Below are 70,999 nucleotides of genomic sequence, written 5' to 3'. Positions count from 1 at the left end.
ATCCTATATGTTCCGCTCCGCTTCGGATTTGTATAGTAAGCGAGTTGTGGAAGCCAAACAAAACCAGGAGCTGTAGGAAAGAAGCCGCACAAAACCAGGAGACATATAAAATCTGTCATGAAAGCATACAAAAAACAAAGGAGGTTTGTACTGAAGTTCGTTGCTGTTATATAGCTAGATTGTTTGCCTTGACTTTGAGGAATGGCTGGCAAAGGATTAGAATCTGAAGCTGACATGGACGAACTGCATGACAGTGATTTTGTACAGATGATGAAGAGAAAGCTGCCCCCTACTGTTATCAATTGTCTACTAGCCACGGGTAAGCTAAGGTCGTGAGAGCATGCAGGGCACGAATGACCGCGGTACTCACGGTACCGATAGACTCTATATGCATGCCTTACGTGATACCGGTAATAGCTATTTACAATGTCATGTACTAATTAGCTCTGACCCTTTATTATAACTCATAAACTTTCTAGTTAGTCAACGTATAGTGAGATAGCATACAGCATTTACAGATTAATTAATTAATCCCTTTGCTGGCGTGTTTGCGGCGCAAGATGTTTAGATAGGGGGCTCTAGTTTGGTGAAAAGAGCGAGAGAGAGAGAGAAAGAAAGAAAGGTCAACACTTGCTAAGAATGGTTGCCCTCCACAGATTGTGTCACTGATAGAGCGCATAAAATCCTTACTCACAGCTTCACAGTTTGCTACCACAGCTTCTCTGAATACTGTGACTGCTTTATTAGAGTTACTGACTGCTCTATTAGAGTATCTCGATCTATTCAAAGTTTAAATCGTAAGGGGGACTCCATGCAGCCCCCTTGCTCCCGGTTTGCTACTCCTATGGTTTAAGTGCAGATTAAAGGGAAAGAAGATTCCATGCAGATCCCACAGGCATTGAGCTGTTGTGGCTCCTTCAGTGCATGCCTGGATTGCATGTTGATGAAGATCAAGTCATGGGTCTGGGATTTTCTTCTGCATTCTACACAGGCTTAGGTGCATGATCCTAACTCCCTGTATTCACAGGCTTTAGCTATAAACTTCTCACACTGCAGATCTCCAGTGTAGTATAGCATTCACTGACAGACAGATCTGCCACTGCAATATGCACGGTGTTGGTGTCCTTATTTTGGTTATTTACAAGTAATTTTGTATAATATAATGCATATAGGCATATAGTAATGTGCATAATACACCCTAACCTCACTGCTATCTATTAATGGCTGCATGTATAATATTCTTGAAGGTTATGTTGACAGAGAGGCGATTGAGCTGATGATAGTGCCAGATAGCCTAAAGGAGATTGAAGATTTTATATCCGATAACTTTCCTGGAGATAAAGCATATTTTGGTCAGATAACAAAACCAGTTTTTAAATTTCTTCCAGCTCATGCCGCAAAGCTGAAAAACTTTGTATCTGAAATAAAGGATGACATCTCTACTAAACCACTAAAGAGAGCTTCAGATCTGCCTAAAGCTCTAGCAGATAAGAGAAAGTGTCAACCAAGTTCTAAACCTGTAATCTTATTTGATCCCGATGACATTTATGCAGCTGTTAGACAGCAAATGGTAAAATGGACTCGTGGTCAACCCAATTTGAATTTGAAAGAAAATTATGATTATGAAATTATTATTTCTCCAGCATTATCTACATCTCAAGATAATCACATTGTGGTGGTGCGGTGTCTGCGCTGTTCCAAGAAAACAAAAACTAGATTATTTCAAAGGGGTTCTGGCTTTATGCTATCTAATTGGACCAAACATGTGCTGAAGTCTTGTGCAAAGGATAGCAAAAGGAAAGATAACTTTACGCAGAAGCCACTATTGTTTACTGCTGTCACATCCCAAAATGAAAGGTGTTTATTTTTTGTTTCAAATGTATATATCTTTAATTGTAATGTTAGCTGGTTACCTCAGTAGCTAATTATGCATGCCTAACAGTTATGTTCGTTGCTTAGCTATAGGCATTGTGTCTTATTGTTGATTGTTTTGTTTTTGCAGTTCCACCTTGTGCAGTTCTGAGAGTGACAATGATTTGACATCCCCTAATTCAGAACGGGAACTACCATTAACTGATCAAGATGCTAGCTCAAATACACCTAGTCAAAAAAATTTTCACCTATCCCCTCCAACTCTCAATCTGGATCTAAGTGTCAGGTTGGAGGGGATGAAGAAATGACTATTGACACTGATTGGTCCAGGAAAGCACGTTCATATTTAAAAACTTTGTCAGCCAGTAATCATTCACACAAAATAACCGAATACTTCCCTATTATTAAGCAAATAGACAAGTTAATCTTAGAAAATAAGCAACTTTCTACATTTATTAATTCAAACTTACAACCAAATAAACCCAGTCAAGTTGTTTTTAACTCTGCATTTCTCCAGAAACTGTATGAAAATTGTGTGAGAAATGAAAGTAAAAGGCCGAATGGTCGTCGCCATGATGAAATCGTGATAAAATTTTCTATTTCTCTGTTTATATGGTCAGGGCCCATAGCATATGAATTTTTACACAGAAATATACCTGCAGCCATTCCTTCCATTTCTCTCATTAGAAACAAGATTCATTCTCAATATTCAGATGTTCCGGAAGGAATCTTCATGTTTGATGAACTGGTGTTACATTTACAAAATTTAAATGCCCATTTGTTGTATCAATATCAGAGGATGCAACTAGAATCATTAATCGAGTGGAGTATGATTCCAACAGTGATCAGTGCGTAGGGTTTGTATTACCTATCAGGGATGGGATGATACAATGTGGAGTATATGAAGCAACTTCATTTGATGCAATTACTGAAATGTTTAAGACAAGACCATTATCTAAGTTTGCATATGTATATGTTGCACAGGCTCTGTGTGATGGAATTCCTTCCTTCTGTTTAGCTTGCATAGGTACTGACAATAGGTTTGACTATCAGTCTATATTGTTTCGTTGGAAATATATTTTTAGTGAATTGAAAAAAGAAGTATACAAGTGATCAACTTTTCCTCTGATGGTGATTCACGTCTTCTTAAAGCCATGCTCATCATGTTGTCACTTCAGAAAGAGCCTTCATTTGATCCCAGCACAGTGACCTCAGATATTAAGCTTTCATCACAGTGGGTTGATTGGTTTATCCTCCCAAGGCTTTCACTTTTTAGTGTTTCACAAGATACAGTACATTTGGGGGTAAAATTGAAAGCAAGGCTGATGAAACCTGGCATACTTCTACCACTGGGAGTGTATGTAGCAGCTGCTGCAGATCTAAAAATGATATTTGAACACTATGGAAAAGAAGTGCACAACATCAGAATGAAGGACTTGGACCACAGAGATAGACAGAATTTTGATGCTGTTGATCATTTAACAAGTGAAGCTGTTATCACTTTATTAGATCGATGTGGGTGTTTGGGTACAAAAGTGTATCTTAAAATGATTCGGTACATTATAGATTCTTTTTTGTGCAAAGACTTAGAACCAAAGAAACGAATTAGTCAATGCTGGACAGCTGTGTTTTTCTTCCAGTATTGGCGACAGTGGATACTAGATAACAGTGAATATAACCTTAAAAATAATTTCATCACAAGAAATGCTTATTTGTGTGCAGAAATTAACGGTCACTGCTTAATAAGTTTTTTTGTTAGTCTGCAAATCTGTCAACCTCCCTTTAATGCCTTGGCTTTTAGGATCCCAGCCATGTGAACAACTGTTTCGAGCAGCCAGGAGTATGAGCTCTGTTTACTCCACCATGATCAATTTTAGTCTGTTAGGTTTGTTACGACGTCTTCATCGAATCCATATTCAAAATATACTTGAAGCCGAAGGTGAAGAAAACGGTATTTTGTTTCCTAGAAGAGAGCAGCATCGTAGAAAGCATGGAACAACTTTTAGTTCTGCACAAAGGCTGCTTCACAATGATGTATCAGCTGTCACAATGAAAGATATAGAAGACTGGATAGAAATTGGAAAAGCTGAAGCTAAGAATCTTTTGCAAGTATTAGGTATGGACATTCTGTTAAAAGCTAACCAACATTGGAATGAAGTGAGTGCTGGCATTAATGCTATTGAAGCAATATCAACTGAAGATCTTATTGATGGGGATGAGGCTGAAGATGACCATGAAGATGGAACTGGTAACACTGATGTTGAATTATGTGAAGAACAGGCTGATGGCATTGAAGATGACATTAAGTGCCTGCAGGAAAGTGGTGGTATCTCAGACAAAAATGCTACTTGTATGCTCAAAGACATAAAATTTTGTCGACTGCCAGATAATGATTTAGGTATAAATTTACCTGCTTATACTACTAATAAGCAAAATGATTCAAAGAGTACTTCAAAAATGAAAAGAGAGAAAAAGAAGCATATTTTATTTGTTGAGGTTAATCTGTCCAATGGACGCACTGTATATATTCGAAAATCCACATTGGTGTGGATATTACAAGAGAATGAAAGACTGTCTAGTGATAGATTGTTCCGTGTAAGAGAAAAGCAACCTTTTTCCTCTTCTGTACACGATTATTCCAATTCCATGGCTAAGTGCTTCCCCATTAAAGCCTCGAGTGTGAGTCCTGGAGATGTTTGCGTGTTTGTGTTTGAAGTAAATACTGGGTATTCTTGGGATCTGGGCAAGATTATGCAGTTTTCAGGGGGAAAAAGAAGAATCCCTTATTGTAAGGTTGTTTCTGAAGAATTTGATCAGATTTCTGTACTATGCCAGTGGTACAAGCGATATGGTAGTGAAAATGATGATTCAAAATTCGAAATACACACTGATGCTATTGTCCATGAATATCTACCATTAGTAAGCTATTTGTGCACTGTATATAGCTGTGAGCACAGAATAAACTGTTTAGTAACTGATTGCGACACAGCTGTGGTATCAATTTTTCAATCAACACTGCTTCCAGGGGTCACTCTCCATCTGACAGAGCCATGTGTAGTCAGAATTAAAGAAATGTTTAAAGAAATTTATCCAGAGAATATATCAACTCTCAAAATAGATAAAGACACATATGAATTAAGTTCAGTTGCTAATTCAGTAGTTAACTCAGTGGATGTGTCTTCATACAATTACTTGGAAGCACTTGAGACACGCAAAACTAGATCAGGAAGAGTATGCCGACCACCTAAGGCATTTGTATTATAATATAGCAACAACTATACCTTGCAAGTTGCCAGCTTTTTCAGAAGTTAATGTCATTGTAATATAGCTAATTATGAAACGGAAACTAGATATGTAGCTAGCTACTATATAGTCTACATACAAGTTGTAATTGCAAATTACTAATGTATCATGCATGTAGCTATAAGTTCTTATACTGCAGGGGCGGATCCAGGGTTTGGCAAGGGGAATGTCAAAAACATTTATTCTCTATTAGTTATTCTCTGCCTCTCTGCTAGGCTGCAATTCAATATGGTCGACATCATTCCATCTAGCACGAGATGTTGATTTAGCTACGTAGCTAATTAGTTCAGTTAGTTTACGTCATTAATTAGCTACACTGAGCAAATCGACCTTCAGTCATTTCACGTGGCGTGTTGTTGTCATGTAAGCTGCAGGGGGACGATAATCGGAAAGGGATGGATGCCATGCCTGCTGCCATTCCAATTAAATACAATTGTTTAGAGAATTTGACTGCAGAGGAAATCATTGAAATTTTTAGTAATGCTGTTGTATTCCAAGATAAGTTTAGTTCCGTGGCACCTGTTCGCCCAACAGCAGGTCAGATTTTCTTGTTTGATCTGGGTGCAGATAAATCTCAGTGGGAGACAAGAAAGAAACAGTTAAGGTAGCTACATGGTTGGATTTTAAGGTTTTAAAGCAACACCTCACTACTTTTTCATAGCTAGATTATTTAGCTACCCTAGTCACCAATCAATTTTACAAGAGTTATCAGCCAAATCCAAGCTCCTTGTAGATATATAAGATCAAAGTTTTCACTGACCATATAATCAAATGAAATTCTTTACCCTGTGATGTGATTAATGCCCAATCAGTTAATGGGTTTAAGAACTGATAAATCATTGAATATATTTCAGGGAAGAAATTGGATATGGACATATTTAAGGCCAATAGGCCAATCAATTTAGTTGTATTAATATAGTAATTTTTCTTGTCCATTAAACAAATAAAAGAAAACCATATAATATGTGACTATAGCTAAGAGTGTATGTATGTGCATGATAAGTGCCCGGAACTATATCACCAAGCTAGTAGTGCATACTATTGTATGGCCTCCATGTGAAGGACTGTTTATTTGCATGGCTTGCCTTTATTGTGACTAAACATAAAATTAATGTGACCTAACTTTGGAAAACCATGCATGAATCCTTTTGGGCACATGCAAAATTTGCATTAAAAACTCAATTGAAATTTTTTCAATTAATTTTTATTTGCACATTTGGATAAGGCAACTATTAAACCTTTCTTGCTGTGAAGTTTCACACCTAAAGCTTCTTTCCGTTGGGAAATATGGATGATTTTATCAGACCATGTAGTGATTTTGCAATGTGTGGGATAGCAATTAACTTACAAATAGGGTGATTTGTTCAGGTGATACTAGAATGGTTAAAACTAAGTATTAGACAGAGATATACACAATACATTTTATTTAATTCAAGAAAAGGACCAGGAACACTTCATTGAAGTCTCTATACATATTTTATATAGTAGGAATGGAATTATTTGTAAACAAAATGACTTGTCATCCATTTGTCACACTTAATCACTCACAGTACATTACTTTGTAATGTATATTATATAGACAGTAAATTGACCATATCTCTGGAACCCTTCAAGATATCAAGCTGAAATTTTGACACAAGATAGGTAAACACCCAGTGCCTCATTTTAGCTACAAAAGAGAAAATTGACCAATTGCAATGTGCCAAAAGGATGGTTTTCAAAAATTGGGTCACAATTGAATTATAGCAATAGTCATTGATATCCTGTGAGCCAGTGCCAAAATAACTGAGGAGTTTACTGGGACTCTATTACATCAGTATAGCCATGCAGCTGTTGCCTTCTAATACTACATGGGCCTCACGACTTGATATAAACTTAATGCGTTTATTGCAGATCAGATAGTAGACAGAAGCAGTTAGCTATAATACAAAACTCAGTAACCTCAGTATATAACTGTTCACATAAATGATACATATAAAGGTTATGTACAGTATAAATATTATTAGCTGTCATTCACTTTAATCAGATGTGATGAATACAGATGGGTAACTAAAGGTGTTTACACCTTAAAAAGCAACAACTTTGATTTTAACATTAAAAAGAGATCTAACTGGATTGATATTGAAAGTTCTGAGCAAGGTGTGCAATTATTTGTATGCGTTTACTTGCATATGTTGTACAATGTCCATGTATGTATGTATGTACGTATAATATACAAATGAAGATATATTATAGGATGACACCTAGCATCTATTATACAGATAAAGGTGACCCTAGATTTCGGCGATGGGAGTATTGGGGGTTTGGAAGCAACTTTTGTATTCATTACACTGGAGACCAATCAATATTCAAGCCCTTTCGTCACAGGAGTTCAAAACATTGCTGGACACCATATATTAGGTCTGCACCAAAGGTAGTGAGTTATCAAACATATTTTTATGACATTATAGTTCTACCATATATTACATACATATAACTGTATATGAGCTTATAAAATACAGCAAAAAATCATGCAGAAATGTGCATATATGCATTGTATAGGTAGGAAACCATGGTGTTCATAGTCCTTTGAAAGTTGATGGCTGTACAGCAGTGCAGAATGGTACAAAATCAGAAGGTACATAAAGAGTAATAGATGCCCAACTTACATAAGCAAACAATCAAGACATTCCTGGGCATGTTGGGAGTCCTATGAAAGTTGACAGTTGCTCAACAGTGCAGATTGGTACAAAACCAGAAGGTTAATATGTAATTTATTATACACAGTAATTCATGCCTGACTTACGTTAGTAAATACTCAAGATGTACCTGGACATGTTCAGAGTCCTTTGGAAGTTGACAGTTGCTTACCAGTGCAGATTGGTACAAAACCAGAAGGTTAATATATGGTTTATTATACACAGTAATTCATGCCTGACTTACGTTTGCAAATATTCAAGGTGTATCTGGACATGTTCAGAGTCCTTTGGAAGTTGACAGTTGCTCAACAGTGCAGATTGGTACAAAACCAGAAGGTTAATATATAATTTATTATACACAGTAATTCATGCCTGACTTACGTTAGTAAATACTCAAGATGTACCTGGACATGTTGGGAGTTCTATGGAAGTTGACAGTTGTTCACCAGTGCAGCTTGGTACAAAACCAGAAGGTTAATATATAGTTTATTATACACAGTGATTCATGCCTACTTACATTAGTAAATACTCAAGATGTACCTGGACATGTTGGGAGTCCTATGGAAGTTAACAGTTGCTCACCAGTGCAGATTGGTACAAAACCAGAAGGTTAATATATAGCTTATTATACAGTGATTCATGCGTTAGCAAATACTCAAGATGTATCTGGATATGTTGGGAGTCCTTTGGAAGTTGACAGTTGCTCACCAGTGCAGATTGGTACAAAACCAGAAGGTTAATATATAATTTATTATACACAGTAATTCATGCGTTAGCAAATACTCAAGATGTATCTGGACATGTTGGGAGTCCTATGGAAGTTAACAGTTGCTCACCAGTGCAGATTGGTACAAAACCAGAAGGTTAATATATAGCTTATTATACAGTGATTCATGCGTTAGCAAATACTCAAGATGTATCTGGACATGTTGGGAGTCCTTTGGAAGTTGACAGTTGCTCACCAGTGCAGATTGGTACAAAACCAGAAGGTTAATATATAATTTATTATACACAGTAATTCATGCGTTAGCAAATACTCAAGATGTATCTGGACATGTTGGGAGTCCTATGGAAGTTAACAGTTGCTCACCAGTGCAGATTGGTACAAAACCAGAAGGTTAATATATAGCTTATTATACAGTGATTCATGCGTTAGCAAATACTCAAGATGTATCTGGACATGTTGGGAGTCCTTTGGAAGTTGACAGTTGCTCACCAGTGCAGATTGGTACAAAACCAGAAGGTTAATATATAATTTATTGTACACAGTAATTCATGCCTGACTTATGTTAGCAAATACTCAAGATGTACCTGGACATGTTGGGAGTCCTATGGAAGTTAACAGTTGCTCACCAGTGCAGATTGGTACAAAACCAGAAGGTTAATATATAGTTTATTATACACAGTAATTCATGCGTTAGCAAATACTCAAGATGTATCTGGACATGTTGGGAGTCCTATGGAAGTTAACAGTTGCTCACCAGTGCAGATTGGTACAAAACCAGAAGGTTAATATATAGCTTATTATACAGTGATTCATGCGTTAGCAAATACTCAAGATGTATCTGGACATGTTGGGAGTCCTTTGGAAGTTGACAGTTGCTCACCAGTGCAGATTGGTACAAAACCAGAAGGTTAATATATAATTTATTATACACAGTAATTCATGCGTTAGCAAATACTCAAGATGTATCTGGACATGTTGGGAGTCCTATGGAAGTTAACAGTTGCTCACCAGTGCAGATTGGTACAAAACCAGAAGGTTAATATATAGCTTATTATACAGTGATTCATGCGTTAGCAAATACTCAAGATGTATCTGGACATGTTGGGAGTCCTTTGGAAGTTGACAGTTGCTCACCAGTGCAGATTGGTACAAAACCAGAAGGTTAATATATAATTTATTGTACACAGTAATTCATGCCTGACTTATGTTAGCAAATACTCAAGATGTACCTGGACATGTTGGGAGTCCTATGGAAGTTAACAGTTGCTCACCAGTGCAGATTGGTACAAAACCAGAAGGTTAATATATAGTTTATTATACACAGTAATTCATGCGTTAGCAAATACTCAAGATGTATCTGGACATGTTGGGAGTCCTATGGAAGTTAACAGTTGCTCACCAGTGCAGATTGGTACAAAACCAGAAGGTTAATATATAGCTTATTATACAGTGATTCATGCGTTAGCAAATACTCAAGATGTATCTGGACATGTTGGGAGTCCTTTGGAAGTTGACAGTTGCTCACCAGTGCAGATTGGTACAAAACCAGAAGGTTAATATATAGTTTATTATACACAGTGATTCATGCCTGACTTACGTTAGTAAATACTCAAGATGTACCTGGACATGTTGGGAGTTCTATGGAAGTTGACAGTTGTTCACCAGTGCAGATTGGTACAAAACCAGAAGGTTAATATATAATTTATTATACACAGTGATTCATGCCTGACTTACGTTAGTAAATACTCAAGATGTACCTGGACATGTTGGGAGTTCTATGGAAGTTGACAGTTGTTCACCAGTGCAGCTTGGTACAAAACCTGAAGGTTAATATATAGTTTATTATACACAGTGATTCATGCCTACTTACATTAGTAAATACTCAAGATGTACCTGGACATGTTGGGAGTCCTATGGAAGTTAACAGTTGCTCACCAGTGCAGATTGGTACAAAACCAGAAGGTTAATATATAGTTTATTATACACAGTGATTCATGCCTACTTACATTAGTAAATACTCAAGATGTATCTGGACATGTTGGGAGTCCTATGGAAGTTAACAGTTGCTCACCAGTGCAGATTGGTACAAAACCAGAAGGTTAATATATAGTTTATTATACACAGTAATTCATGCCTGACTTATGTTAGCAAATACTCAAGATGTATCTGGACATGTTGGGAGTCCTATGGAAGTTAACAGTTGCTCACCAGTGCAGATTGGTACAAAACCAGAAGGTTAATATATAGTTTATTATACACAGTAATTCATGCCTGACTTATGTTAGCAAATACTCAAGATGTATCTGGACATGTTGGGAGTCCTATGGAAGTTAACAGTTGCTCACCAGTGCAGATTGGTACAAAACCAGAAGGTTAATATATAGTTTATTATACACCGTGATTCATGCCTACTTACATTAGTAAATACTCAAGATGTATCTGGACATGTTGGGAGTCCTATGGAAGTTGACAGTTGCTCACCAGTGCAGATTGGTACAAAACCAGAAGGTTAATATATAGTTTATTATACAGTGATTCATGCCTGACTTATGTTAGCAAATACTCAAGATGTATCTGGACATGTTCAGAGTCCTTTGGAAGTTGACAGTTGCTCACCAGTGCAGATTGGTACAAAACCAGAAGGTTAATATATAGTTTATTATACACAGTAATTCATGCCTGACTTATGTTAGCAAATACTCAAGATGTATCTGGACATGTTCAGAGTCCTTTGGAAGTTGACAGACTTTGCTCACCAGTGCAGATTGGTACAAAACCAGAAGGTTAATATATAGTTTATTATACACAGTAATTCATGCCTGACTTATGTTAGCAAATATTCAAGATGTACCTGGACATGATCATAGTCAGATGGAAGTCACCAGTTGTCCACCAGTGCAGATTAAATCAACAGGTGCTCATATACATAATTATATATGTGACCGAATTTTGGAAAATCACCCTTATGGTAGCACCTGGCAGTTTTGAAACTGGCATCGTGTCGTCAATAGCAGAGAACACTTTCAAACATTTCTAAATTAATTCAAGGTATCTATGGGAATAAATAATTGATGGGTCGAATGCACCGATAAGAGTGATTTTCTAAAATTCGGTCACATATATATAATCAACTGCTAACTATATGTTCACTTACTTATTCTAACTCAAGACCTAACTGAGGATGGTCACGATCAGTTTACTTTAGAACACAAAACTGTTTGTAATGAATCTTATCTGCCTATCACAATTCCATGGAAGCACCCATTATATGCGAATACCTGCACATCAGACAATTTTCTAACAATTGTCCTACTGCATTGTCAACAAATCCCAAGTTTCCTTGACAAGCTGGACAAAAGTCCAGCTGAAGATTCACTCAAAGCAGGAATCAATGCCATGCTGAATGGTAACATTATAGGAGGGAAGACAACTGTACTGAATTACATTAGTTCAGTGATTAAGGGTTGTCGTAAGCAGAGTAAAAGTAAAGTAGACTGTTATGGGTCAGAATACAGCAGATGTTTGTATGCATTTCGTCATGTGTGGAAACTGCAGCTGAAACTAAAATGTGATTCGCTGCATTGCCCAACTGTATTCGCCCAGAGGCAGCAAACCACTTACAGCTTAAATTCACTGACAGCATTTGAGAAACAACTAAGGGAACATTTTCCATATTCTGGAGAAAGGATGCGAGGATACTGTGGTGCAGATTTTCAGCATTGTCCTCCTGCTAATGCACCATCAGCAGTTACTGATAGACAAGACGTAGAAAATCCTAAGAAGAGAATTACACTTTATGAATGCAGAGGAAAGTATATTGTACAGAGTAGCCATTTTACAGCCAAATCAGTCTGGGTATTACCATTTGATATCAGCAACATTAAAGCCAGTGAATTGAATATGCCAACAAATATATCAGTGTATGGTACAGCCTACCAACTGGCAGGATACTCGATTCACCATAGAAATCATTTCACATCAGTGGTATACTTGAAGAGCAAAATGTATTATTATATGATGGAATGAATTCCCAAGACAAACGATTACTTCCCTTTAATGAAAGAAGCTATCCTAAAAGATCCATGGGATCTTATGCATACTATTTAGTAAACTAATTGAGCTATTAGCTGAACAAGGTATTGTATTATTACAAATGAAGTAGCAATATAATATAATTATATATATATATATATATATATACACACACACATATATATAGGGAGTGGTCAAGATGCTATGTATAATATGCAGTGTATAATGTCACCATACAACTAAAAAATTCTTATTATGAATTTGATTATTGACTAGACCGGTTCATACAAGACTATTGCGCAGTTTTGTAAATGCTAAAAGTAGCTAGTATCAGGAAGCTAATTTTATAACTGCAAGAAATCCTATGATACCAGGAGAGGCCATGTAAGTGAAATTGTAGAAATCATTTGGTGGGGATTTTGCTCCTGTTTTGTAGGACTATACTTTGACTGTATACAAATAGACAAACAGGATAGATTGTATTGACTCACCAAAAATTTCAGGGAAAGAGTAGAAAACTAAATGCCTATTATAAGTACAACCCAACATAAGCTTAGCAACACACAAACTATAAAATTTAAGCATACAGATGCTCCTGGTTTTGTGGGGTTTTACACCAGATAGGGCTTTGACAGTTGCTCCTAGCTTTGAGGAGTTTCGCTCAGCATTTTCCCTGAATGATTGGCCTTGTTTCAAGTCGCTCCTGGTTTTGTAGGGTTTCCTTTTCCTTAGCTCCTGGTTTTATATGGCTTCGCGATTCCTCTCAATTTCGTGAAGCTTTGCTCCTGCGTAAATTTCTATTTCTTTCTCCCACTATTAGCTAAAAGCGATTTCAAGAACTTGTCACTCTTGTAATTTAAAAGCAGATTTTGCAGTCCTCGTTCAATTTTGTGAAATCCTTTGAAATCCGTGAAATCTTTGGAAATTTGTTCAAGATTGTGAAATCCGTACTCCTTTTTTATGAGTTAGTGACCCCTCGAACGAAATAAGCTGTATATAGTAAGAACCTAACCCTAAAGGTGAAGAAGAAACCAAAGCTGAACCCTAACCCTAACGCTAACACTACTAGACGCTTCCCCTAAAGTCTACTACTCGTGGCAACTACTGGACGCTTCCCCTAAAGTCTACTACTCGCGGCAACTGGACGCATCCCCTAAAGTCGACTACTCGCGGCAACTACTAGATGCGTGCCCTAAAGTCGAAGAGAGAGAGCAACAACTACAGTAGGAAGTCTGGATGCTTTTGAGCTTAATATTACGTAAGGGTTATGAAAGGTGGTGAAAAGAGTAAAACCCGCGACATTTGGTGCCGAAACCCGGGAGGTGTGTCTACCGACGTTTGAACAGCTGTTGCTGTATTGAAGAAGTTGTAACCCGACGCGAATAAGCTGTGGTACCGTAGTGAAACTGAATTTAACGGTACCAGTTAAGGCAAGCTACTGAACCAATTTGCTAAGGGTGTTCTTTGCTGTCCGTTTTCTTCACTAGGTTCGAAGTTAGTCAAGTAGCTACGCCCACCGAGCTCACCTAGCCATGCCGGCAATTAGTAGTTTGAAGAGCAACAGGACGAGGGCAAGGACTGCATTGACTAAAGAAGAAGCGGAAGCAAACTCACTATTACAGAGAGACTTAGAGCTGAACGAAGAAAGAGAGGTTGACAGATACTTGCTATCAATTAGCAGAGTAATTTTAAATCTCGAAGCTAAGTTGGCACGCTTGGAGGCGGCCAATGAAAAGCTAGCAGATGCACTTGAGCAGAGTGAGGATACCTTGTCAGCAGAGGAATTTCAAAGTACCCTAGCCGATGCAGATGGGGAGTTTACTGATGGAATTATTGACAGAATTTCACAATTGAGAATATTTAAGGAAGAAGTAGAGAGAAAGCGTAGATCAACTCAGTCAAAACAAAGTCAGAAATTAGAAGAAAGACTCCAGCAAGTGCAAGAACAAGTTAGACAACTACAATCACCATCAACAGGAAGCATGGAATCAGGAATATCCAGAATAGGCTGGTCACAGCCATCAATGGCAGCAATAAAACCACCCAAGCTTGATATAGCCCCTTTTAAAGGAGAAGTATTAAAGTGGCAGGATGCATTTGAAGCATCAGTAGATAAGGCAGACTACGCACCAGTTGACAAATTCAACTACCTAAATTCAGATTCAAAGTTAAGGGGGGAGGATTTAGAGGCAATTGCAGGATATCAGTTATCCAATGATAACTACAAGGTTGTAGTTGATGTTTTGAAGAGAAGGTTTGGAAGACCACAGATTATTGTCGATGCACATTGTCACAGTTTATCACATCTGCCACCTGCAAAAAATCATGTTGCACAATTAAGGCACTGCTATGACACCATTGAATGCCATTTGCGAAGCCTACAGGCAATTGGTGAGAACATTGACCATCGACACTTCATTGCCTTAATACTTGAGAAGCTTCCTCAGAAAGTTCACTACCAACTATACATGCAGAAGCCAGAGGATGAAGAATGGACTGTTACTAAGTTGCGTATGTTGCTGGGGAGACACATTTCAGCCATGGAAATGGCAAATAGTGAATCATCTGATCATGAAGCACCAACTAGTTCTAACTCCAATCATGGAGGTCAGCGAAAATTGAAGTCTACAGCAGGAGGACTATTAGCTGGGAATGGTCAATACAAAGGTAACAATCCACAGAGAGGGACCCAATCTTACCAGCCTCGTTGTTTTTACTGTGCTGAAACTCACTGGTCTGATGAATGCTCCAAGTATAGCACACTGCAAGCCAGGAAAGAGAAACTGAAAGGGTGCTGTTTCAACTGTTTAAAGAATGGCCACGTTTTGAAGGACTGCAAGGTTGACAGAGCCTGTGCTCATTGTGGAAAGAAGGGGAGTCATCACAGAAGCCTTTGTAGCACATTATTCCAGCAGCCCCCTAGTCCACAAATAATCAGTGCTGAAGGTCCCAAGCCAGAAGGTGCTATGGTAGCCAGTACCAACCAGGTACTGATGCAAACTGCAACTGTAACTGTAAGGAACACAAAGGATAATTCATCAGTATCAGTGCGTCTTATCCTTGACTCAGGTAGCCAGAGGTCATACATTACTGAAAGCCTAGCTAAAGGACTTCAGTTGACATTGGATAGAACTGATAAGCTGTCAGTTGTCACCTTTGGTTCGAACAAACCCCAAAACATTAACTGTAAGCAAGGAAGCTTAAGCTTACTTCTCAAGGATGGTAGTGCTATGCCAATGAACATCACTGTGGTCCCTCACATTACTGGGAAGATAAACCGTGTTCCTCTGAAAGAGGAAGACATAGAATTCTTGAAAGGAGAATCTGTTGATGGGAAGCTGGCTGATTCTTTACCATGTCATGCAGAGTCGTCTAGCATTGAAATGCTCATTGGTAATGACTACTATTTTGATTTGTTAGAGCCAAGAAAGATGGATTTAGGTGATGGTCTGTGCTTGTTTCACTCTAAGCTTGGTTGGATCCTTGGTGGGAGAGTTGAGCAACCAGCTGTTAACAACGATGAATCTAGTTTACTAGTTAGCACTGTTGGATCTGCCCCGAATGGCATCAAACCTACTGCTCATATGCTGACAAGCATAGATCCTTCCCTCTCCCCTAAGCCCTCCCTGGAACATTTCTGGAACCTGGAGTCAATAGGCATTACTGACTCGCCATCACAAAGTGACGAAATTGCTATTGAGAACTTTTCTAAGACTGTAACATTTGCTGATGGAAGGTACTTGGTCACTTGGCTGTGGAGAGAGAGTACTCCAGATCTGCCACAGAACTATCAGCTGGCAGTTGGACGACTGAGATCAACAGTGAAGAAATTGACCAAGACCCCTAAGCTTTTCAAACAGTATAATGAGATAATACAAGACCAACTGAATCGTGGCATTATTGAGAAGGTCACTAGTACATCAAGTGAAGGCTTGATCAAACACTATATCCCCCACCACCCAGTGATTACTCCAGCAAAGAACACCACAAAGGTGAGGATAGTTTACGATGCCTCTGCAAAAACCAAGAAAGATATCAAGAGTCTAAACGAGTGTTTGTATAGGGGGCCTGTAATATTGCCTAGCTTGTATGGACTGTTGGTCAGATTCAGGCTTTCTCCAATTGGTGTGGTTGGAGATATCGAGAAGGCCTTTCTGAATGTGGGACTTCAGGTGCGGGACAGAGATGCCACAAGATTTCTTTGGCTACAAGATTCTAAAAGGACAGATATAGAAAACAATTTACAGATTTATCGTTTCTGTCGAGTACCATTTGGTGTAATCTCCAGTCCATTCCTTTAGGCAGCTACCATTAATTACCATCTAGAACAAAGTGATTTACCTGTTGCTAAGAAACTTCAGAAAGATATCTATGTTGACAATGTTATAACAGGAGTCAGCACACCCAGTCAAGCTAAGGATCTCTATGTTGAAGCTAAGAGCCTGTTTGCAGCAGCCTCTATATATGAACCTCAGAGAATGGGCTTCTAATTCTAAGGAGTTTATGGATTTTGTTCCATATGAAGACCAAGTTGGAAAGTTTGAACACAAAGTCCTAGGTATCAGTGGGATTTGATCAATGATATGTTATCAGTACCTGGTCCTTCTATTAGTAATGATGGCTGCGTTTGGACCAAGAGAAAGGTGTTGCAAGTGATTTCTTCTGTCTTTGATCCACTTGGTTATTTTCTCCAACTGTTCTTGATGCCAAACTGTTTATGAAGACCCTATGGATGGAGAAGCATGAATGGGATGCAAAGTTGAATGAAAAGCAGCTAGAAATGTGGCTACAGGTTATTGAGGCACTAAAGGACATTCCTTTGTGTCATCTACCTAGATACATTGGTATCACCCAAGAGAAGTCAGTTGTGTACAGTCTTGTTTGTTTTTGTGATGCTTCAGCAAAGGCATATGCCACAGTTATTTACTTGCACCAGTCGTTTTCTGGTTCATGTAAGGTAGACCAAAGACTAGGCTAGCTCCACAGAATATGACAATTCCTAGATTGGAGCTAATGGGAGTTCTCATTGGAGTACGTGCCCTCAAGTTCGTGACAAGTGTGAACTTCACTTGTAGGTAACCAATACAATTGTTTTCACTGATTCTATGTGTGTGTTACATTGGATTCAGCCCAAGAAGCCACTGTTTGCATTTGTGACCAATAGGCTGAAAGAAATCAAATCACTGAAAGAAGTAACCTTTAAACATGTTTCATCAGAAGACAATCCTGCTGACTTGGCAACTAGAGGAAAGTCTCCCAGAGAACTAACATCATCTATCTGGTGGATGGGTCCCACATGGTTAAAAAACCTTGAAGAACAGTGGCCAGTTTTCAAGATCCCAGAGTGCAAGACTGGTGATGTTGACAGTGAAATAAAGGGCAATAATGTAATGTTTGAGGCTAGTCTTTTGTCTAGGGAGGATCTCTCACAAGAAATTCCACAATTGTTAAATCTATCAGATATTAATGAGAGCCGTTGTTCCTCATTGTTGAAGCTCGTAAGAGTCACAGCTAAGATTTGTGAATAATCTGAGAAAAAGAGTATCTTATTCTGGTCCTCTAACAGTCAAGGAATTACAGAAAGCAAGGTTGGTATGGGATCTTTACATCCAGTACAAGTACTACCCAGACATACTTCGAGGAAGTAAGAACAATTTAAGAAATCAGTTGAACCTTCAGCAAGATGACACTGGTCTGCTGCGATGCCATGGAAGGTATGAAAATGCCACTAGCTTGAATCAAGCAATGAAATGTCCTAAACTGCTGCCAAAGGATGAGCACTACACCAGACTTGTCTGTCACAAAAGAGTGTTTCATGCTGGAGTTTCTCAAACCTTAGCTCAACTTAGGTTGGAATATTGGATTCCACATGGCAGGTCAACTGTTAGAAAGCTGTTGAAACAATGTAGAGTCTGTTGTCGGTGTGAAGGAACTGCTTATAGAAAGCCAGACATGCCACCCTGGCCCAAGAAACGAGTTGTAGAAGCTCTACCATTTGAATACACAGGGCTAGATTACTTTGGGCCACTTTATATCAAGCAGTACGCAAATGGTGATAAACCAATCTACAAGAAGGTATGGGTGTGCTTGTTTACCTGTATGGTGGTAAGAGCTATACATTTAGAACTAGTAGAAGGTATGTCTGCTGATGAATTTCTTTTGTGCTTACGTCGTTTCATGGCTCGCCGTGGAGTTCCACGACAAATAATTTCTGACAATGCAAAACATTTTAAAGCAGTTAAACAAATGTTAAGTAATGCTAAGCTTCAAATATCAGATGACTTCCTTTCCAAACAAGGTATTCAATGGAAATTTATTATTGAGTTGGCCCCATGGATGGGAGGTTTTTATGAGCGATTGGTGGGTTTAACTAAAAGAGCTCTGAGGAAAACCATTGGAAATCAATGCTTGACAGAAAAGCAGTTAGTCACAACTTTAACAGAAACAGAAGCAATGGTGAACTCCCGCCCACTAGTATATGTGGATGATGACATCAATTCTAGTATGATACTCACACCATCAAATTTTCTGTCGTTCCATTCACAACACATCTTTCCCAATGTATTGGATGATCCTGACCCAGAGTTTGAGGTTGCTAAGAAAGCAACATCTTCACAAGCACTATTGCAAACTTGGAAGAGAGGACAGAATCGTCTAAACCAATTTTGGATTTTATGGAGAAATGGATATCTCTTAAGTCTAAGAGAAAAATCACAGGTGCCATTGAAGGGATCAAAGAACATACCAACACTGAACACCTCCCAAAATTGGTGATGTTGTGTTGGTAAAGGAGAATTAACCTCGTGGACATTGGAGAGTTGGTAGAATTGTTGAAGTTATAAAGGAAAAGGACCAGAAAATTAGATCAGCAAAGGTTAATGTTGCACCAAACAAGTACCTTAATAGAGCAGTCAGTATGTTGTTCGCGTGGCCAGACCACTTTTTTCCATATATTGGGTGGGGAAAAAAGGGTCTGGTGCAACTCCAATAGCTGTTTACTTCTGAGCCGTCCCCACATTCCGGGGACGCTAATTGAATAACATTGGTCACAAAGGAGGTGCCATGACGTCAGTAAGTTAACTAGAGATCTGTTTATTCTTTAAACGGATCATAATTTGCTCCGATGTCTCTTTTATAGCGTCTTGAAAGTTAATCCTCATCGTGTAACAAGACTCACAACCGGAGCAGGAGTGTAGGAATACTTCGTAGTTTACTGATGTCATGGCACCTCCTTTGTGACCAATGTTATTCAATTAGCGTCCCCAGAATGTGGGGACGGCTCAGAAGTAAACAGCTATTGGAGTTGCACCAGACCCTTTTTTTCCCACCCAGTATACGGAAAAAAGCGGTCTGGCCACACGAGACTAGTTGTACCCTATTGAATGTCCAGATGAAACAACTATTGACACTGATGTATCTAACATGGAGAACAAGGATACTGACAGTAAACTGAATAGTGGTAGTGACATTGATGAGATACCCCATGAGATAGACTTGAATGATGATGAGAGTAATGATGCTCCAGTTGACTCGTGTACACCAAGGACAAGCCAGCCGACTTGTAATGCAGCCATTGCAGCAAGAAGTATGCTGAAGTTGTGGCTTGACCCTGATGATGATGATGTCCCTCCTGGGGAGTGTCGCGGATCACGCGAGAAACTAATTACGTGTATTTATGTTACGTAACTTGTATAACTTGTTGAACCGGTTTTTTTAGCTGGCTCAGTAAAGGCCGTTGCTAAGTGAGTTAGTTATTGTACGAATAAAAGTTGCAGCTCTGCATTGTAGTAGCTGTGAACCGGGTCGTTAATTGTCGTGTGGCTCGCGACAAACTCCTTATGCTCTATCTGATTCCGGCTGAACAAAATTCCTAATCGCCATGGTAACGGCGTGATGCCACTATTTAATTATAACGCGAAATTCGAGATTTGTTCTCCAATGGATTTTGTATTGACACAATCCAAAGCTACGTAATTGTCATAGCAACAGCTTTCCGCCATTTTGAATGGGGCCAGTTTCAATTATTACGATTGCGCTACATTGAAATCCGATGATGAATAAAGCTCGAACTGGGGAGTATTGTCGAACAATTGGCCGTGGAAGTCTTCGAGGTTGTAAATTGGTTAGGGGCAGGTGGTTATCAGGGTTGAACAAGGCGCGAAGCATCGACAACCCAAATTGCCCTGTTGGCCCACACAGGTAGCACTGCGAAGCAAATAGGTAGTATTTTAGTATCCATTACTGCGGTAAATTATTTGTGATAGTAACCGTAGTAGCGGCTGACCATTCCAGGCGCTCCTTGTACAGGTAAACAAGGGAATTAGTGTCGTCAGCGCTTCGCGCCTTGTTCATCACCTGATAATCACCTGCCTTTAGCCAGAACAAAGAATTTGCAGCATTAAAAGCTTTCATGGACTATTGTTTGACAATACCACTTAGTTCGAGCTTTCTTCATCGCTGAATTTCATGCAGTGCAGTTAGTGATTATTGAAATTGGCCCCATTCAAAATGGCGTCCGAAAAGTGGGCGTGGTTTGGGATAGTGCCTATTGCACAAGTTGCTACTTACCATCGTTTGTTGTAAATTTGCAACCTGTAAATACTTCAGCTTTGAATAAAATTTGTTATCATCGGATAGAGGAGTATTATGCGTTGGCCGAACAATTTGGGATTGACTAAGTTCACCCAATCCCATGTCACTCACGTGACTAGGATATGTAACCACAGTATTTTGCGGGTGAATCACGAGGTGACGTAACACGTACATTACAACTCTTATTAAAGCGCTTTTACGTTTCAGACTTGCAGGATGTTTGTACAGCGGTTTGTTTTGAAAATCAGTGTAAGTGATCAAATGTCTTCCAATGATTATACCAAGTTTCAGTGGGGTAACTACTGAACAAAGAAACTAGAGTACTATAAATGGTAAGTAGGAACATAGGTATTAGAATACACTCGAATATCTATGGTAGGAATGTATTACATTGTACTGGTAGCTAGCTCCATAGTAAGGCTACAGTCCACTAATACTTCCACTGTGGCCAAATAACTGGACTGCTTACAAAGCTGCCGTAGTTCTTTTTCCAAGTCAGTACAGAGGCCAAACAGAAGAAACAGCCAATTGTCAGCTTGTTAATTATGCTACAGTGCATGGCTATTAATGCTCATTCTGTATTCACTGGTAGTGCTGTTGGGTATGCCCTAGTTTTTGCAGCCTACCTCACTTTACATCCACCACCTTAAAATATATTATGTAATTTGTGCAAGCTCGATGTTACGATAGACAAACCATCATTTACATCTATGAAATGTTTTCAGAAAAGCGATAACAGTATAGACTCTGTGCGCACAAGGGTGTAGCACTTTAATACATGCCGTGAAAAGTGCATCCACCTTTTTATAGGGCAAAAAATGTATATGTTCTATAAATGCTAATGTAAAGGAATCTGAAAGGTAAAGTATTGCTATTGAAAAGTAAGTTACTAGGTAAAAGACTTGTTCCATGTCTAGTTATTCCACTTTGTATTTGTAATAGAACACTCAACGTTACTGCCCTCAGTTTCCCCATAAAAATAAAACATCATGAAATCTGAAGCCATAGCAATGTTTAGCTGGACCATTCCTTAGGGTCTATAAGCAATTGTGATTACAATGTCTTTCAAATCTTTGTAGTGACAAATAGCCTGCTGTTGTTGCAATTTTGGTTACCTAGATAAGTGCTGTGCAATAATCACTTATACACCTGTATGACTTACAGCTGTGATTGATTTTCTAATTATTGAGATAATAGAAACCTTTGTATACTGTTAACAAGGGCAGTTTGAGGGTACACTTGTGAGACATTTCTCCAACCAGTTGTGGCAGTGCTGTTTGAACCATTTTGAGAATAATTACTTGCTTGCTCGTAAACAATTTTTTTGCACCTGTAAAGACTCATTATTATTGTGATAATTGGTTTCATTATTGAAAGTTATTGAGATATAGTCTTTTTCATTATTGCCTACTCCTAATTTCCTAACCCACCCTGTATCGAAGCTGAGGTATTAAGTGGACAATCAGAAACAAGTTATCTGTACTTTGCCTGGCCGATCAGAAAGCTTACCACAGCACTATATACTAGTATGGCTCCATTCATAGACTAACAAATGGCCTGGCTATCTATTTGAGTGGAAACATGTGCAGTGTACCATGGGTGGGATGTTAACTGTGATACTGTTGGGTGAAGTAATCAACTATCCTATGTATATCATCACAACCATTTTGTTGTCACATGTGATCTAGTTGGACCATTTTTGCAAGATATTAGGTCCACCTGAACTGTTTATGCACACGGCCCATGTACTAAACTAAACATTGTTACAAACCATGAAGCAGGGATGAGCCCACAGCGGTCGGTATGACCTCTCAAATGAAATAGCCACCACTACCACTCAACAACCACTACAAATTCACCTCTGCCATACACGAGTTAAGGCCTCACACAACATTTCTGGACTTATCCCTGTCTCTTGTAGCCACCACTATTCTAAACCTGGGCACATCCCTGAAGTACCTGGTGTGAGCCAGTTTGTGTGATGGAATGATAGAACCATCTTGCTTGCCTTATTTGTGTACTGTGAACTTGAGGTATTGGGCACTAATTGTCCAGATACCCATGTATGTTAATTTATGTTCACAACTTATGGGACCAAACTATATGACAGAGATACTCCTTATAAATAGATGAAGTATCATGATAAATATATTCATGTAGGAAGCATTTAATGATCTCATCACCAACCATGTTCGCAAGGGTTGTCCTGAGCTCCTAAAGATGAAGCTATCTACTTGTGGAATGTGATGAAGAAGGGCAAAGTCAGTGTCCAACTTATGTTAGTTCGATTGGTTGATATAATCTAACTGATCCATCCATCCATTCTGATCTTTATAAGCTCTGGACCTGAAAAATCTGCTAGGGAGTGTGCAAGGCTAAAGACCTTGTCTACATAGCTAGTGGAGAGTTAGATGCTTAAAAGAGGTATTACTGCTGTATTTGTATACAGGGGATATTGGAGGAATGGCTGTCTGAAGTATGACATGGAGCAATACTGATCTGACAGGCCAATACAGCTATTATGTGTGATTATCTAATGTATAATTAAAGGATATAATGAATTACCAGATATGTGGTTTCATTGGTGTGAAATTTAAACTACAAAATTCCCTGAAATGAAATTCTGCCAATATCCCTCCATGCCATGGTTACAAAACCAATGCATAGTCTCCCAATTAAAATCACCAAATAAAATTAGACCACATTTACACTATTGTGTGTGCTGCTTATTACACTGCTCCCCTTCACCTAGACAGTTTGAAATCATCATTTCCTTCATGACTATAATAATACCAAGTTATAAGACTTGTCTAAATTTGTCCATGAGAAAGTTTGGATAGCAAAGAATGCGTTAATTTAATTTCACTTACCCTTACTAATTAGCAGGTCACTTTGTACACAAGTAACCATGTAATAATATCACACCTTAAAGCATTTGCAGCAGATGGAGATTTAATGACCAATAGTCATTAGTACCTGGTACAGTGGAATCCATTAACCTGTTACAGCAACACCTGTGCAATCTGGACACTCAGTAAAGATCCCAAAGTATCCCATAGTACATAGACGGACTTGGAAAAGCAGGAAGCCTTGATAATCAGGACACTATTAGTTGGTGTCCATAATAGTAGAGCGGCTAAGCAAAAAAAAAATTGTTAACTTTTTGATATAAGCTCCAAACTTGATACAATGTGACTGGATTTACGAAAGGGGTGTTCCACACACATCCATTTGTATGAACTCAGGAGATCAACTCATAACTTAGTGTTCAGCTAATGTACAAACCTGAAATTTTCTCCATCCATAAAGCTATGTTAGTACTCACTACTAGCCAAATGTCAAGTCAGTAGCATTTTCCAATCATAAGTCATTAACCATCAAAGTTGGTAAGTGTGGAAGACCCCTTTTCGCAAATCTGATCACATGTTTGCTTGATTCATACTAATATGATATTAGATATGGTGCCATTAAAAGTAACCATCATATGCTCAAAGAACCTGAAAAGTAAAACCAACAGAAATGTATTGAAGAAGCCATAAAAGTGAACATACTGACACTTTACATCTGCATTTGTCAATGCTGGTATGCTCAGGAAGAAAAAATCATACATTCACATTGGTACAGTAATTTGAAATAGAAAATGAATCAAAGCCATCTAGTTCGATTAGGAATTGTGGTAACGAGTTCCATTCTTGTACTGTTTTGGAAAAAAAGCTTTTTTTTGGTATGATGTTGTAGGTGTTGTTGGAGGCATGAAATGATATTGCCTGGTTTCTCTGGTCATTGGAAGATAATTAAAGGAATTTGGGTGTGGAATGCTTTGTAAAACGTTTGTAGTCTATGTCAAGTTTAAAGATCTGGCCAGGAGCTGATCAAGGGAGGTGTCCATAAACAACACATCCAGAAGCTGAGGTGTCCATCCAGGTCATTCATTAGCTTGCAATGTTAAGAAGCATGGAGAATTAAGGTATACAAAACCATAGATACTGTTTCTATCGGATTGTGTCTCTACTTTTTACACTGAAATATTGGCACCTTTAGAAGTGACTAAGTACAGTTGATTACATTTTCTGATTGCACTAAATTTGAAATTACATTCATGCTATTTAAACAAAAACAAAGATTTGAATATACTTGTATGGCTTTCTGCAGTGATTTGGATGTCGCACCATATCTAAAATGATTTAGTATACCTTACTCAACTTGTACATAAAATTTGGTACTTTTATCACATCACAATAGTGAACAATGTCATCAAAATTTGTCGTTTAACCACTCTACTGTAGTAAGCAGTACTTTTACAGACACTAAGTAATAGTTAGAGACCTACCATGAGGATCTTTGTGGTTTTAAACACTAAGGATGATACATAAAAATCCAAGGCGACGTCAAAGTTTTTTAAAGCCACAAAGATCTGAGTGAACTCTCCAGAGGTCTCTTAGTGATTTTAAAGACCCAAAGATCAAAAGATTTTATGCATACCATGTTTTACAGTAGAGTTATTCTGCATATGGAAGGTCTCAATTCATGTATAGTTGAATGTTAGGATGCTGTCTAGACAAGCTGTGTCATTATTCTTTATTTCTCGGCTTCTCTTATTCTTCAGATATTATTGAACATAATGACTGTACAACACTAAACAAGTATGACCGATGTTTTTCTTTCTAGCTGCCTTCTCTTGTCTCCATAGCCTTTGGCTACTTTGCCATTCATTGTCACATTCCAATAATACAGTGTAGGATGGCTTGGTCTTTAAGAGCTCATGATAACCTTGTAAGCATGGCTGGTGATGAGGTCATCAGATGCCTCCTACATGAATAGTTATCATAACATTTCAAATCAATTATCTGTAGCACCTCTATTAATAAGGTTATATAATTTGGTCCCATAAGTTGCATACATAGGCACCCGGACAACTTAATTAGTGCCCAATAATTGCAATTCCACTAAATACGATAAGGTTAGTTGGCTGTAGTGCAGTTAGTAAAGTAATGCTAAAGAATTCCCCTTTAGAAACAGTTTTGTTGCAAGACCTAACCTTACCTGTCAATATGCACCATCAGCAGTAACTTCAGTGAATCAACACCTGTTAAAACACCTGGTTGAGAACACCTATGCCTTGTTGTTTACGACCTAAAATTATCCACATCATATCAGGATGATATACAGTGTATGTGTATGTACCTTACCTGTGAAGCAGGAAGAACCGGCTAGCAACTTTTACCAATTGGTTGTATACAAATCTAGCAGCAGTAGATTCTCGATTAATGGACATTCGCTGAAATGGACATTTCCTAATTACGGACACTACATCATGGGCCCCTACCATTTGGTAACCTTTGTACACCTCTATATAACAAGTAATGGACAATCTATGAGTACCCCTGCTGTGCACTGAATACATGCCTTTACCTCTAAACATATTGATTTAATTGCAGTTCCTTAAAGTCAATCCTCCACACTATTAGAGACAACATGCACTGCACCAATTATTACAATACTCTTATGTCTTTAAGTCAGTACAAATTGGGAGGAGTGTTGTGGAACATTTACGGTGATTATGAATAAATAGGTATGTAAGAAACTAAGTAGTTACATTATGTTATCATGCAGTCTACTGTAAAGCTAGCTAGTTGCTGTCTAAGCCATACTTGTGTCTAATGTAATGTAGTGTGTACACTTCCTTGCTAAGTTGTGTGTTGCAGCCTTCAGAATATTAGCTAAAAGAATTGCTAAAATAATTTTGCAAGTTAAAATAACGTCAACCTTCCTGCATAGGACTCCTCCATACAGAGAACAAGCAAGCATGGTCCCCAAGTGTCCTTTACTTAAGAGGTTCCACTGCATTTAAGTAGCTAGCTCTTACCTTAATAGTACATTGTTCAACCCACCGAGATCCTATTGAGATAAAGGACAATTTTCAGAGCTCTCCTGTAGGGAAGCCTTCCATGGCAGCAACTATGGATCAATGAATGATGCCATTGAGGGGTAGCTACTTATAGTTCACCTCAGTGTCCACAGTTTTACTTATCATAATAAAAGAATCAGAAGAAACAGCTACAACACCAGTAGATAATTGCGGTGTACTAGCAACACCTTCAACAGAAGTTTTTTTGGCCCAACCACCAAATCCGGGCAGACATTCCAATGACGAAAACTGATTTCTTGCAAATAATCTCAGTGCTCTCATCAAGAAATGGTTCCGTCATGTATCATGCAGTACCTAGGCCTGTTATCAGATATCATGTAACATGTACTATGTACATCCATATATATATATACCTGGGGAATTTCTTCCCCAGTAAAAATCAGTACAACCAGTTATAGTAATTAAAGTCAGGACCTGGGTTAATCTAATGGGGGATCTGGTGTTAACTGGCAGCTGATCCCCACTTAAACAGCTGGGTACACTTGAACAATGTAATAGTTTCCTACTGAAGAAAAATACGACCGGACACAACCGAAGACATACGCACACTTCTGGCAGCCATATTGCCCAGCAAACTATCACTGGGCTACTCAGGCAAGACTGTCCAAGTGTCACAAATAGTGGCCAGGCCTGAAGTTCCACAACGACCTAAATACTGCCAAGGATGACAAGGGACAGTTGATAAAGGGAACACAGCCTGGTAGATGATGAGAAACATTGCCTTGCCCAGTATGTTGGAGTATATTGTTATTGTGTCAATCAAGTAAATTCTAGGCAGCATGCAACAACTAGGGCATACCCAACAGCAGCACTAACAGAATACAGAATGAGTATTTAACAGCCATGCACCATAGCCTGACAACTTCTGTTTGGCCTCTGTACTGACTTGGAAAAAGAACTACGGCAGCTTTGTAAGCAGTCCAGTTATTTGGCCACAGTGGAAGTATTAGTGGACTGTAGCCTTACTATGGAGCTAGCTACCAGTATAATGTAATACATTCCTACTTACCATTTATAGTACTCTAGTTTCTTTGTTCAGTAGCTAACCCCAGTGAAACTTGGTCTAGTCCCAACAAAGAAACCGCTGTTCTTCTCTTACAAGCATCCTGCAAGTCCACATCATCGTAAAAGCGCTCTAATAAGAGTTGTAAGGTACGTGTTACGTCACCTCGTGATTCACCCGCAATCGACTGTGGTTACATAATACTAGTCACGTGAGTGACATGGGATTGGGTGAACTTAGTCAATCCCGAACAATTTTGATACCGCCTTCAGAACGATGAATAACGTAACTTAAAACCAACTTACCTCCATAGGCTGCTGTACATTGATTTTACCATAGATTTTACGCATAATAATATTTTATGGAAAATTGTATGTAATGTATGGGTTAATTTGACATGAGTTTTGATATGGCTAAGGATTGCTCTGAATGTTGACACTGGCGTATACCGGTAAGGCAAGAAATTTTCGTGGGATAATAATTTTCGTGGATTTCGTGGTGCAAACAATATCCACGAAACCACGCGTAAGCCGGCGGTTAACTATCTTTTTCCAGCTGCTTCCCGCCTACCACCCCCAGCACAAAAGGCATGCGTGCTGGACACAACTGAAACAACAATAATGGGGACAATTAAAAGTCCCTAGGGCCACTTACAAGGCCCAGTTCCGGGGAAGCATCAGATGATCTGTAAGAGATGGAACGACTTCCCCGGATGCACATAGTTGCAGATCTTAAAAGAGAAAAGGACAACAAACAATGAAGCCACGCAAGAGTGCTGCTGTAGGTCATGGTGTTGTTACGTTTGGAAAGTAACTCGGCTAAACAGCGATAAAAAGTGACTGCTTCCCTGCCCATACCCCCAGTTGTTGAGAAAACTAAAGGAGTGAAAGATGCCAACTCCACCTCACGGACACGGTCACCATACTCCCTCTTCTTTTTCCAGCTGCCAGATGTCTCTGCTGCAGTATTTTAAGAGGAAGAATTGTGTGCCCCCTGACTCTAAGGCTAACTGAACTACGTAATGTGACGAAATTACGTGATCAATAGACACTAAATTTTATGGGTTTTGTTATGTAGACATCCTACGGGATCACGTGATTATATTGTAACCACAAAAAATTACGCAACACGGGAAACTTCACCGATGCGTACTTGTGCCACGTGAACAATATACTCTCCTTCTTGTTTGGCGGTAATTGCAGGGATTCAAACTGGTACATGGTGATTAACGACGAAAATGATGAAGGTGAGATTTCACGCACACATCGTATCAGTGCCTGAATCAAGTTACTTTAATACGTTTACACCTGGAAGTCTAGCTGCCAGTTAATTGGATACTGGAGGGTTTGCACAGAAGGCAGAACCTGTACGAGGTACTTACCACTAGCCCAGGGAACCTAAGATACATTAAATCTCTCCTTGAGCTCACCATTTTTCTTTTAAATTATCAACCATGTTTATGAATGTACCACCTGAATCTTGATCTTGACACTTATGCACCTATCAATGTTAGGCCCTTACCCCCCCAGTACGGACCATGTGGGGACAAGGTGGGGATTTGACACCCTGCAAGAACAATAACCCCATTACTGGGGCCTAAGTGTTTGTCTAATCCCCTACCTACCCCCTATATTCCCTGAGGTATTCCCCCACTCCATGATCACGTTAAGGTTTGACAATACACGTTAAGGTTTGGCTACGGGTCAACGCAGGCCTGCCAACTCTCACGGGTTTACCGTGAGTCTCACGGTTTCACTACCCTGCTCAAGGGCAGCAGATCGAACCTCACGGTTTTTGAGGCCTGCTAACTCTCACGGTTTCACTAACCTTCGTTGGATAGAATCTCACGGTTTGTAGCGCGAATGTCACGGATTTCAAGTTTAAAAAGTCGAGACCTTTTTTTTTTTTGGTCTCAGCATAGCATCTACCAGTTTTTTTTTTACTACACACTGCAATACAATAAAGGTACAGAAATCTCAAGATTTTTTTACTTTCCAGGTTGGCAGGCCTGTCAACGTCACGTGATTTAACTAAATATAGCTACACAATTCAATTGTTATAAAAAATGCTTGTACCAAAAGCCCCACTACTGGGGGTAACTTTGTAGGTGAACCCCCGTATAAATACCCTATAATCCCCCTATGGATCCCGTACTGGGGGTTACAATTGATAGGCGCATTATCATGCTGTATGTCCTTGAGACAAGTATAGTTCCACCTCAATTATTCCTTTGTTTAATTAGTTGTAATTTTTAGTGGCTATCCCATGTAATTATGGATAATTAAGTATTTCATCCGGTTATGAGCTAATTTCAAGTGAGATTAGGATCTTTAGAACTGTTGCTATAAAGATAACCCAACCCTTAGAAACTTTGACAATGATTTCCATTGCCGGTTTCGGCCCAGTAGGCTGCTGTATTTTGATTAGTGCATAAATAGTGCATAAATGTCGAATGTTGATTGGTTTGAGTGCAACATTCGAAACTTTAATTTGGTGAGCATTGTATGTAACTATATAGCTATACAGTAGCTAAATATTATGCAGGTGGCATAATTTTGAGTGTATTGTAGCTTAATTCATTAAACAATAGTCGTTGTTCTGGTTCCCTTTGGCAAATGGAATTTCTCACATCGACACTATTGTGTGTCTGTTTAATAAGATATGGCAGCACACAACAAGATGTAGCTGCTGTTTAGAAACCTTACAGCAGTACACAACTCATAAATGTCCTTCCTCTACAGCTTGTCCCAACTGTACTTCGTGATTATCAGTAGGTGTGGTCACTCGTGGAACACAAGCTAATAGGCTTGTCAGACACCTAATGGCTTCCACCTTCCATTATTTTCTAGTGTCTCATGTGTAACTGCCCACGGCGAAAACTGTTCATGGGATGATGAACAGTCAGATTCTTGTAGTCTTCTGCTTGCTAATATAAGCAGGTTGCGCATGTGCAAAATTCTAACTTTGCTTGTCATTCGAATAATGCACCCTTTGAACCATTGAACAAATGCAGTACATTCATTTATGCACTAATTTTGATTGTGACACTTTTAGCAGGGTTTAAAAGACTTTAAAATTGTCACAGGTGCACCCTTGTGTTCTTCAAACCTCTATTGCACTCTATTCTGGTTGACATAGCCATCAAACTGTATTTGTCCTTCTGCAGACATCTAGCTATACGTATATCACTTCTCTATTGTGTCTTGAAGTGTTTGCCATTAGTAAAGATGTTTTTCATCTACATCATATAGACCATGTGCGATCTTCAGTGTGGTCCTGTGAAAAATTTCCTATGGCTTTAGATTTTGTGGGAAGTGTTAAATGTCCAAATGTCTTCAAACAAAATATCTTGCCACAGCACAAGTGTACTTTACTAGTTTACTTACCTTTTAGTAAACTCTATCTTCCATTACCATTTTAATAATTTTCATACCATAAACAAATCCTTGATAATCAGTCCATTGTTCCATATTGTATTAGTGTACAGTATACACACATTAAGACCCCTGAAATCAGGGAACCTCACTAATACAGGACATCTTGTTAATCAGGACACTTCTTCATGGTCCCATTTGTATTAGTGCATTACATCACGATACGGAATACCATTGTTTAGTCCAAAGGTATACTAGTTTCACTGTCAGCACGTTGGTATATATGGCACTACACAGAATTGTTATAAACTATGAGTGCGCTATACTTCTTTTTTACTTATTCATTATAGCAAAGGAACTGAATACTAGTACCAAATGATAAGCATTACAATGGAGAAGCTACAGTATGCAGAAAAAATTCAGAAGTGAAGGTGAAAATCCTCCCAGTGTAATGCCATTTCAATGTAGGGATGCTATGATAGTCGTGACATAAAGTTCCATGATATGATGGCATGACATAGGCTTCTTTATGTTGTGACATAAACATTTCTGAATAATGCACAATTTTTTCTTTCATTATAATGTAATAAATACTGGATGGTAGGATAAGTATGAGCAGTGTTGTTAATTCCACCATTGTTAAAATGTCACCAATATTTACGTTGATATTTTGCATACATAAATCATTTAATAAATAAAAAGTGTTGCAAAACTAAGAATTGCTTATGTCATGATTCACCTTGCCTGCCAAGAGACATACACATGTAACTGCAGACAAGACGCAGTTGTAACGTGATACCTACCGAAAGTGATGCTCTAAGAAACGATGACTGAATGAGGGTACTCCTTACTACTTGTCAACTGTCATGAAAACCACACCAAACTAACCACAATACTACACACAATGTACTCATGAGGTTTTATATAGATCTAGAGCCATTGTTGGGGGGTAATGCATTACTATGCAATATGTTACACAATGTTATTACCCTTTGTAAACTTAGTGAAATATGCTATAAAAACTAGTAATATAACTCAAGTTACTTTTCATACAAATGTAATGCATTACCTAAGTAATGAAGTTACCGTAACGACTCATAATTTTATTACAAAGTTATTAAATCTCTTACTACTCCAGTGAGTAATGCCTAGCCACAACAAAGTAATGAAGCCCACAAGGTGGTAGTTGCGCACATGACAGCTTAAGGCCATGCACACAAAGTAATATAATTATTATAGTATGTAACTGTAATTAATAAGTAATGAGTTACTTTTAAAAAATAACTACCCTAATGCTGTGTTTTTGAAAGACACCCTGGATGGATTTCCAGGTCCAAAAGACACCACAATTTGAGATGTTGGGTTCCCAATAACCTCAGCTATATACTTCACCTCCAGACAGTGGGTCACCAAGCACAGAGAAATCTGGTAGTTAAACATTGCAACTTGGTGACTAATAGTATTAATAACTTACTGGCTTCTTTGCTGTGATTTGATTTACAGGCAAGTTGTTTACAGGAGGTACTTGCCACTTCAGTGATGATATCATGTTATCAGTATGACTACTGATAGGTTAGGACATGTTAGTTATCAGTATCGGTTTCTCAGCTACTCACACTGAAATTAATATTTACAGGGACGGTGGAACCTCAGTTATCCAAACCCCTAGGGACCAGGGGTGGTCTGTGAGTCTGAAAAATCCATATATCTGAAACTGTGTATAAATAACATTGAACATTTTAGTATTATTGACTACCCTAATAGTACTACTCTAATAGAGCAGTCATTTCCGTAGTTCGGTTAATCAAGAATCCGGATAAGTGGGGTTCGGATAACAGGTTCCACCGTATTATATTTTGTATTAAACATAAAATTGAATCAGACACTGAGGGCCTTATTGTTAGGGAGCCAATTGCTTGAAAGGGACCTGCTTGACACGGTCACTACATACGACAAGAAAGTTTGGCAAATTAAGAACAAAATTTCCTATCATATATACTGATGTGGTCTAGTCATATGGCAATGCAGTATACAAGTAAGGTTTCACAATTTCTTTAAATGTATAGCCACTACGTATAGTGAGGATGAGAAATTAAATAGTTGAGTGCACATGACCTACTAACGTTTAACTCGGTCAGAGAGAAATATTAGAAATGTATAGCCCCTTATCTTTTCTACAAATAGTCAACAATACTTTGCCATAATAAATCCTTCAAACCAGCTCAGCACTTCATATTCTAATAAAACACAGTAAAAGCAATTATCTAGCTAACATGAAGCTAAGCACATGGACATTTTCTATATGTACATTCAAGTGTATTACTATGAAATCAAGTCAAAATTTCTTAGCTTTATGACACTGGTAGATGGACTAAGCAGGTCAGTTTGTGGTTACATGATGGCCAGGTGATCTTACTATACAGTGACCGGATAACACACTTGGGACTGTAGTTGCATGGCCCCATTCCTACCTAACAAAGGATCTATATATCCAGTGATGATCACAACTCTTACCAACTCTGTAGAATTGCAGTCCATAAAAACTTGTAATTTCTGCCCCATAGTTATCAGTTTCACAATACGCCAAAACTGAAGCCACAAATGTAATCACAATGACATAATGATGATGTCATCACTTACTCTAGATGAGGCATAGAGGCTCTGAAAGTCTTGCACCTCTTCTACAATGAGTGTGATAACACAGCATATATATACTTTAAACAAGGTTACTCTACCTAGCTCACTTGGTTCCTAAGGTCCAACAATATCCTCTGTATTTCTGAACATCTTGCCTAGGGCCATTCAAACTTTCTCCTGTTTCAATGGTAAATTTCCCCATCATTTGTTGCTTTCATGATCACCAAGTGATAATTGGTGACTATACCACCCCACCATATCAGCCAAGAACTCTGACACCAGTTAAAGTGAACACTAAGCTAAAGTCAAATATCACCTAGAGTTAGAAAAAGAGGATATTCAACCTTAGCAAATGTGTACACCTCAAGATCACTAACAGGATATTAACAACTAACTCAACATATTTTATGAAACAACATCAAATTTGTAGATCTAACAATGCCACTTACCTGGGAGTAACAATAGATGAACACCTGAAGTGGACAAACCATATCCAACATGTTACCTGTAAAGCGAATTCAGCCAATGCCTTTTTGCGACGTAATATTAGCTCTTGCACTCAACAAACTAAGAAGCTGTGTTATCTAGCAATGGTACGTCCTATCTTAGAGTATGCATCAACTGTCTAGTCTCCATACACTAACAGTAGCATCTACAAGTTAGAAATGGTCCAACAAAGAGCTGTAAGGTTTATTACAAACAATTATTCACCCTGGGCTAGTGTAACCGAGATACTAGATTACCTGAATCTATCAACTCTTGAACAGCGATGGAACAATTTGAAGCTAGTTACGATGTATAAAATGGTGCATAGACAAGTTCACATCGATAATAGAAACTATTTAATCCCAATAGCAAGCCAAACATGAGGTCACGATCAACGATTTTTGCAGCCACACTCCAGAATTGACTCTTACCTTTACTCTTATTACCCCTCTACAATTAAATTATGGAATAACCTATCTAGCAGTACTGTGGAATCACCTACTTTAAGCACATTTAAACAATGTATTAATTATAGCTAAGTACAATCACTACAATTTATTCTTAATTTAATCTGTTGTACTATATACTCCATATGGAGGTTTCTATACAGTAAACAAATAATAATAATAATAAACATTACTAGCCATTAATAGTAACACAGGTTATATCCAATAGTAAATCCAGCTCATGGCATTATAGTGAACAAGCTAGGATCATCGATATCTGTTTTATGCGTATGCACAAGCACACACACACACTCACTACATATGTGAATAGCGTACCATCTAGCAGGTTGGCATTTTTTTTGAATTAGTTGAATTTTTTTCCTTGATTTCTCCCTATATGAGCATTTGTCAACCATAAAAGCCTAGTACATTCTCATGTCGCCAAATAAAGTTACTTTCAAAGGTGCATTTTCCGGGACATCTTGATTGCTTGATTCACTGTACAACAGCCCCTTGATCAAATTTTGAATTCAACTGACAGTATAGGTGTGACTACCCTTTGTTGTGGTATTTGTTTGATCCCTACTACATTAAGGTGTGTAAGAACAATCCATGGAGGCTAGGTGCCTGATCCCCAGGAAACATTGACAACCAACTATCTGACTTTCTTTTGCTGGTGTATTTTGATTGTGGCACAGTGTAAGGTGCAGAGAGATTATTAAGTACTGCCTGGTACATTGATTCAGGTACTGGTACTCTGTGTGTGAAATCTCACCTTGATGATCTCCGCCAGTAGTCACATGTTTTAACAATATTTACATCTGAACTGGGGAGGCTAAGTAGCTGGAACTGTCCTATTAACAACATCAAGCATGAAGAGCGGTGTCCTGTACACTTGCCACAATATAGTTTCCGGTATTACGTGTTTTGTGGTTGATATAGTGATCACGTGATCCGTAGGATGTTTGTACATAACCATAGATATTATACAGGGATTTTACGGAATCTTGCAATAAACTTAAAAACGAAAACCAAGTTACCAAGGAAACATTTGAATTGTCACGTGATAATGTCTATTGAAAGAAGCAGGTGCTCTGCTTACTCGGATGATCTACGATGGAGGATCGTGTGGCATAAGTTGGCTTTAGGGATGGATGATAAATCCACCGCTTCCAATCTCTGCGTAGACCCTTCAACTGTGTTTAGAATCATGAAACGGTTCAATGCAAGTGGCGGTAGTGTAAGTAAGAAAGAATATCCAAAGGACTGCCGAGTGTTAAAGCTAACCAAGCCTGTGGAAGCAGTTATATTAAACATGTTGATGCATAAGCCAGGTGCGTATTTGAGGGAAGTACAGGAAGAATTAAGTCGTGTGTATGGTGTCAATGTACACCAGTCTACGTTGTGTCAGTTTTTAAAGAAGAGTGGATTTACCAGACAGAAAATGAAGATTGTAGCTGCCAGGCAAGATAAACATTTAAGGGAAACATTTGCAGTAGATGTAAGTTTGTATGATTCAAGTATGTTGGTGTTTGTGGATGAAACTGGTACAGATATGAGGGATAGTTTAAGGAAATATGGATACAGTGTCAGGGGTAAACCGATCACTTCACACAAACTTACATGTCGTGGTCAACGTGTATCAGCCATTGTAGCGATGACGACCACTGGTATTCTGGATTACAAACTTACTAAGGACACAGTAGATTCCGATGAATTCAAGGACTTCATTGAAGGTTTACTTCCGATGCTGATGAATTTCAATGGAACAAATCCAAATAGCATTGTTATTATGGATAATTGTGCAATTCACCATTGTAGTGATGTTACAGGATTGTTGAGAGAAGTTGGGGTTATGGTGCACTTTCTGCCACCATATTCTCCTGACTATAACCCCATAGAAGAGGCTTTCTCTAAAGTCAAGACCGTTTTGAAATGTATGGAGAGTACATTGCATAGTGGTGTTGTTGACCTAGAGACATGCATAGCTGCAGCTATTGCTTCTGTCACTCCTGATGATTGTCAACAATATGTACATCATTGCCAGATTTATGGATAACTGATTTTTTAATCATAGTTAGATAAGGCATTGTATTTAGTATCTAGCTAAGTTTTTGAAATAACTTTTGTTGAAAAGTAAGTGCAACACCATTATAACACAAAACTAATAGTAACAAACAGTATACAGCTAACTAATGGTTGCTGTTCATGACAAGTAGAAGTGAATCGAAATTTATAATCTGATCAGTATAATGTAAGTCTACAATAACCTCAATGAGTCCATAATCTTCCCTTTCTGCTCTAGGAATTCTTCCTCACTTAGAATACCATCATCAAACATCTTGTGTAAATACCGTAATTGCTCATAGTGCTTCATTCTGACATCTGCCAATCGAGATGGGGAAATTGCGGCTACAGATGTGGCGGTGGAAGTGGTCACTGTTGGTTGAGTGGCAGCTGTGGTACATGCCGCAACAGATGAATTATGTACAGCAACATGCTGTGATGTTGAAGGCGATCCTGTGAATGCCTGTGCCATTGCTTTAGCAGCGTCTACTACAACATCATGTAATGACTCTCGCTTTGCACGTTTGGGCACTGTACCTGTGATCATTGGTACATTAGGTGGCTCCTCTGTTGACTCGTGGACACCATTAGCAATCATTCTTGCCCATAACCTCAGTTTTGGCAGTTCCATTTCCTTGTGCTTCATCTTCAAATCTTCAAAAATATCGCTCACTTCCTCTTCATGTCGATCTCTCTTAGATGGTACACGTTTGTTATTATTGTTACCTGTTGACTCCTTAACCACCGACCTTTCACACCACAACTGTATCTCACAATTAGCACCAGTAAACACTTTGTACATCATTTGTACGTCAATATCATCGCATAACCATCGCTTCTGCTTTCCTTCGAAATAGCCAACTGCACTGATTTCGCTGACAGAATGTACATCTGTACAGAATGTCGTAATTATCTTCGTCTTTACCGCAGCTAAATCGACAAATTTCTCTTGAAAATTATGTAGTTGACGAACTATGAATTTTGGAGACTCAGCTGCTGAAGAGGCTGGATTAAAAATCTTCACATTATACTTGTACGTAGCTGTTGCTCTAGGCACAGGACTCTCGGCTTGACGTGAAGCTACTGAACCACCACCATTTAAATTGAAGGTCAGCTGGTTTCCGAGGCTCTGGTTATTTAGGAGTGGCAACAGTTGAAGCGCATTTAAACCCAGAAGATTTGGGAATCCAACTCCCGCACTCCCTGCTTTACCACTGGCTTCTTTCGACATGTTTCGCGCCAATTTCCACGTGATTTTTAAAGGTTACCTTGGCAACTTAGTATTGAGTTTTCGATATCATTGCAAGATTCCGTAAGGCCCCTGTATTCTCCGTACAGTACAATATCTACGACATAACGAAACCCAAAATTTATTACCACGAAAATCACACATTTTTCGCTAATCCACGAAAATTTCTTGTACCTTTTTTCTCCTTGCCACACCCACTGTTGAGGTATAGCTCCGTGAGTGGCAGTGTGTGTCCGGGGTTGTATACAATCACTGGACTGGACTAGTGGACTGGACTGGTGGACTGGACTACTGGACTTAGGTATTTTCCCTTTTTTACCCAAATATTTGGGCAACTGGTTGCAAGTATGTTAGTCTCATGTAGTTAGACCACTCCCCCACACACAAACAAAAGAAAGGTGTGATCATGCCAGACTTGTCAACATTGCCCAGCTTCAGCTATGTACAGAGGTTCTAATAGTTCTTGTTTGTCAACAAATCTAAAACAGAAGTCACATGCAGTCATTATAGTTTAAAGTTCAAAATGAATCAATTTGATTGGTTGAAACCTTGTGCATGTGATTTCACTTGTTATTGCCGTCATGCAAGAACTATAGAACCTTTTTTATCAGCTATTGAATAGCAAGACAGTTAACTGTCGCCACTTAATCTAGCTGACTCCATGACTATAACTTGCATGGTTACTACAACACTACATACACATGTACTGTATACATGGTTTGTACTTCATGATAAGACAAATGGTAGTCGTACAATAGAGATTATGCCAAGAGAGAGAGAGAATTGCACACAATTCTAAGATAACAGACAGTGCCAAGTAGACAGATTCACCTGCATATTTTACATTCAATGTAGCAATAGCTACGACCAGTTGCCCAAATATGTGCTAAAATGAAAAACAAACAAAAAAAATCTGAGTCCAGTAGTCCAGTCCACCAGTCCAGTCCAGTGATTGTATACAACCTGTGTCCGGGGACATTATTGTTGTTGTAGACTAATTTTCATCGATGAAATGATGGTCTTTCTTCTTTAAAAAAATTGGTTGTTTGTTATCTCTCCCTCTTCTGACGTCCACGTAGCTATAAACCTAAAGAGCACTGAGGCCCTGGTGTGTGCTTTGATCAACAACCTTGTCCTTTCCTAGCCGGATGCCACCTCCTGTACGACTTCTCTAGTCACGCGACCAAACCCTTTTCTCGGAAGTAACTCGTGACCACAGCACGTGACAAAACCCATAAGCTTCCATTTTGGTCACCTTTGGCTACACACAACGAATACAATGCCAACATCGTTATCAAACAAACAAAAATTGGACCTAAGATAACGTTCTGTTCATAGTGTTTCTGTTTGGTCCAGCTTAATCCTCGCCCAGCTCTCGGTCGAAGTGCCACTCGCCATGGCCATTTCCAACCCTCTTCAACTGGGTCACGTAGTCTCCAAGCTCCTTGATAGCTTCTACTTGCTCCTGCAAGTAATTACCCTCGAGGAAATCTTGCATTTGCGAGTCGTTATGTTTCTCGGCAACTTCATGGAGATCCAACAGTGACTTGTTGACAGCTTTTTCCAGCTCTAAGGCGGCTTGCATTGCGTCGAGACCACTTCCCCATTCATCCTTGCTGGGTTTCTTGATGTCGGCTAGAACAATCCTTCCTCCCCTTTGGTTCTGAAACTTCATCAACTTCTCGGCGTGCTCCAATTCTTCATCAGAAGATTTCTTGAAGAACTTACTGAACCCTTTCAGCGCCACATCATCGCGGTCAAAATAGTAGGACTATATGGGCACAAATAAGTAATAATGCTCGTTGAGTTCACGTTACTAACCATTGATAGGTAGGTGTAAAAGGCGTACAGTTCCAAGTTTATCTGCTTGTTAACGCCGGCTTCTGATTCATCGTGGTAATTCTGACGAACTTGACAAGTTGCCATTGCGAAAAGTTTAAACTGAGTGATTTAATCGATAGGTATCCACAGCAGCCCGTGTACTCACTGGCACAGCAAAGACTAACTGCGAGTCATGCGACGATGCGAGGTTTAAATAGTTGTTGTGACGTCATCCGTTTCGTGACGTCACCACCGTCTTAACACGTGTCACTTTACTGTAGTGAAATGGCTGTGAAGCTGGTGATCAGTTCGTCCAATCCAACTTCATTCGGTACGTAAATCCATCGGAGCTGTGGTAATTCCATGTAGTGTTGAGATAAGGATAAGAGTGAACATGTTTGATTATAAGTCAGTGGTCCTACTTCTCAATATTTCAGTGAGAGAACTAAATACTATTGTAATGGGTGAAAGTGTCCGCTGTTTTTACTGAGCCCAGATGGATTTTTCAATTGTGATGGCCTCTAAGTGTGCTATTCTTTATGGAACAATAGACGCTTCTAATTATTTCGGGATTCAGTTTTAACAAACAAATATGGAAAATCTCTGCACTGTACTTTAATTCCGTGGGGAAGTGGTTTATGTGATGTGCTCTACTGCACAGCACGAATATATCTATTTGTATAGCAACGCTAGTAATAGCAGAAGCTGTCAAAAGTGTGGTTAGTATCGACAACATCAAGTTAGACGGTCAATCAACAAGTGTCACATCTGCCAGGTACTTTGACTTACCAATGGGTGATGTTTTGTTATGGCAACTCTTGTTTAGTGGGGTCTTAATCAGTGGCCCCCTGGCAGCTGGACGATACCTGTGTAGAGCAGCAGATCAACTCTATACTGGCTCATCACTAAAAAAGAGTGAGGTAAGGATGACATGTAGTTCAGAAGTGTTGTGGAGGTGTTTGTTATTATAGATTGACCATTGGTTGGAGTTTAGTGTGAACACCTTAGGACAAGTTAGCCGGTGCATTGAAGGATTAGGCGTGCTTGAAAACATGTTAGCACTGAGGTCTTATCTTGTTGGGCATAGTTTCAGTCTTGCTGACATTGCTGTGTATGCTGCTCTTCGTGGTGAGCATTAATTAGATGACAAGTGTAGTCACTATGGTTACTGGTAGGCAAGCAACAGTGGAAAACAGCTACATACCCAAAGTTAAGTCGTTGGTTTACGTTAGTTGATAGCGAGCATTCGGTACAAGCTGCTGAGAAACAATGGCCAAACAAACAAACAGTAAGTAATTGTGTATGTTGCCACGTTAGTGGTGTGCGCTTTATAGGAGAAGTCAGAGGATGTTGGCAAGTTTATGGAGTTGCCAGGAGCAACAGAGGGAAATGTTGTTGTACGGTTTCCTCCAGAGGCTAGCGGGTTAGCATACAATGTTTTATTGTTTATAAGTGACGATTTGATGAAGGCCCAGGGGCCTGAAGTTAAATCGTGATTATATGAGTGAGATGAGCAAATGTAACACCGATATTTCCTTTAAATTAGCATAAATATAGCAAGTTTGTAGCTCTACAATAAGTTCTAAAAATAGTATCTTGCACATGTTTCTCCCTCTGGCTTCTTCTGCCCTATAAATAGTCCCTGCGCATTACATCATCGCTTTGAACTTTTGCTGCCCATAAAGGACCCACTTGGAGATGTACGCCTGCCTGTAGTGAGATATAGAGCAATGTAACACATTCTGAGGAGGGAGGGCTACTAGTTGGGCAGTGTTACATTTGCTCATCTCACTCATATAATCACGATTTAACTTCAGGCCCCCTGGGTCTTCGTCAAATCGTCAAATATATTTCGTGAGATCCACTTCATGTAACACTGGTAGACTTCAAAGCCCCAACTTATGCCATCATAGCTGAGTTCCAGTTCCCAATGTGGATATAATTACATGAAAATAAGGAGAAAACATCCTGGCCAACTGGTAGACTCCTGTAAGCTTTCGAGCGTAAATCGGATGGCTGCAGGTTCGAGGCTACCTAGGTGCAGTCATGGATTTTTCTCCTTTCTCCAACTTTTCAAACACACCTTAAGTAGCTGAAGTCTAGTAGCTAAAGTCTTTGGGCAGGCTGTATGACCAGGTGCCCTACAGACCTTCAGCACTTGTGCTGTAAAGCATTAATAAATAAATAAAATAATGGACAGCACCAAGTGGGTCAACATTAGAGTTGAGTGATAGTAGAAAATTTACTATCACGATAGATATTCATGATACGATAATATCACGATAATTACACTTTGAATGATCTTCAGTCAAGTTCCAAGTATTCAATGCATGTTTATCATAGATTATTATTTGCTTGGTTTTCTTGTAAGTGCATAATTAGGTAATTAATTGCGTGGGCGGCCGATATTTCTACATTTTTTGTTGCAGCCTTGCAGCCAAACTTTTCCATGATAAAGCAAGCCAAGTAGTTATAAAACAGCTAAGCCAGCTTCTCAAGTAGCATTTTTAGTGGAATTCTAGATCCTTCGCTAAGCAATCGACTAATTGCGTGGGCGGCCGATAAATATACACAGCTTGTTATAGCCTTGCAACCAAACATTTCGCGAATAAACAAGCCTGAAGAGTTACAAAACAGTTAAATAAACTTGGTAGCAATGTTTCTAGTAATCTTACAGCAATATCGCGATAGTAAACTGTAATTATCATATTGTGATAATGATTTTTTGATCGCGAGTATCGAACTATCGATGTTATCGCTCAGCCCTAATCAACATGGACCCAGGGTGCTCTATTAACTTCCCAATTCAGGGGATATTGCATCACATAAGTATATCCATAGACATCTATGGTACATTACTGACAACTTATGTATATGCCAGACTATTTACATTCACATTATGTTTACCGGTAACCCATAATATATTAATTTGAGTACAACAAACGTGTTAAAGCATTTAAACTGTTTTACTTAAACAGGTTTGAAGCTGGCGAAGAAACGTTCTTTCAAGGCAGCTCCCAGTTGCCTCTTCTTGGTTCAGGAAGCCAGTTTAAATAGAACCCCATTTTGTTTGTAATAGCGAAACTGGAGGTCTAGTGCTTGCAATTCTGACAACCTGTTAGCACTTGTCAATGCCATTAGAACTTCCAGCTTGCCAGACAGTATCTTGAGTGAAAGTCCCTCATTTTCACCTAGCTGTTTCAGGTGTTCTACACCAAGTTCACGTCCCATGTATGGATGTAGCGAGGCTGTAGGGGTCTGGAGTTATACACCCCTCTCAATAGCTGTTTCACCAATGGGTGTTACCCTATTGGAATGGCCTCCAGAGGTTGATGAGTGGATGAGACTGCTGAGTGGATTGTGTTAATGGTGCGGTATTGTGATCCTTCTAGAAATAAGGATGTAATAAAATCTAGGAATGGCTGAACCCCAGCTGAAATAGGATTAATTTTCTGTCCTTCACACCAGTCACTCCACCGCTTCCAACCTGACTCATATGCTGTGTGGTCCCATTGCTCCATCCTGCAATCATCAGGTCTGAAGTTTGCTTTGAAACTCCAGTTGAAGCATGCTGTTGCCAGATATCTTCCAAGTGGCTAACCTTAGCCGCTTCTGGCCTACTAGCTGGGTGTGGATGTTCCTCTGGATCTGTCAGCATGTCCTCGCGCCACGGGAGGAGAAAAGGAGGTTCTATCAATATTTCCAACAGTACAGGAAACCATGCTTGGTTCTGCCAAGTTGGAGCTATCAGTACTATTGTACTCTGTTCCACCCTTATCTTCTGAAGGCATCTGCCTATCAAGACAAAGGGTGGGAATGTATATCCCTCTAGATTCCTCCAACTGCTCTGAAAGGCATTGATGCTCATCGCTCCTGGATCTGGCCTACAACTGATGTACTTGGGTAGCTGGTGGTTTAGGTGGTTTAGTTGGCTGGCAAACAGATCCACCTTGCAAGGTCCCAAGTACCTGCTGACTCTTAAGAATAACTCCTTGTGGAGCTTCCATTCGGCTGATGTCTGTACCTCCCTTCACTCCTGGTCTGCAATCACATTGTTGAGTCCTGGTAAGAGGGATGCCGACAGGGATTCCCCGCTGCAGGCAGTCACCAGTCCCAGAGTGTACAAGCCACTCTCATCAGGTCTGGGGAATGGGCTCCTCCCATCCGGGAGACATATGTCAGTGCTGAGACAAATGTCTGCACTGCTAACAGGGCTGCTGTCAGTTCTAACACATTGATGTGCAGACCTCATTCCTGATGGGACCATGGTCCTCCTGTCCTGACTCCCTGGCACACTGCTCCTCATTTTATGGTTGAGGCATCTGTCTTGATTACCATGTCTGGGGGTGGAGGGATGATATCTTTCCCATTCCAGGTTCTCAGTTGATCCCTTCACCATAGCAGTTCTTCTGTTGCTCTCTGATCTAGTGTCACCAGTGTGTCGAATTACTTTGACCTTCTGAGTGACTGGATCTTCAACTGTTGCAACTGACGGTAACGTACTGGGGCTGACAGTATTGCTTGGGATGCCGCATTTAACTTGTCCAGCAACTGTGATAGCTGCCGGATTGCCAACCTGCCTCGAATCAGGGTCTCTGTAGTATGTCCTGTACTTTCTCCTCTGGGAGGAAGAATTTCATTTGCCTGGAGTCCACTTGGAACCCTAGGAACTGGATTTGCTGGGATGGACTCAGCTGTGATTTCTCTCTGTTGATGGTAAAGCCCAAAGACTGCAGCAGCTGCACTGTCAATTCCACCTGGTGTAGCAAGCCTTCCCTGGACTGATGCATGATCAGAATGCCGTCTGGGTAAATGGTTGATTGTAGTCCCTGCCTCCGCAAGTATGCCATGACTGGCCTGAGAAGCTTTGTAAATATGCGGGGGGCACTGCAAAGTCCAAATGGAAGACAGGTGAACTCGTAACTTTTTCTGTCCCACATGAATCTCATAAATTTCCAGTTTTCCTGGACAACTGCTACCGACAGGTATGCATCCTTCAAGTCTAAGGTACACATCCAGTCTTCTGTTCGCAAAAGATCCTTGATCATTTCTGACCCTTCCATTTTGAAATGGAATTTCTGGACAAAGCAGTTCAGAGGTTTCAGATTCACCACGGGTCTGAATGATCCGTCTTTTTTTGCTACAAGGAACCGTCTGCTTATGAATTGGTCCTGGCAAGGAGATGCCATTACCACTGCTCCTTTCTGGAGCAGGTTCTGGACTTCCTCCCACCAGCAAGGACCCTTTCCTTGACAGCACTGAAGTGACTATTGGCGACGACTGAAAGGGAGGTCTGGCCCACTTGATGTGATAGCCTTGTACCACCTGTAGAGTTCAGGGGTCCGATTTTATTTGTTTCCAGCTGTCTAGACAACTGGACACTTTCCTTGCTGGTACAGTAGAATTGAGTGGCTTGGGAGCTTGGATTTAAGGTGAGAGTATTTCTATTTACGGTGACTGTGAGCTGGTTTGAGTTTCTTGTGCGGGTAGAAGGGCTTCTTGGGGTTGGGGTTGGCATTGTATGGCTTGTGCTGGCGTTATTTCCCCTTGCTGCTGTACTGAGCTGGGGCGCCTTGGGACAGAGGTCCTTAAGGTCATCCTCAAGTGGCCTCTTCCGTGAGTTGGATCCATTGTGCACCACTTTAGCCAGGGCTTTGTCAGCATCAATCTTCTTCAATGCTTTCTCAAGGAAGCGTGGACCAAAGAGGTTATTCTTCCTGTTATCATAGGTCTCTTTCGCCAGGGTCTTCATGCTGGGATTTATTCTTCCCCAAGCTATTTTCCTCCGTTCGATGTTAATTGCCTGGGAGGTGCTACCCACTTGCACCAAGGCCCTCTGTAGCAACCGAACCATCTGCTCATTCGTGGGTTTGCATCTGGTCTGACTAGATCGGACCATAGACAGGTAAGAGGACCTGTGACCTCAAGCAACTGTTCCTGGAGCTTATATAGTCTTTTCTGCTCCAAAATGTGGATCTTTGTCCTTCTTGGAAAGTTGTTCTTCCACCTCTGGGTCCAGCTTGGGAGCCTGTAGTACATCACACTGAGGTTAGGGAAAGTCTGCCAGGATGGCTCGGCGTTCATTGTCTTCCAAGCAATTATTAAAGTGTTGAGAAATTTAGCCATAGAAGTAGGCGGTTCCCACGACTCCTCGTTGTTTATCTTCGGATCGAATTCTTGAAACTCCTTAGACTCCTCAGCGCCAAGCTGACATTCGACAATGTCTGAGTCAGCCATTGACTCATCACCTCCAGCATCTTCCAGATAGTTATTATTCGTTGTAGGCAGAGTTGGGGTAGTTACTTCAGAAAAGTAACTAGTTACTAGTTATGCGTTACTTTTATTCCATGTAACTTAGTTACAGTTACTTCTTAAAAGGCAACTAAGTACTCTACAGACATGGGACCAAGTACATTTGAAAGTACTTAAGTAAAGTACAAGTACTTTTGAATTTTCCAAGTATAAGTACAAGTACTCTGGCGACAATCAAGAGAGTACTTAAGTAAAGTACAAGTACATGCTGGAAGTACTCAAGTAAAGTACAAGTACATTTTGCTGTAGCAAAATGTACACTTATTCAGTGTATTGTAGTATGTAAGTGTTCCTAGTGGGGTTGGTACTTTCAGGTTTTTGTCAACTATTCACTCTCTTAAACACTTAAAATGCACTAACTTTAGCAGCAGCATTGTTCTTATTAGCCAGAATTCTATGACATCATTAGTTGTGGCTACATGATACATAGTAAGGTTAGGGAAGGCACTAGAAAAATTGTACAATGTACCTTCATGCAATTTTGTTATGTACCCACTGTGTACAAACTACGTACAATGTTTGCAGTACTTACAAGTACTCAAGTACATACAAGTACTTAGCAAAGTACTTGAGTATAAGTACAAGTACATTGGGGAAATCAAGGAAGTATTTAAGTAAAGTACAAGTACTTTCAAATCTGTACTTAAGTGTACTTAAGTATAAGTACTCATGTGCTTGGCCCCATGTCTGGTACTCTAGTTACTAGTTACTTTCATAGTATAAATTATGACTTGTTTTTAGCTTTTGTAACACAAATTTTGCTCAGATATGCATCATTAAGGGGTGCAATGCATATGTCCACTTAAAATAACAATTCTGTGGCTATTTCAGGTCAGTTTTAATTATTGCTACGTCTGTTACTCAAGCTGAATCATAGAGAACAGTACACAGAATCTGTCTACTTAATGTGGCTGTAGCATATATGGCACAAAAATTGAAGTGCTCTTGCTTTTAAAGCATAACTAGTTATAGTTACAATGTAACTATTGTAATTAGTTACTATTGTAACTTAGTTACTTTTCAGACAATTACTCCTAGTTACAAGTTACTAGTTACAAAGCAAGTAACTAGTTATACTACTAGTTACTTTAAAAGTAATCAGTTATGTAAATCAGTTATGTAACTTAGTTACAAAAGTAACTAGTTGCCCCCAACTCTGGTCGTAGGCTCTGTTATTGCTGGAGCTAGTGTCCCACCACTCGAGGCAGCCTGTGCGCCGAGCTGCAGTTACGGGTTAAACCACAGGAGCGGTCCCATTTGGAGCTGGAAACGCCCCACTAGGGGATGGAAACATCCTGAACAGAGTCGAGAAGATGCTACCTCCAGTCGTCCCTTAAGGGGTGAGGTGCGAAAACTCCACTGTACCCAGATGCTGTAGAATCTCCGCCCTTTTCGCTGGATCTTGTAACAGAGCATCAATATCGTCCTGCCCAGAATTGAAGTTCTGGGTGTCTGCTGTTTGTTCTGCCATCATAATATTTTACACATGTCACTGAGCTACAAATACTGCTGCACGGCAAAAGGAAAAAAAAGTGATGATGTAATGTGCATGGACTATTTATAGGGCAGAAGAAGCCAGAGGGAGAAACATGTGCAAGATTCTATTTTTAGAACTTATTGTAGAGCTACAAACTTGCTGCATTTATGCTAATTTCCAGTGTTACATGAAGTGAATTTCACGAAATATAATCAGTGGTTGTTATGCCTGTGAGTTTTAGTGTGTGTAATGAATATGTATTGTTAATGTGTTTAGTTACCTTCATATTGGCCATGCTAAGGCTGCATTGCTGAATCAGCATTATCAGCAAGCTTTCAAAGGCAAATTGCTAATGAGGTTTGATGATACTAATCCAGCAAAGGAGAACCGCCATTTTGAAAAGGTACACGTGTAACTTGTATGCCACCATTATTTGTGACCGAATTTGACAAACCAAGGCTTCCACACGCATCCACCTTTATGACTTTGAAGTACCACAACTCCATGTATTAGTTTTAAATACCTGATGCTATTACGTCAATACCTTACTGAGTAGTCATGGTTAAAGTCAAAATTGGATGTTTTGTCAAATTTGGTCACATTTATTAAAAATGGTTTTTTAGATCATCCTTCAAGATTTGGAGTTGTTAGAAATCAAACCTGATTCTTTCTCGCGCACTTCAGACCATTTTGACTTGATAATGGAGAAGTGTGAATGGATGATTAGGCAGGAGAAGGCTTACGCTGACAATACACCTAGTGAAGAAATGAAGAGTCAACGTGAGGAAAGGATACCATCCAAATGCAGGGATAATTGTAAGATTTGCTTGTTGCTATGGTGGTGTTTATCGTTACTGTTATGTAGCTGTGGAGACCAGCTTGGCCATGTGGGAAGAGATGAAGAACGGTACAGAACTGGGTCAAACCTACTGTATCCGAGCTAAGATTGATATGGCTTCTGATAATGGTTGTTTACGAGATCCAACAATGTATCGTTGTCGTAGTGAGGTTCACGTGGAAACTGGGAGCAAATACAAGTTGTTGTGATAAATGTGCGCTACTGTTGCCATCGTGATATTTATACAGGGTTTACCCTACCTATGACTTTGCCTGTCCAATAGTAGACAGTGTAGAAGGTGTAACTCATGCCCTCAGGACAACTGAGTACAATGACAGGGATATCCAGTACAACTGGTTTATTGACACGCTTGGTGAGTTTGTACCATATTCCCATCTATTATTTGTCCTGCTATTTCAACGCACACACACACTCGCATATGAACTTTTTTAATAACCATGTAAGTGATATGATGGCATGAAATCATGCAAGGGAATATAATTTAGCCTTGCTACAAACTGTTCATACGTTTTGTAACATGTTTGCTAGTGCTAAAATGGACACACCCATAGCAGTTATGTTCTGGGATAACTGGATTCTTCTCGGAGTAGTGTATACTTGCTATATAGGGGTTATTAGAATGGGCGAGTTAAATTGTTCTTCGAGTTGATAAACCAAGAAGACAGTATTCAGTATTGTACATTGATGGAGACAGGTGGAGATGACCCTTGAGTGTTTATCCCAGATGTGGCATGATATACACATGATATACACATGATATACACATGATATACACATGATATACTCATGTGCAACGTTTGAATAGGATAAACCGCAAAGAAACCAGTTGTGAAATGGATTGCACTGTAAGTAACTAGTTCTGTGGAGTGTAAGGTATCTTTATAAACAGTTAGTTGAGATTCCGTTGTCTGAAGTTTAGATTTTGCTGTATAATAATTTTGCTGTGGTTAGCAGTATGTAAGCAACACAACCTGATCAAGTTCTTATATTACAAAGTGAGTATCATAAAGTATAATAGTACTGTCTATTAGGGATTATGAAGTTGTGCTTTTCTGGCCAAAAGTACCAGTGTATCACCCTAAAACCAGCTACCTTACAATATCTTCATGGTGTCTTGGCAGTATTGGTTAGATAAAACCAAGCCCAAAAGTGCCAAACACTTCCAAAACGTTGCTACGAAATTTAAAAAAAAGTGTGACTTGACTGCCTGATTGACTGACTGATGCCTTCAGACAAGCATAACTTGATATTGGCTAAGACCACTGGCTTGATTTTTTCACTGTTTGACATTGCTTCAGCCCAACTGGTGACTTTTGGCATACTGCAGTATGTACAATGCATTCTTCATGGACTTACCAGTGTCCTCCTTTGTGTCCCATTCATCTTTGCTGACAACACAAGGTGTTGGGTACCTAGGGGGGTTTCCAGGGGGTTCAGGAAACCCTTTGGAGTTTATACAAAACAACTGATTCAGTGAGACTTCAGGTTTTCAAAATCTGTAATTTATCATGAAAAAAAGCAGGACACATTTTCAGCCTCTACCTTAGTTATTCCACCACATAGACAGTACAATGAAGTCTTATCTCATGACTATCCTTACTGTACTGAAGTATGGTTTAAACTACTGAATGAGAATGACACCAAAAAACATTTTAGAGGGCCACTGGGTAGCCTTAATAAGTGCCAACAATTTTGTACCTGAAAATAATCAAACAGAGCATAAGTAGTTAGGGCTTTCAACTAAACCATCTGTTTGAGGATGGTAGGCTGTGGTATTGCACTGATGGATTCCGAGTAGCTTCACCACTTCTTTCATCAGACTTGACAAGAAAGCCTTCCCTCTATCTGATAATATTTCTGTGGGTACACCATGGTGGCTTACAATTTCTTCAACTAGCAGGCAGGCAATAGTTGCTTCTGTCTGAATAGGCACGGCAAACACTTCTGGCCATTTAGTCAGATAATCCATAAAAACCACGGCACATTGATTTCCACTGCCTGAGCGAGGAAATTTGATAATATCAATGCCAACTGTGTCAAAAGGTCCTGCAACTGGTATAGGTGTTAAAAGGGAACGTACTGAATGTCCCTTGCCATAAGTAGCACCGTCCTTGCTCCAGTGAGTAATGTCACTTCACATCTTTGGCCAATAGTAGTGGCACTGCAACTCACTGTAAACCTTTGCATAACTCAAGTGGCCTCCAAAGTATAGCTTGGCGGTATTGAAATTTGAATACACGGTATTAGTAACAGGAAAATATCGCGGTATATCGGTATATAGTTAGTTTGTTATTGTAATTATTGCATCATTTCTTGGGACTAGTATGAAGCGGTATCATCCCAAAAACCAAACAATATATAGTTCAGTACAAGTAAGCATGTGTTGTAATGTGACAACCTCAAGTTTTTGTTTAGGCCGTGTCTGCTAAACCATCAACAAATTGGATAATTAAACACCAAAGGCTGGGTTAAAAGCAATTCTATACCGGTATTCATCGATGTACTGGTAATTCGATATATCGGTTATCAAACGCTGTCACGGTATGATAATCGGTTATGATAATATATCACGATAAATGGTATTACCGATATATTGCAGAACACTACTCCAAAGTTGCCTTCATGAGCCTGTTGAAACAATTCTTCACGACTATTAGTTGGAGGTCTCAATGATCCATCCTGTTGCACATAATACAGTATGTCATCTATCAGTGTATACTGTGAGTGTGTAAGAGCTATTGCCTTAGCCTGCTTTTCTGTACTTGGCAGAATCTCAGATTCCAGAAAGTCTATTATTGCTTTCAATTCTTGGTCTGCTCTATGCAACACTCGTAACTCACTTACTGGCTTAATTGCAGCTACAGTTTCACAACTCTCCTCCTCCTCCTCTTCTGACTGCTGTAATGAGGCTCTTGAGAGAGCATCTGCATTGGCATTATGTTTTCCAGCTCTATGAAGGATTCGTACATCAAACTCCTGAATGGCCATACCCCATCTGGCAAGCTTTCAGAGGATTGTGGGGTATTCAACAATGACTTCAATGCCTCATGATCTGTGTAAACGTCACACTGATGGCCATAAGGTCTAAAATGTTTTACGGCCTAAACTACTCCCATCCCTTCTAATTCAGTTACTCCCCATAGTGCTTCTCATGTTCTTGAAGACTTCTGCTAGCATAAGCGATTGGTCGAGATGACCCATCTTCTTGTCTTTGAGCTATAACAGCACCTAGTCCATAGGTTGAAGCATCTGTTTCAAGAATAAATGGAACTTTGAAGTCAGGGTATGGCACTAGCCAATAGCTTTAGGTTTTCAAATGCCTTCTGACAAACATCTGAACTCCATATCTTTCTTAGTCAAATTGTCAAATTGTGAAGAGGTCCAGCAATGCTTGCAAACTGTGGTATAAATCTCCGATAATATGAAGCCAATCCTAAATGACTTTACGTTGTTGGGTACTTGGAATTCAGACACAGCTTTCAGTTTACAAGGATCTGTTTGTACCCCTTCTGCAGTCACCACACAACTTAGGTAGTGTACCTGTGGTTGAGCAAACTTACAGCTCTCAGGCTTAAATGTGAGATCAGCTAACTGTAGTAGCTCAAACACTTTAGCCAAATTACTATTGTACTCCTCAAAGTCTCTGCCAACCACCAGTACATCATCCAAGTATACTATGTATCCATCCCTTGCCAGGCTATCTCCATCAATCTTTAATGTTGCTGGCGCATTCACCAGTCCGAAGGCCATTTTTCTAAACTCCTATAAACCTGAATAAGTCACAAAGGCTGTTTTCTCCTGAGAAGATGGATCCATGCAAACTTTCCAATAGCCAGATGCTAGATCCAGTGTAGTGAAATACTTGGCCCCAGACAATGAATCTAGCGTGTTGTCATTTGCGAGAGTGGAAATACATCAGGCTTGGTCACTCTGTTTAATTGTGGATAATCAATAAAAACTGTAATCCACCATCCTTCTTCTTCACCAAGACAAGTGGACTGGCCCATGGGCTCTGTGATGGCTGGATCACACCTTGAGCTAACATTTCTCATCTACTTTGTGTCTAAGAGCAAATGGTGTGTGGCGCATAGGCTGCCTCACAGGGGAGTTATCACCTGTGTTAGTCACATGCTTTAATAGATTGGTGGTACCCAATTCCTGTGAATTTAAAGCAAAAGAATTAGCATACCTGGTGATGAACTGCATTATCTGAAGCTGCTGTTCTGCTCTGCCTGAAGGTTGAGTTGCTCAAATTATTTTGCTTCTCTATCAGGGCATGAGGATGTGACCGCTGACACCACAGCAGCTGAGCTGGAGGCACAGGCTCCTTCATAACATCCACTTGCTCAGCATCTTCCAAGGTTACCCTTCTCTAACTGCATGTGGCAATAGCCAGTATTCTCACAATCAGCTTCAAACATCCATCTCCATCAGTTTACACAATGGCATCAACTATCTTCAGATTGGAGTCAACAACTGTAGGTGTAGATAGAGTAAAGCCTTCTGAAAGCCAACCATTTACTTTGGCTTTCACTAATTTCTGATGGCCAGCAGGGACTCTAGTGGCTGTAAGCAGCTGTACAACAGCAGTATCACTTACTTGTGCCTTCTGCATACTGTTACTCTGAACAGGATCATCTACTGAGTCAAACACAATATCACCATCATCTCCCATGAGGACAGTTTCCTGATTTCTACAGTCAACCTGAACCCAAGTGCTGGCTGTAAGTCAGTTCCAATAAGCAATCCATTAGGTGCATTCTTCTGTATCAGCACCACGGATGAAACCTTGTAGTCTCCCTGTGTCAGGGTAACTGGTAACTGACCCACAATGTTCAGTCTATCACCACTGTAACTCTTGAACATAACAGTAGGTGTCTGGAACCGATCCATCATAGTCTCTTCCACTCTTGTATGGAAATTGAAATCTCCTCTCTTCAAAACCAACATCTGCACAGCCTGGACATCAGAGTCACAGGTGAACCAGTGCTGTCATCTGCCATCACTTTTGAATATATAATTGGTCCAAGTTTTGCAGGTGCTGTTCCCTCAGGAGTGGTAACTCTGTGCATCACCGCCTCCAGCAGCCACTTCCTTTTCTTTCAACTCTTTCTGAAGCGTAGCAATCTGGTCTAATATCATCTGGGTTTCATTTGCTGGGGCAACTACCGATACTGCAGAATTAATACCATGAGCTTCTCGATCTCTCTTGGGTTGCTCAGATAAGACTAAATGAGTAGTCAAACCACAGTTGAAGCATCCTTTAGTGTTACTGCCTGACTTTCCAGCTTAGTTATTCTTAACTTCTGGTAATTGGTTCTTCACTGTGGCCAGCTGTTGGTGAATGGTGTACTAGTAGTGATATATACGTTTTCATTGTCTGTTTCTGCTTCCACACAAGTTTCTCTTTTACTACATGATGGTTTATAGGAGGTATTAGTAGAAATTTCACTGATTGCAGGGGAGCAAATCGAATCATAATCCTTCAGTAAAGCACTCTTCTCACTAACAGAATGTCTGCTGCTCTTTCCCATATCCTGCAATACTCTAAAGCATTCTGTAGATTTATCTAGCTGCACAGTCAATCTAGCCGCACGTGCCTCCCATTTCTGCTTTTCTGCATCTAGGGCACGGTAGTGCAACAGTTTGTTATTCTCTACCACCTGTTGCAGTTGTTCAATTTGCGTTGACTGATAGATAATTTGTTCTTCGTACATCTCACTTTGTTGCAGCCGTTCTTGTCGTACACTCGACAACTCTGTCTCTGCCTGCTGCAATTTAATTGACATTTCCTTGAGCTGCTGGGCCTTCTTAGCTGTTTCGTCCGCAAAACCAGCTTCCTTCGTCAATAATACTTCCTTCATACTTTGCAGCTCCATAGCAGTTTCGCTAGCATCTTGCTTGAGCTGTTTCACTTCTAACTCCAGGTCCACTCGCTCGCTAGCTTCCCAGTCTTGGGCTCTCAGCCCTGTGTTTTCCGCATCAAGTCTATTGACTTCCCATTGCAAATTATCCAGCTTCGTACTCAATGCTTCCATTGTTCCATTTCAGCTCTGCCGGCTCTAGTAAAGTGACACAAACAACAACCATCCAGCACGAGACAATTACGTCACCTTTCCAGGTACTGTTAGCTTTCTTCCACCACGGTACCACAGAGTATTAAGTATTAGTTTGCGGTTAAAAGTGTCTAGTGCTACACCAGCCTCCGGCGCAGTCACAAGAATGCATTGCAAACTCCAACAGTCCAAGTGGAGAAACTCCGCCTAGAAACGAATGCTCCAGAGAATAAACATTTACTGTTATTGCGACTTCACCTCTCTGGATACTGTTATCGTTAAGTTCCACGATACCACAGATTCTACGTTTCCGGTTATGTAACCAGTTGTTTCTCTCTTGTCTGCTTCTTCCTCCACTCTGTTCCTTCACCACGTTGTTAGGTTCTCCTTGTCCTTCTATTTCTTCCCGGACAAGCCCCCAAATTTAAAGTCGCAACATACTCTTGGACACAGGAACCACTTAACTTTACATAGCTACCACTTCTTTGCAACTCGTAACTATCTAAATGCCCCCCGCGCGCCAAGCGCATGCGCAAGCAAGCATACAACAATGTACATACATGGAATAAATGTCAGTTAAATGTTACATATGCATTTTGGTGCAACACTAGAAAAAAAATTGCCATTGAAACTGACTCACTATATGATAATTAAGTCTATACACTGTGTACCCTTACTGTCATGTAATGTCATGTGACATCATGTTATGCAGGGATAAGGAAACCATTTATCTGGGGTTACAGCAGACTCAACCTTCAACATACGGTGCTCTCTAAAAGGAAACTAACTTGGTTTGTTAGTGAGGGATTAGTTGAAGGCTGGTAAGTATGTGTGTGTAGTGTGTGTGTAGTGTAGTGGGTATGTGTTTGTGTAGTGTGTGTGTGTGTAGTGTAGTGTGTGTGTGTGTAGTGTAGTGTGTGTGTGTGTAGTGTGTAGTGTAGTGGGTATGTGTTTATGTAGTGTGTGTAGTGTAGTGTAGTGTGTGTGTGCGTGCGTGCGTGCGTGTGTGTGTGTAGTGGGTATGTGTTTGTGTAGTGTAGTGTGTGTGTGTGTGTGCGTATGTGTAGTGTCTGTGTGTATCTGCATAGCCAAGTGGTTAGGGCGTCCGCCTGGTAGTCGAAAGGTTCCAGGTTCGATTCCCAGCTGGGTCACTTTGGTGTTGTTGTTTCCTTGAGCAAGAAACTTTACTCACATTGCTCCAGTCTACCCAGCTGTTAAAATGGGGACCTGGTGGCCTGGTGCCAACTGGGGAAGCAGCCCACCCAGCTGTAACATCAGTGGGTACCTGGTGTAAACTGGGGAAGCAAATGTTCAACTGTCCATGTCTCATATAGCAGTTTAAGGTCTAGGTGGGACTTTGGGTGCCCATACTTTCAACTGTGAGACATGGTACAGCCTCTTGCGGGTTACTAGTCCTGCTCCAGGAGGGCATGTCTGCGCTGACTCTTTGTACCTGAGTAGCGCACAGGTGCCCCAGTGCTGGCCACTGGGCAGCGTGACTGCTTAGCGGCAGCTGAAGGCTGTCTGTGTCTGTGTTGTACCTGTGTGTTGATATGTGTTGTACCGGTGTGTTCATGTGTTGTACCGGTGTGTTCATGTGTTGTACCTGTGTGTTGATATGTGTTGTACCTGTGTGTTGATATGTGTTGTACCGGTGTGTTGATATGTGTTGTACCGGTGTGTTCATGTGTTGTACCGGTGTGTTCATGTGTTGTACCGGTGTGTTCATGTGTTGTACCTGTGTGTTGATATGTGTTGTACCGGTGTGTTCATGTGTTGTACCGGTGTGTTCATGTGTTGTACCGGTGTGTTCATGTGTTGTACCTGTGTGTTGATATGTGTTGTACCGGTGTGTTCATGTGTTGTACCTGTGTGTTGATATGTGTTGTACCGGTGTGTTCATGTGTTGTACCGGTGTGTTCATGTGTTGTACCTGTGTGTTCATGTGTTGTACCTGTGTGTTCATGTGTTGTACCGGTGTGTTCATGTGTTGTACCTGTGTGTTGATATGTGTTGTACCGGTGTGTTCATGTGTTGTACCGGTGTGTTCATGTGTTGTACCGGTGTGTTGATATGTGTTGTACCGGTGTGTTCATGTGTTGTACCGGTGTGTTCATGTGTTGTACCTGTGTGTTGATATGTGTTGTACCGGTGTGTTGATATGTGTTGTACCGGTGTGTTGATATGTGTTGTACCGGTGTGTTCATGTGTTGTACCGGTGTGTTCATGTGTTGTACCGGTGTGTTCATGTGTTGTACCTGTGTGTTGATATGTGTTGTACCGGTGTGTTCATGTGTTGTACCTGTGTGTTGATATGTGTTGTACCGGTGTGTTCATGTGTTGTACCGGTGTGTTCATGTGTTGTACCGGTGTGTTCATGTGTTGTACCTGTGTGTTGATATGTGTTGTACCGGTGTGTTCATGTGTTGTACCGGTGTGTTCATGTGTTGTACCTGTGTGTTGATATGTGTTGTACCGGTGTGTTCATGTGTTGTACCTGTGTGTTGATATGTGTTGTACCGGTGTGTTCATGTGTTGTACCGGTGTGTTCATGTGTTGTACCTGTGTGTTGATATGTGTTGTACCGGTGTGTTCATGTGTTGTACCGGTGTGTTCATGTGTTGTACCGGTGTGTTGATATGTGTTGTACCGGTGTGTTCATGTGTTGTACCAGTGTGTTCATGTGTTGTATCGGTGTGTTCATGTGTTGTACCTGTGTGTTGATATGTGTTGTACCGGTGTGTTCATGTGTTGTACCGGTGTGTTCATGTGTTGTACCTGTGTGTTGATATGTGTTGTACCGGTGTGTTGATATGTGTTGTACCGGTGTGTTGATATGTGTTGTACCGGTGTGTTCATGTGTTGTACCGGTGTGTTCATGTGTTGTACCGGTGTGTTCATGTGTTGTACCTGTGTGTTGATATGTGTTGTACCGGTGTGTTCATGTGTTGTACCTGTGTGTTGATATGTGTTGTACCGGTGTGTTCATGTGTTGTACCGGTGTGTTCATGTGTTGTACCTGTGTGTTGATATGTGTTGTACCGGTGTGTTCATGTGTTGTACCGGTGTGTTCATGTGTTGTACCTGTGTGTTCATGTGTTGTACCGGTGTGTTGATATGTGTTGTACCGGTGTGTTCATGTGTTGTACCGGTGTGTTCATGTGTTGTACCTGTGTGTTGATATGTGTTGTACCGGTGTGTTCATGTGCCATATACTTGTTACAAACTCTCAAAGGCATACAATGTATGTTCTAGGGATGATCCTCGTTTCCCGACAGTCAAGGGTGTGTTAAGACGAGGGATGACTGTTGAAGGGTTAAAGCAATTCATTGTAGCACAGGTGTGTTCCAGATCACATGAGCTATGTGTTGATCATGTGATCCAGGGATCATCACGTTCAGTTGTTATGATGGACTGGGACAAGTTATGGTCATTCAATCGTAAAGTGATCGATCCTATTGTACCTCGCTATACTGCACTACTGAAGAATGACATGGTCCCTATTGATCTGGAGGGGGCTACTGATGCTACTAAGACATGTAACAAACACCCTAAGGTAACCAATTATTAGTTAACAGCTTCTAGTTAATTAGTTGTGGCACAGAACTCCTCGGTTGGTACTAAGACTGTCCATTACGCCTCGCAAGTGTGGCTGGAGGGAGCTGATGCGGCTAATTTGAAGGAAGGTCAAACTATAACTCTAATTAATTGGGGTAATGTAGTGATTACTGACATTGATAGGTATGGTACATAGTACATATTGTATCATTGTGAGCTTGTTTGTGATTGGTGGTAACTAGGTTACCCAGTGGAGTGGTCACAAAGGTAAAAGGAAAACTTAATTTAGATAACACTTCGTTTGCTGGCACGGCTAAACTGACATGGCTTGCTGACAAGAATACCACGCCCACTATTCTTGTACATTTTGAACACCTGATCAGTAAGGCCATCCTTAAACCGACTGATGACTTTAAGGATTATATTAACCATAACACCAAGGTGTGTTAATGCTGGTTGACATGGTAACATGATGCCACCACAGGAAGAACACACTATGTTGGGTGATCCTTGTTTGAGGGATCTCAAGAATGGTGACATTATTCAACTACAACGACGTGGCTTCTATATATGTGATCGACCTTATGTGCCACCTAGGTAATCAGTGTTGCTATGGTTGCTGTTGTCATCGTATTGTTTATTATCAGTCCATATAGCTCACTGGGGGAACTTCCTTGCATATTGTTTAATATTCCTGATGGCAAACAAGCTGTATTGCCTTCTGAACCAAAATCTCCTCAGAAGGTTCCACGAGTACAGAAGACTTCACAGGTAGCTGGTATTGTACACATTATACTATACATTTCTCACCTTCATTAGCAGCAAGGGACTCCCCCTACTGTCCCAGTGGTAGCTGCAGCAGCAGCTGGTGATGATGTTGACACTCTGAAGAAACAAATCGAACAGGTTGGAAATCAAATCCGGCAAATGAAAGCAACAGGAGCGGATAAGGTTAGAAAAGTATAGAAGTCATTATTGTGAAATTCTGTGTGTGTGTATGTGTAGTGTGTGTGTGTGTGTAGTGTGTGTGTGTGTGTGTGTGTGTGTGTAGTGTGTGTGTGTGTGTGTGTGTGTAGTGTAGTGTGTGTGTAGTGTGTGTGTGTAGTGTGTAGTGTGTGTGTGTGTAGTGTGTGTGTAGTGTGTGTGCAGTAGTGTGTGTGCAGTAGTGGGTGTGCGTGCGTGCGTGTGTGTGTAGTGTGTGTGTAGTGTGTGTGTGTGTGTGTGTGTGTGTGTGTGTGTGTGTGTGTGTGTGCAGTAGTGTGTGTGCGTGCGTGTGTCTGTGTGTGTATACTGTGCAGAAATATTAACAATTTGCTGTCCATGCCTTACATAAGGGGGGGGGGGGGGGACTCTTTGGTGGTGGTAACACAGGTAGGCATGGCCATTTTCAGAGTGGTATATAATGTGTTTGTGTGTAATAAGGTTTAGATAAATAGTTCGAAGCTTCGATGCTTTGTTCGGTCTCATAAAATTCGGATGCTGTTTTATCCCACCAAAGCTTCATTACCATGGATACTAACATGTTAAACCAGTTGCACAAATATTATCACTCCTTGTGGAAGCTGCCATTTACATGTAGTTATAGTCTAAACAATGGTTGTACTGGAGCTATATCAAACTGTAGGAGTTTGTAATAAAGTGTACAGTACCCCTAATAACTAACCATCAATTGTGTTTATTTGTTGAAAGGGTGTATCCATTCACTGGACTGGATTACTGGACTCAAGTTTTTTTTATTTTCTTACGTTTTATCGCTAAACCTAACTAAAAAGTTTTTTTTTAACTGACACCATTCACTACGAGACATAATTGCTCACAAAAACTGCGCTGAAACCTTAGTGAAGTTTGTTATCAAAATAATTTGCCTACTACTAGCAATGTTTCAAGCATTGTGCACTGTTAACACTGTTCTATTAATGCATGTCCATCTTCTCTAGTCTTCTTTTGTAAAATAGCATGCCATATATATGTTTTACACCATGTGATTACATTATGTAACATAGAAAGTGTCTATAGCCTGCGCATTCATTCTAGTTTTGCCAGTTTTTTGGCTTATAATGTTTGTAAATAGTAACGAGTGTGCAGTGTTACATTTAAAAAAAAGAATTACTTCAAATTATATCATTAGGTCACTACAATGAGATAACTTGTTTCTCATGAACTTCTCATAGAATCACACATGCGGGCAGGAGGGTTACCTCATTATTTTTTAAGTCATATAAATTGCAGAAGTTTAATGTGTAGCTACTAGCTATAGCTACACTAGAGAATCTATGACAAAATCAATAATAATTATCTACCTTTTTATTTTAGAATTTTAGGTGTTTGGCATGCAGTTCAGAATTCAAATAAACGTCAACTTTTTCAGCACAGCAATAACAAGGCTTTCTAATTCAGAGAATCCTTTAAGAGAACTCCACAGTAGTTCACCATGCAGTCTTGGGGTCATGTACCACACCCTTCACAGAATGGCACATCTTCAGCAGCAAACACAAGAAGCAGAAGCTGCAGCTGCCGATGCCGTGTTAGCTAGCACCTGCAGTCTGATCAGTCTATTAGGGGAGGGGCTGCTGCAGACTTGTGACAAAAGCAACACTAGAGCTACTATGACTCTTAGAGATGATAAACCACTTGTAGTGCAGATCACGGTACTAATGCTAATATTCTCATATACCACTCACTGATGGTGCCTCAGTGGTTGTTGATGCTCTAGAAAGTATTGAAACCTTGCAACACGGAAGTGAAAAACTCATGAGTAGTGTCTGCATCTGCAATAATGAGTGCACATGTGCACAAGAAAATTTTAATGTGGGCGGTTGATGAGAAATAAGTTATCTCATTGTAGTGTCCTTAAATAGACCACCGCACTTTTTCAAACATACTTAATAACAGGTATCTTACAGACCTTCAACACTTCTAATAATAGACTATAGTTAGCTGTATGTGCCTCTTTGTTTTTTCCCCTTTAATATGAAAAGACATGGACCCAGCTCCATGTGTGGTACACTACTCTGTGTAATCACTTTTAGTGGTTGATAAAGGTGTTTGTGGTTGGAAAATGTGCTTGAGCAAATTATATTTTGTGAGATTCGCTGCATGTAACACTGGTATTTCCTTTAAATATGCACAATTACAGCAAGTTAGTAGCTCTATAGTTTCTTCTAAAAATAGAAACCGTGCACGTGCTCCTCCAATCTATAAATAGTCTTGACATGTTGCATCATCACTTTTTCCTTTTGCTGCGCAGCAGTTGGTAGCTCAACACGTGCGTTAAAGTAAATCGATGGATAATCAAGAACCAAATGCGGATTTGTTGGAGAATTGAGAACAAAACACGGAAAGTGATGTAGATCGCGAGATCGGCAAACTTTTTGCGGATCCAGTGAAGAAAGCGGCAATATTACAATCACTGACAAGGCCAGAATGCCCCCCACCTTTCCCACAGTGGTTCAAATAGAGGTGGCGGTGGCTTGCCACCCTCTAGCGGGTCGGCTAACTTTCAAGTTCTTCAAGGAGCAATGTTTAATCCAGCGGTGTGGTACAATCTCCCGCCATTTCCAGTTGTGGCAGCACCTCAACCATATGCGTGGCCCTTCACAGCTCCGCCCCAAGGGTGGCCTAACGTTTCTGGACCTCCTCTACGTGAGACTAGCACATCAACAACTAACGCTGGTGACGTCGGCGACAACGGAGACAGGGAGGAAAGCAACCAATCAGCTGATTCTGATGTGATTCGCTTCCTTGGTGAAGAAGAAGCCAACCAATTTAGGGAACCAGAACTGTTTGACCCTACTGTTAGAGAAGAGTCCTCATGGCAACCCCCGAAGATAATGCTAAAATACTTGGAAGCAAATTTTGACAGGAACTTGTCAGAAGATGAGCGTAAAGCTATCCTCAACGACTTCCCTATACCGCAATGTAGTGTCCTTCAAGCACCCAAGTTAGATCCAGAAGTGAAGGACCAGATTCAGAAGAAGGGAAGTAACCCACAATTTGGAACTGAACGATGTCTGTTCAATTTACAAGAAGAATTATTAGAAGTGACAGACCCACTCATGTGCCTGTGGTCAGACTTGTTAAATCCTACTGCCAATCCAACAAAAGAGGACATTATCCTTCAAATACAGAGGGCATTATGTATAGTGGGTAGTACGTACCACTCTATGAATGTGGAGCAAAGGAAGTTGGCTTGGTCAAGGATCAACCCCTCTTGAAGCCACTAGCAGAGGAGAAGTATGAAAAGCGAGAAGGGAAATTGTTTGGACCAACATTCTTGGAGAAAGCATCCAAGAAACTAGAAGCAGACAAAGCACTGGCAAAAGTGTTTTATAATCTGCAAGGTTCCCGTAAATGTGCATTCGAAGACGACCCATCAGACCTTTGTCGTTTTTTATCGAAAGGCGCCCCAGCACAGTACGGCAGCAAGGGGAAACAACGCCTCCAAAAGCCGTACAGTCAACCCAAGAAACAGTACCAGAAGCCATTCGTCCAATCCAAGAAGCCCTGAACAGTCAAATACCAATAAACCATCCAGTTTTGCCTCGCTCCCACTGGAACTCAGTAGACATGTCCTTACTGCAAGCAGGAAGAGTGGCCCACTGCTTGGACAATTGGAAGCAAATAACAACAGATTCCTGGATCCTTCAGGTAGTTCAAGGGTACCAGATAGAATGGTCCAAGACTCCCTTCCAGGTGCACCCTGCAATAACATCTGTAACTTCCAAAGAAGCAGCGTTGCTAGTGGAAGAGGAAGTAGACAGTCTTCTTCAGAAGGGAGCAGTGGTCCCCCCATGTACAGACCAGTTTATCAGTCGGCTTTTTCTGGTAGAGAAGAAGGATAAGTCATCATTCAGGCCGGTGATCAACCTCAAGCCACTGAACACCTTTATCCAGAAGGAGCACTTCAAGATGGAGGGGGCTAGTATGATCAAAGACCTACTGCAGCCAGGGGACTGGATGTGCTCCTTGGACCTCAAGGATGCTTACCTTACAGTCCCAATTGCCAAGGAGCACCGCAAGTATCTTCGTTTTCTGTGGGATGGCAGAATATTTGAATTTACCTGCCTTCCATTTGGCCTGTGCAGTGCCCCATGGGTATTCACGAAACTTCTCCGTCCAGTAATGGCTTACTTGTGCTCTCAGGGCTTACGGACCATCATTTATTTAGACGACATCTTAGTGATGCATCAGGACAAGACAACACTATGCCAAGAAGTGAAAGGGATGTGCAACCTACTGGAAGTACTGAGATTCACAATCAACCACCCCAAGTCGCAAACCATACCAACACAACAAATTCAATTCTTGGTCTTCCTGGTGGACTCGAACCTGATGAAGTTGTTACTTCCCCACGAGAAGGTTCACAACATAGCACAGATGTGCCGGAACCTGAGGAAACAATCACAAGTCACGATTCATCAACTATCCCAGTTGCTGGGGAAAATGACAGCAGCAGCACCAGCAGTTCTTTCAGCTCCGATACGATACCGGCATTTACAACAACTGAAGATACAGCCCTTTAGACTGTTCAAATCGTTCAATCAGACCATTACCCTGAACAAGGAGTCATTGGAGGAACTTCATTGGTGGTCAGATCAACTTGTGGTTTGGAATGGCAGAAACATTATCCAACCACCCCCAGACCTGGTGATAGAGACAGATGCCTCCCTAATAGGCTGGGGAGCTGTATGTGAAGGGGTGCAGACAGGGGGACTATGGTCTCAGGAAGGACAGCTGGAACACATCAATGTACTAGAGCTGACTGCAGGCATGTTTGCGGTACAGGAGGAATGTCCATGTTCACCTCAGGATGGACAATACATCTGCCCTAGCCTACGTAACCAGGATGGGGGGTACTCGGTCTACCAGACTAACAGCAGTGGCACGGCAGATTTGGGACTGGTGTCTTCAACGGCAGATAACCCTCTCGGCATCACATTTACCAGGCTTGGACAATCAGGTGGCAGATCAAGAATCCAGACAAATACAAACATCAGCAGAATGGAAGCTCCACACAGAGATTTTCAAGAGAATTTGTGCTCAGCTGGGACCATGCAAAGTAGACCTGTTTGCAACGAGGCTGAATTATCAGCTGGACAATTATGTGAGCTGGAGGTCAGATCCAGGAGCAATGGGGACCAATGCTTTCCACCTCAGTTGGAGAGACCTAGAGGGCTACGCCTTCCCCACTGATAGGCAAGTGCCTCCAGAAGGTGAGAACAGAGCAGAGTGCAATTGTGTTAGTGGCTCCCCTGTGGCAGAACCAGACATGGTATCCAATGCTTCTAGAATTGATGGTGGAGTTTCTGCTGCTCCTACCAGACCAGAGGGACATACTGAGAGGCCCTATGAACCAGCTTCATCTGGTATGTCTAAACAGGCTAAGATTAGCCGCTTGGAGAGTCTCCGGCTACAACACACAGCAACAGGCATTTCAAAGGAAACTTCTGAACTATTGTTGGCCGGTTGGAGCAAAGGAACAAACACGGCTTACCAATCTGGATGGAAACGATGGAGTGGCTGGTGTCAGAGACGGGAAGTTGATCCCATTTCTTCTGGAGTGCAACCATTCCTAGACTTCATCACGTCTCTGTTTCAGGAAGGGTTGCAGTATCGTTCCATCAACCTGATATGATCAGCAGTCTCACCTTCCTGTGGATAGCACACCAATTGGTCAACATCCCCTAGTGAGACAACTATTTAAAGGCGTATACAATTCAAGACCACCTCAGCCCAGATATACTCATACCTGGGATGTTCAAACTGTACTTGACCACATCAAACAACTTGGGGATAACGGAAGTCTCTCCCTAAAGCTATTGTCATAAAAGTTGGTAATGCTCATGTCCTTGGCAAGTGCTAGCAGGGTGTCAGAATTACAGGCCCTGGATCTCCGTTTTCGCCAGTATACTGTCGATGGAGTGGTGTTCAAGTTGTCTTCACTGACCAAAAAGCGCCAAACTGGGGCACCCTTAAAGGAACTCTCATTCGCTAGCTTCACTGCTAATGACAGACTGTGTGTGGTTCAATGCCTGAAGCAGTATGAGGCTGTGACCATCCAATTTCGAATGGTAGCTCCACAGAAAGCAACCCCACTCTTTGTGTCTTACCCATAAACCAGTGACTACTGAACGTTTGGCTCATTGGATTAAAGATCTGTTGAAAGAAGCAGGAGTCAATACAGAAATATTCAAAGCACACTCTGTGAGGGGAGCAGCCACCTCAGCGGCATTGGATAAGGGAGCCCACATAAGTGACATACTCAACACAGCTGACTGGAGCCGGGAGTCCACCTTCTGAAGTTTCTATTACCGCCCATCAACAGCTGGAAGTACATTTTCTCAGAGAGTGTTACGTACTGACTGACTTCCGTATCTGTTTTGTAGTCATGTATGTCACAATGGTTGTAGGATTATCACCTATATTGCGTTATAGTATGCATATGATTCCCATTGTGGTTGAAAAAAAAAAGTTAATCCCATTGTGGTAAATGTGAGTGCAGTGATGAAAATATGTTACTATCGCTAACATATGGATACACACATTATATTATATTATGGGGACTGCAGGTACCAAGGCTCAGACCCACTTGGTGGTGTCCAATCATAGTATTATAGATGTATGGATCAGCTTCGTAAGTTAGGGCTTTGAAGTCTACCAGTGTTACATGCAGCGAATCTCACGAAATATAATTGATGATTTGACAAGGGCCCGAAGGGCCTGAAGTTAAATCATGATTATAAGAGTGAGATGAGCAAATGTAACACTGCCCAATTTAGAGCCCTCCCATCCAGAATGTGTTACATTGCTCTTTTCACTGCAGGCACTTGGACATCCCAAGTGAGCCTGTGATTATGGCAGCAAAAGTTCAAGTGATGATGCAACGTGTCAAGACTATTTATAGATTGGAGGAGCACGTGCACGGTTTCTATTTTTAGAAGAAACTATAGAGCTACTAACTTGCTGTAATTGTGCATATTTAAAGGAAATACCAGTGTTACATTTGCTCATCTCACTCATATAATCATGATTTAACTTCAGGCCCTTCGGGCCCTCGTCAAATCATCAATTTTATGTGAGTCCAGTCTAGTGTTGCGAACCAGTATGGAAAAACCAGTTATTAACCAGTATTGTCTTGGTCAAACCAATTATTGGCTAAGAAGTGTTTTGCCCACCCACTTGGTAAACCATAAATTACCCCTGCCGACAAGTGTTAACATCATAACATAACTTCAAAGTATGTGTAAATATGTGCTTGTAATAGCTGTTATTGTGTTGATGGTCACTTTGGTACCACCTAAGGCTTCCAACAGGCATGTTTAGTGCCATGTCTGCTAATTTACAATCAGACAATAACCAGTCAATATCTAATTATTGACCTTCCAATAACTGGTTTTAGTAAACTCTGCAGGTTCACAGCACTAGTCCAGTCCAGTAGTCCAGTCCAGTAGTCCAGTCCAGTAGTCCAGTCCAGTAGTCCAGTCCAGTGAATGGATGCACCCTTTGTTGAAATGACATTGGTAACAAAGCTTTGATGCTTCGGTAACATTTTAAAAAGAAGCTTCGGGGGATGTATTTGTATATTCGTTCCAACCCTAGTGTGTAATTTGGAATCTGTTGTTGCTAGGCTGTTATAGATAATGAGGTTACGGTTTTGCTCTGCCTAAAGGAACAATATGCTCAGTTAACTGGAGAAATTGTTGTCACTAAAAATAAAAAGCCAAAGAAACAGCAGGAAAAGCAACCAGAACAGCCAGAGAATATTGGTCAGAAACAAAAACAGACAAGGTTGGTATAGTCATGTGATGTTGCTTATGTTGTTCTGGTCGTGTGATGCAGGTTAGGGCTTGAGGCTAAGAAGGAGACTCAATTGAGTGACTGGTATTCTCAGGTGATGTATTGTTACGGTAACCAGATGTCTACTTCTTGTTGCTAGGTGATAACTAAAGCTGAACTAATAGAGTATCATGATGTTAGTGGTTGTTATGTGTTACGACCTTCGTCTTATTCTATTTGGGAGAAAATTAAAGGTTTATTGCCATAGTTACAACTTCCTATGTTAATTTAGTTTAATAGACTACTTTGACAAAAAGATTAAGAATCTAGGAGTGGAAAATGTGTATTTTCCCATATTTGTGTCAAAGGCTGCTTTGGAACGAGAGAAAACTCACATTGCTGACTTTGCTCCTGAGGTAGCTAATTAGTATGAGATAAATGTTGTCACCTTATCCAACCCACAGGTTGCCTGGGTGACCAAATCAGGTAACACTGATCTTAAAGAAGCAATTGCTATACGTCCAACATCAGAGACAGGTGATAGTGTTGGGCATTAATTAGAATGTTATTATGTTCTTGTAGTGATGTACCCAGCTTATGCTAATTGGATTAGGTCTCATCGTGATTTACCTCTAAAACTGAACCAATGGTGCAACATTGTGGTTAGTATTACCAGTGTTACCGTAACAATAGCTGTTTACATGTTGTCATAGCGATGGGAGTTCAAACATCCTCAACCATTTCTACGTACCCGGGAGTTCTTATGGCAGGAGGGCCACACTGCACATGCTAATAAAGATGATGCTGTGAAGGAGGTTCATGGCATTGGAACAAGAGGCAGTAACATGGTGTCCATTTGTACAGGTGTACCAGATACTAGAGTTCTATGTTGGTGTGTACAAGGACTTGTTGGCCATTCCTGTGGTCAGGGGTCGGAAGACAGAGAAAGAGAAATTTGCTGGTGGTGACTTCACAACTACCATAGAAGCCTTTGTATCTGCCAGTGGTCGAGGAATACAGGTACAGGGAAGCCATATGACCCAATTATAATATCTTTGGGGCAGGCTGCTACTTCTCATCACTTGGGCCAAAACTTCTCTAAAATGTTTGAGATCATGTTTGAAGATCCTGATCAGGTAAGATCAAGGATCATTACTGATGGTGCATGTGACTTTGGTAGGAGGGGAAGCACCTGTTTGTCTACCAGAATTCCTGGGGTATTACAACTCGTACGATTGGCATCTTGGTAATGGTTCATGGTGACAATAAAGGTCTTGTCTTGCCTCCTAGGGTTGCTTCAAAACAGGTAATCTTTTGAGATTGTGTGCACGTATTAGAAACATTTGTATAGGTGGTGATAGTACCTTGTGGAGTGACACCCTTGAATTTCAAAGATGTTGTGAAGAAATGTGAGGAAGTGGCAGACATGCTTAGGATACAAGGGGACTTTCGTGTTACTGTGGACACCAGAGACAATTATTCTGTTGGGTGGAAATTTAACCACTGGGAGTTGAAGGTCAGTGTGTTACTATGACAACAAAGATTCATTGTTGTATTAGGGTGTTCCCCTGAGAGTGGAGATTGGTCCTCAGGACATTAAGAAGGAACAATTTGTGGCTGCATCCCGAGACACTGGGGAGAAAGTTAGTTAGATATGAGATGTTTTGAGAGTTGATGAATTGTTTATAGGTAGTTTTGAAATTGTCAGAAGCAGTACCAGCAATTACAGGTCTTTTGGAAGATATTCAGAATCGTTTATATGATAAGTATGTCATCATTGTCATGGTGATAGTAGTATTGGTGTTTATGTAGGGCAAAGAAGGAGCTTGACGATCACATTGTATACACTGACAATTGGGAAATGTTCTGTTCATCACTTGATGAGAAGAAGGTAATCATGTTTGGAACTATGTACTGAGTGATGTGGTTACTATGGTAGCTGATTATTTCTCCATATTGTGGTGAGGTGACTTGTGAAGATGCTATTAAGAAACAGAGTGCCAGGTAGTGTAACTAACTAGCTGAGTTGGTTATGTGTAACTTGTGGTCTTGTTCTAGTGTTGAAGTGGAGGCTGGAGCTCCAGCAATGGGAGCTAAAGCTTTGTGTATTCCAGAAGATCCCTATTATACACGAAATATTTCAAGTGATGCGAAATGTATTCGACCAAAGTGTACAAATAAGGCCAACTATTATACCTTATTTGGAAGGAGTTACTGAGGAGACTTCATTAGAGAATAGTTATTTTGAAAATTAAGTAATGGCTAATTCCAGTTGCAATTATAATGGCAATTAAGTGTCTTACCACAAATAAATATATGGGCATTTATTGCTGTTCTTGTACATGGAGTGCCTGAATAGCAGTTGTTTGAGCATCGTGTGAGTACATGAGCCAAAATAAACTGTGTTCTATTGTACCTTAAATACTTTTACTATTTAAGAAACTCTTCATTATACACTGAAAATACAGCATTAAACAATAAAAGCAACAGAGAAATGTGACTAATCTTTGTTTTGTAATCTGGTTTCAAGGGACACCTCAGGGACACAAGGTTGATGCCCTAACTCTTAAATTTTACTCTAATAGAACACACAACACATTCTTGGCTCATTTACTCTAATAGAACACACCACATTCTTGGCTCATTTACTGTAATAGAACATGCAACACATTCTTGGCTCATTTACTCTGATAGAACACAACACACTCTTGGCTCATTTACTGTAATAGAACATGCAACACATTCTTGGTTCATTTACTCTGATAGAACACAACACACTCTTGGCTCATTTACTGTAATAGAACACGCAACACATTCTTGGCTCATTTGCTCTGATAGAACACAACACATTCTTGGCTCATTTACTGTAATAGAACACGCAACACATTCTTGGCTCATCTACTCTGATAGAACACAACACATTCTTGGCTCATTTACTGTAATAGAACACGCAACACATTCTTGGCTCATTTGCTCTGATAGAACACAACACATTCTTGGCTCATTTACTGTAATAGAACATGCAACACATTCTTGGCTCATTTACTCTGATAGAACACAACACACTCTTGGCTCATTTACTGTAATAGAACACAACACATTCTTGGCTCATTTACTGTAATAGAACACGCAACACACTCTTGGCTCATTTACTGTAATAGAACACGCAACACACTCTTGGCTCATTTACTTAGGGTTAGGGTTATGGCCCCGAACTTGATGACCATCTCTTTAATTCTTGCTATTTGTGACCATTTAATGCAAAATCTGTGACCACTATGACCATCTAAATGTTGTTTTGCGACCATTTAAAATTTTTTTGTGACCACTGCGACCATTCCAAAACCACCAAAGGTATCTTGACCAAATGCTTTTTGATACATGCAGTATATCTGTATGTACATCATAGTTAATGCCAATAGTGAATGAATGGTTGTTAGCCACATCCCAGACAGGCTGTTAATCAAATTTTTTCCTCCTACTCGGTAAGACCCTCCTACTTGCATGAGCGTGTGATTAGCCATTGTAGCAAATTCGCTTCTGCAATACATCATGCCTACCAATTTAAATAAATATTAGCTACATGTTAGTAGAGCAACAGTGGACCAAAAGAGATATATATATGTGTATATATATATATATAGTTTGGATCCATAACAAGGTCGTAACAGGCTGTGCACTTTTGTGGCTTCCCAAGAGGAGAAATTTGTATGGAATGATTCTTGATTGTTGCTAGCTACAAATGA

General features: G+C 40.3%; 5 protein-coding genes and 2 long non-coding RNA genes across 33 annotated transcripts; 4 read left to right on the top strand and 3 right to left on the bottom strand.

Annotated features, from left to right (window-relative positions):
* The first annotated feature begins 14,144 nt into the window (after nucleotides 1-14,144).
* On the top strand, nucleotides 14,145-16,913 carry LOC136239208 (uncharacterized). Its single transcript, XM_066029936.1, has one exon. The coding sequence runs from the start codon at nucleotides 14,145-14,147 to the stop codon at nucleotides 16,911-16,913; it is 2,769 nt and encodes a 922-aa protein (XP_065886008.1).
* A 163-nt stretch (nucleotides 16,914-17,076) lies between these two features.
* LOC136239207 (uncharacterized) lies at nucleotides 17,077-19,386 on the top strand. Its single transcript, XM_066029935.1, has 4 exons — nucleotides 17,077-17,170; nucleotides 17,570-17,661; nucleotides 17,742-18,132; nucleotides 18,179-19,386. Exons 1-4 carry the CDS (start codon nucleotides 17,077-17,079, stop codon nucleotides 19,384-19,386), a joined length of 1,785 nt encoding a protein of 594 aa, XP_065886007.1.
* Nucleotides 19,387-21,309: 1,923 nt separating this feature from the next.
* LOC136238582 (uncharacterized) lies at nucleotides 21,310-31,940 on the top strand. Its single transcript, XR_010693070.1, has 3 exons — nucleotides 21,310-21,536; nucleotides 23,365-29,382; nucleotides 31,861-31,940. It is a non-coding gene; the product is annotated as an uncharacterized lncRNA (long non-coding RNA).
* Nucleotides 25,795-38,634, bottom strand: LOC136238579 (uncharacterized). 24 transcript variants are annotated; one of them, XR_010693060.1, is made up of 11 exons: nucleotides 34,255-36,062; nucleotides 34,151-34,191; nucleotides 34,025-34,099; nucleotides 33,127-33,224; nucleotides 32,985-33,075; nucleotides 32,314-32,935; nucleotides 28,143-32,254; nucleotides 27,212-27,433; nucleotides 26,394-27,162; nucleotides 26,248-26,337; nucleotides 25,795-26,013 (listed from the first exon to the last, which is right to left on the bottom strand). It is a non-coding gene; the product is annotated as an uncharacterized lncRNA (long non-coding RNA). The 24 variants fall into 24 exon arrangements; XR_010693061.1 differs by adding an exon at nucleotides 38,570-38,634 and having other exon boundaries at nucleotides 32,985-34,099; nucleotides 34,255-34,463; XR_010693063.1 differs by having other exon boundaries at nucleotides 32,985-33,981; nucleotides 34,246-36,062.
* LOC136238577 (uncharacterized) lies at nucleotides 37,046-38,466 on the bottom strand. 2 transcript variants are annotated; one of them, XM_066029138.1, is made up of 2 exons: nucleotides 37,684-38,466; nucleotides 37,046-37,635 (listed from the first exon to the last, which is right to left on the bottom strand). In XM_066029138.1, exons 1-2 carry the CDS (start codon nucleotides 38,375-38,377, stop codon nucleotides 37,340-37,342), a joined length of 990 nt encoding a protein of 329 aa, XP_065885210.1. In that variant the 5' UTR covers nucleotides 38,378-38,466; the 3' UTR covers nucleotides 37,046-37,339. The 2 variants fall into 2 exon arrangements, with proteins under 2 accessions (XP_065885210.1, XP_065885211.1); XM_066029139.1 differs by having other exon boundaries at nucleotides 37,046-37,632.
* Nucleotides 38,635-39,670: 1,036 nt separating the features above from the next.
* Nucleotides 39,671-40,419, bottom strand: LOC136238578 (soma ferritin-like). The gene is made up of 2 exons (XM_066029140.1): nucleotides 40,217-40,419; nucleotides 39,671-40,166 (listed from the first exon to the last, which is right to left on the bottom strand). The coding sequence occupies exons 1-2, from the start codon at nucleotides 40,319-40,321 to the stop codon at nucleotides 39,753-39,755; spliced, it is 519 nt and encodes a 172-aa protein (XP_065885212.1). The 5' UTR covers nucleotides 40,322-40,419; the 3' UTR covers nucleotides 39,671-39,752.
* A 2-nt stretch (nucleotides 40,420-40,421) lies between these two features.
* On the top strand, nucleotides 40,422-69,594 carry LOC136238575 (bifunctional glutamate/proline--tRNA ligase-like). 3 transcript variants are annotated; one of them, XM_066029135.1, is made up of 34 exons: nucleotides 40,422-40,547; nucleotides 40,901-40,991; nucleotides 41,043-41,136; nucleotides 41,188-41,344; nucleotides 41,392-41,504; nucleotides 41,551-41,639; nucleotides 48,282-48,408; nucleotides 48,629-48,821; nucleotides 48,871-49,042; nucleotides 49,092-49,216; nucleotides 55,633-55,741; nucleotides 58,176-58,260; nucleotides 58,306-58,476; nucleotides 58,525-58,661; nucleotides 58,721-58,919; nucleotides 58,963-59,075; nucleotides 59,126-59,249; nucleotides 59,301-59,429; nucleotides 67,105-67,265; nucleotides 67,317-67,368; nucleotides 67,414-67,507; nucleotides 67,554-67,669; nucleotides 67,718-67,790; nucleotides 67,836-67,915; nucleotides 67,967-68,068; nucleotides 68,118-68,273; nucleotides 68,318-68,389; nucleotides 68,434-68,559; nucleotides 68,605-68,769; nucleotides 68,813-68,896; nucleotides 68,943-69,019; nucleotides 69,066-69,144; nucleotides 69,193-69,257; nucleotides 69,312-69,594. In XM_066029135.1, exons 1-34 carry the CDS (start codon nucleotides 40,502-40,504, stop codon nucleotides 69,469-69,471), a joined length of 3,936 nt encoding a protein of 1,311 aa, XP_065885207.1. In that variant the 5' UTR covers nucleotides 40,422-40,501; the 3' UTR covers nucleotides 69,472-69,594. The 3 variants fall into 3 exon arrangements, with proteins under 3 accessions (XP_065885207.1, XP_065885208.1, XP_065885206.1); XM_066029136.1 differs by having other exon boundaries at nucleotides 59,298-59,429; nucleotides 67,147-67,265; XM_066029134.1 differs by having other exon boundaries at nucleotides 59,298-59,429.
* The last annotated feature ends 1,405 nt before the right edge of the window (nucleotides 69,595-70,999 follow it).

This window comes from Dysidea avara, chromosome 11 (genome assembly GCF_963678975.1).
Source record: "Dysidea avara chromosome 11, odDysAvar1.4, whole genome shotgun sequence".
Taxonomy (NCBI): domain Eukaryota; kingdom Metazoa; phylum Porifera; class Demospongiae; order Dictyoceratida; family Dysideidae; genus Dysidea; species Dysidea avara.
This window is presented reverse-complemented; position numbering and strand designations above follow the sequence as displayed.

Bases quoted from the DNA above. Each gene is read 5' to 3' on its own strand.
- LOC136239207 (XM_066029935.1), top strand. From the start codon at position 17,077: ATGAACCTCAGAGAATGGGCTTCTAATTCTAAGGAGTTTATGGATTTT. The intron at 17,662-17,741 runs GTGACAAGTGTG...CATTGGATTCAG, and splicing joins GAGTACGTGCCCTCAAGTTC to CCCAAGAAGCCACTGTTTGC. The intron at 18,133-18,178 runs GTGAATAATCTG...GTCCTCTAACAG, and splicing joins AAGAGTCACAGCTAAGATTT to TCAAGGAATTACAGAAAGCA.
- LOC136238575 (XM_066029134.1), top strand. From the start codon at position 40,502: ATGGCTGTGAAGCTGGTGATCAGTTCGTCCAATCCAACTTCATTCG. The intron at 41,137-41,187 runs GTAAGGATGACA...TTGTTATTATAG, and splicing joins CATCACTAAAAAAGAGTGAG to ATTGACCATTGGTTGGAGTT. The intron at 69,258-69,311 runs GTAGTGTAACTA...GTCTTGTTCTAG, and splicing joins ATTAAGAAACAGAGTGCCAG to TGTTGAAGTGGAGGCTGGAG.
- LOC136238578 (XM_066029140.1), bottom strand. From the start codon at position 40,321: ATGGCAACTTGTCAAGTTCGTCAGAATTACCACGATGAATCAGAAGCC. The intron at 40,167-40,216 runs GTTAGTAACGTG...GTGCCCATATAG, and splicing joins TTTACACCTACCTATCAATG to TCCTACTATTTTGACCGCGA.
- LOC136239208 (XM_066029936.1), top strand. From the start codon at position 14,145: ATGCCGGCAATTAGTAGTTTGAAGAGCAACAGGACGAGGGCAAGGACT.
- LOC136238577 (XM_066029138.1), bottom strand. From the start codon at position 38,377: ATGTCGAAAGAAGCCAGTGGTAAAGCAGGGAGTGCGGGAGTTGGATTC. The intron at 37,636-37,683 runs GTACAGTGCCCA...ATGATGTTGTAG, and splicing joins TAATGTACCAATGATCACAG to TAGACGCTGCTAAAGCAATG.